This window comes from Callithrix jacchus, chromosome 17 (genome assembly GCF_049354715.1).
Source record: "Callithrix jacchus isolate 240 chromosome 17, calJac240_pri, whole genome shotgun sequence".
Lineage (NCBI taxonomy): Eukaryota > Metazoa > Chordata > Mammalia > Primates > Cebidae > Callithrix > Callithrix jacchus.
In genome coordinates this window covers 82,650,181-82,722,269 of record NC_133518.1, presented here as the reverse complement: position 1 = coordinate 82,722,269, position 72,089 = coordinate 82,650,181, and positions in this window count along the sequence as shown.

Sequence of the window (72,089 nt, the reverse complement as noted above, 5' to 3'; positions counted from 1 at the left end):
TATACAATGCCTTATTCTACTTTGTTTTGGAGTATATACACCAACTAACTATGCTCTCTCATGTAATATACCGAAATTCCAATTTTACCCGAATTGAAAAAAATCTAAATAATATCGATGTGCCCCAAAGTTAAAAGAAAATGTCTCTCAATATAGTTTGTTAGAATAAATATACAATGCCTTATTCTACTTTGTTTTGGAAAATATACACCAACTCAGTATGCTCTCTCATGTAAAATACCGAAATTCTAATTTTACATGAATCAATATAAATCTAAATATTATCTAGGCACCCCAATGTTAAAAACAAAATTGCTCTAAATATAATCTGTCATAAAAAATATACAATGCCCTATTCAGGTCTGTTTTGGAGTATATACACCAACTCCATATTCTCCCTCATGTAAAATACAGAAATTCTATCTTTAAGCGAATCGAAAAAATTTTATATATTATCTAGGCACCCCAATGTTAAAACCAAAATGGCTCTGAATATAATCTGTCAGAGAAAATACACAATGCCCTTTTATACTTTCTTTTGTAATGTATACAACAGCTCAATATGCTCTCTCATGTAAAATACAGAAATTCTAATTTTATCCTAATCAAAAAAATCTAAATATTATCTATGCACCCCAATGTTCAAAACAAAATTACTCTGAATATAATCTGTCAGAAAAAATATACAATGCCTTATTCTACTCTGTTCTAGAGTATATACACCACCTCAGTATGCTCTCCCATGTAAAATACCGAAATTCTAATTTTACGTGAATCGAAAAAATTCTAAATATTATCTAGGCACCCCTATGTTAAAAACATAATTTCTCTGAATATAATCTCTCAGAAAACATATAACAGGCCCTATTCTACTCTGTTTTGGAGTATATACACCAACTCAGTATGCTCTCTCATGTAAAATACAGAAATTCTAACTTTACGTGAATCGAAACAAATCTAAATATTATCTAGGCACCCCAATGTTAAAAACAAAATTGTTCTGAATATAATCTGTCAGAAAAAATATACAATGCCCTATTCTTCTCTGTTTTGGAGGATATACACCAACTCCATATGCTCTCTCATGTAAAATAGAGAAATTTTATGTTTATGTGAATCGAAAAAAGTTTAAATATTATCTAGGCACCCCAATGTTAAAAGCAAAATTGCTCTGAATATAATATGTAAGAAAAAAAAACAATAACCTTTTCTACTATGTTTTCGAGTATATACACCAACTCAATAAGCTCTCTTCTGTAAAATACCGAAATTCTAATTTTACGTGAATCGAAAAAAAGCTAAATATATTACAAAAAAAATTGCTCTGAACATAATCTGTCAGAGAATATATACAATGTCCTATTCTACTGTGTTTTGGAGTATATACACCAACTCGATATTCTCTCTCATGTAAAATAGAGAAATTCCATATTTAGGTGAATCGAAAAATATCTAAATAATATCTAGGCGCCCCAAAGTTAAAAGAAAATGGTTCTCAATATAGTCTGTTAGAAAAAACATAAAATGCATTATTCTACTTTGTTTTGGAGAATATAAACCAACTCAGTATGCTCACTTACTGAAAATACAGAAATTCTATATTTAAGCGAATCAAAAATAATCTAAATATTATCCAAGAACCCGAATTTTAAAAGCAAAATTGCTCTGAATATAGTCTGTCAGAAAAAATATACAATGCCGTATCCTACTCTGTTTTGGAGTATATACACCAACTCAGTATTCTCTCTCATGTAAAATACCGAAATTCTAAATTTACGTGAATCAAAAATTATCTAAATATTATCTAGGCACCTTAATGTTAAAAGCAAAATTGCTCTGAATATAATCTATCAAAAGAATTATACAATGTTCTTTTCTACACTCTTTTGGAATATATACAGCAACTCCATATGCTCTCTCATGTAAAATACAGAAATTCTAATTTCACGCGAATTGAAGAAAATCTATATAATATCTAGGCACCCCAAAGTTAAAAGAAAATGGCTCTGAATATAGTCTGTTATATAAAATATACAATGCCTTATTCTATTCTGTTTTGGAGTATATACAACAACTCAGTATGCTCTCTCATGTTAAATATAGAAATTATAAATTTACGTGAATCGAAATAAATCTAAATATTACCTCGGCACCCCAATGTTAAAAACAAAATAGTTCTTAATATAATCTGTCAGAATAAATATACAATGCCCTATTCTACTCTGTTTTGGATTATATACACCAACTCCATATGGTCTCTCATGTAAAATACAGAAATTCTATATTTAAGCAAATGAAGAAAACGTACATATTATTAAGGCACGCTAGTGTTAAAAGCAAAATTGCTCTGAATATAATCTATCATAAAAATTATACAATGTTTTTTTCTACGCTCTTTTGGAATATATACAGCAACTCCATATGCTCTCTCATGCAAAATACAGAAATTCTAATTTCACGTGAATTGAAGAAAATCTATAAAATATCTAGGCACCCCAAAGTTAAAAGAAAATGGCTCTGAATATAGTCTGTTATATAAAATATACAATGCCTTATTCTATTCTGTTTTGGAGTATATACAACAACTCAGTATGCTCTCTCATGTAAAATATAGAAATTATAAATTTACGTGAATCGAAATAAATCTAAATATTATCTAGGCACCCCAATGTAAAAGCAAAATTGCTCTGAATATAATCTGTCAGAAAAAATATATAATGCTTTATTCTACCCTGTTTTGGAGTATATACACCAACTCAGTATGCTCTATCATGTAAAATTTTGAAATTCTAATTTTACGTGAATCAAAAAAAGTCTCAATATTACCCAGGCACCCCAATTTTAAAAACAAAATTGCTCTTAATATAATCTGTCAAAAAACATATAACGTGCCCTATTCTACTCTGTTTCGGAGTATATAAACCAACTCAGTATGCTCTCTCATGTAAAATAGAGAAATTCTAAATTTACGTGATTCAAAATAAATCTAAATATTATCTAGGCACCCCAATGATAAAAACAAAATTGCTCTGAATGTAATCTGTAAGAAAAAATATACCATACCCTTTTCTACTATATTTTGGAGTATATACATCAACTTAATACGGTCTCTCATGTAAAATACCGAAATTTTAAATTTATGCGAATCGAAAAAAATCAAAATAATATCTAGGCGCCCCAAAGTCAAAAGAAAATGGCTCTGAATATAGTCTGTTAGAAGAAATATACAATGCCTTATTATACTTTGTTATGGAGTATATACACCAACTCAGTATGCTCTCTCATGTAAAATACCAAAATTCTAATTTTCCGAAAATCGCAAAAAATCTAAATATTATCTAGGCACCACAATATTAAAAACAAAATTGCTCCGAATATCATCAGTCAGAAAAAATATACAATGATTTATTCTACTCTGTTGTGGAATATGTACACCAACTTTATATTTTCTCTGATGTAAAATACAGAAATTCTATATTTAAGAGAATCGAAAAATATCTATATATTATCTAGGCACCCCAATGTTAAAAGCAAAATTTCTCTGAATAAAGTCTGTCAGAAAAAGTATACAATGTCGTTTTCTACCCTGTTTTGTAGTATATACACCAACTCAATATGCTCTCTCATGTAAAATACAGAAATTCAAATATTACCCGAATGGAAAATATCTAAATATTATCTAGGCACCCCAATGTTAAAATCAAAATTGCTCTGAATATATTCTATCAGAAAAAATATACAATGCTCTATTCTACTCTGTTTTGGAGTATATACACCAACTCCATATGCTCTCTCATGGAAAATACAGAAATTCTAATATTACATGAATCGACAAAAATCTAAATATTATCTAGGCACCCCAATGTTAAAACAAAATTGCTCTAAATACAATCTGTCAGAAAAAATATACAATGCCCTTTTCTACTCTGTTTTTGAATATATACACCAACTCAATATGCTCTCTCATGTAACACACAGAAATTCTAATTTTACCCGATTCGAAAAAAATCTAAATAATATCTAGGCGCCACAAAGATATAAAAAAATGGCTCTTAATATAGTCTGATAGAAAAAATATTCAATGCCTTATTCTCTGATTTGGAGTATATATACGAACTCAGTATGCTCTCTCATGTAAAATACAGAAATTCTAATTTTACCTGAATCGAAAAAACCTAAATATTATATACGCACCCCAATTTTAAAAACAAAATAGCTCTGAATATAATTTGTCAGAATAAATATAAATTGCCCTTTTCTACTCTGTTTTGTAGTATATACACCAACTCTATATGCTCTCTCAGGTAAAATAGCGAAATTCTAATTTTACGAGAATCGAAAAAAATCTAAATAATATCTAGGCATCCCAATGATAACAGCAAAATTCCTCTGAATATAATCTGTCAGAAAAAATATAATATGCCCTATTCTACTCTGTTTTGGAGTATATACACCAACTCCATATTCTCTCTCATGTAAAATATAGAAATTCTATATTTAAGTGAATCGAAAAAAATCTATATATTATCTAGGCACCCCAATGTTAAAAGCAAAATTGCTCTGAATATAATCTGTCAGAAAAAATATGCAATACCCGTTTCTACTCTTTTTTAGTATATATACCAACTCAATGCGCTCTCTCATGTAAAATACAGAAATTGTAAATTTATCCAAATCGAAAAAATCTAAATATTATCTAGGAAACACAATGTTAAACACAAAATTGCTCAGAATATAATCTATCATAAAAAATATACAATACTCTATTCTACTCTGTTTTAGAGTATATACACCAACTCAGTGTGCTCTCTCATGTAAAATACCGAAATTCTAATTTTATGTGAATCGAAAAAAATCTAAATATTATCCAGGCACCCCAATGTTAAAAACAAAATTGCTCTTAATATAATATGTCAGAAAACATGTAATGTGCCGTATTCTACTCTGTTTCAAAGTATATACACCAACAAAGTATGATCTCTCATGTGAAATACAGAAATTATAATTTTACATGATTCAAAAAAAAATCTAAATATTATCTAGGCACCCCAATGTTTTAACCAAAATTGCTCTGAATATAATCTGTCAGAAAAAATATACAATGCCCTATTCTACTGTGTTTTGGAGGATATACATTAAAACTCCATATGCTCTCTCATGTAAAATACAGAAATTCTATATTTATGTGAATCTAAAAAATATATAAATATTATCTAGGCACCCCAATGTTTAAAGCAAAATTGCTCTGAATATAATCTGTAAGAAAAAATATACAATGCCCTTTACTACTATGATTTTGAGTATATACACCAACTCAATATGCTCTCTCATGTAAAATACCGAAATTTGAATTTTATGCGAATCGAAAAATATCTAAATAATATCTGGGCGCCCCAAAGTTAAAAGAAAATGGTTTTGAATGTAGTCTGTTAGAAAAAACATACAATGCATTATTCTACTTTGTTTTGGAGAATATAAACCAACTCAGTATGCTCACTCATGTAAAACACAGAAATTCAAATTTTACGTGAATCGAAAAAATTCTAAATATTATCTAGGCACCCGAATGTTAAAAGCAAAATTTCACTGAATATAATCTGTCAGAAAAAATATGCAATGCCTTTTCTACTCTGTTTTGGAGTATATACACCATCTGCAAATGCTCTCTTATTAAAAATAGAGAAATTCTATATTTAAGCGAATTAAAAATAATCTAAATATTATCCAAGCACCCGAATTTTAAAAGCAAAATTGCTCTGAATATAGTATGTCAGAAAAAATATACAATGACCTATCCTACTCTGTTTTGGAGTATATACACCAACTCAGTATTCTCTCTCATGTAAAATACAGAAATTCTAAATTTACGTGAATCAAAAAATATCTAAATATTATCTAGGCACCTTAATGTTAAAAGAAAAATTGCTCTGAATATAATCTATCAAAAAAATTATACAATGTTCTTTTCTACGCTCTTTTGGAATATATACACCAACTCCATATGCTCTCTCATGTAAAATAAGAAAATTCTAATTTCACGCGAATTGAAAAAATCTATGTAATATCTAGGCACCCCAAAGTTAAAAGAAAATGGCTCTGAATATAGTCTGTTATATAAAATATACAATGCCTTATTCTACTCTGTTTTGGAGTATATACAACAACTCAGTATGCTCTCTCATGTAAAATATAGAAATTCTAAATTTACGTGAATCAAAATAAATCTAAATATTATCTAGGCACCCCAATGTTAAAAACAAAATTGTTCTTAATATAATCTGTCAGAAAAAGTATACAATGCCCTATTCTACTCTGTTTTGGATTATATACACCAACTCCATATGGTCTCTCATGTAAAATACAGAAATTCTATATTTAAGCGAATAAAAAAATGTAAATATTATTAAGGCACCCCAGTGTTAAAAGCAAATTGCTCTGAATATAATCTGTCATAAAAAATATACAATGCCTATTTCTACTCTGTTTTGTAAGATATACACCAACTCCATATGCCCTCTCATGTAAAATACCGAAATTCTAAATTTACGTTAATTGACAAAAATCTAAATATTATCTAGGCACGCCAGTGTTAAAAACAAAATTGCTCTGAATATAATTTGTCATAAAAAAATATACAATGCCCTATTCTACTCTTTTTTGGAGTATATACACCAACACAGTATGGTCTCTCATTTAAAATATCGAAATTCTTAATTTACGTGAATCGACAAATATCTAAATATTATCTAGGCACCCGGATGTAAAAGCAAAGTTTCTCTGAATATAATCTGTCAGAAAAAATATACAATGCCCTATTCTACTCTTTCTTGGAGTATATACACCAACTCAATATGATCTCTCATGTAAAATACAGAAATTCTAATTTTACCTGAATTAAAAACAATCTACATATTATCTAGGCACCCCATGTTAAAAACCAAATGGTTGTGAATATAATCTGTCAGAAAAAATATACAATGCCCTATTCTACTCTGTTTTGGAGTATATACACCAACTCAGTATGCTCTCTCATGTAAAATAAAGAAATTCTAATTTTACGTGAATCGAAAAAAATCTAAATATTATCTAGGCACACCAATGTCAAAAACAAAATTGTTCTAAATATAATATTTTAGAAAAAATATACAATTCCCTATTCTACTCTGTTTTTTTGTATATATACCAACTCCATATGCTCTCTCATGTAAAATACAGAAATTCTATATTTACGTGAATCGACAAAAATCTAAATAATATCTATGTACCCCAATGTTAAAAGCAATATTGCTCTGAATTTAATCTGTAAGACAAAATATACAATGCCCTGTTCTACTATGTTTTGGAGTATATACACCAACTCAATATGCTCTCTCATGTAAAATACGGAAATTCTAATTTTACGTGAACCGAAAAAAATCTAAATATTATCTAGGCAACCCAGTGCTAAAAACAAAATTACTGTTTATGTCTTCTGTCAGAACAAATAAACAATGCCCTATTCTACTCTGTTTTGCAGTATATACACCAATTCCATATTCTCCTCACATAAAATAAAGAAATTCTATATTTAAGCGAATAGAAAAAAATCTATGTACTACATAGGTGCCTTAATGGTAAAGGAAAAATTGCTCTGAATAAAATCTGTCAGAAAAAATATACAATGCCCTATTCTTCTCTGTTTTGGAGTATATACACCAACTCAATACGCTTTCTCATGTAAAATACCGAAATTCTAATTTTGCTTAAATCGAAAATATCTAAATATTATCTAGGCACCCCAATGATAAAAGCAAAATTGCTCTGAATATAATCTGTTAGAAAAAATATACAATGCCCTATTCTACTCTGTTTTGGAGTATAAACACCAACTCAATATGCTCTCTCATGTAAAATACCGAAATTCTAATATTACACGAAACGAAAAACATCTAAATAATATCGATGCGCCCCAAAGTTAAAAGAAAATGGCTCTTAATATAGTCTGTTAGAATAAATATACAATGCCTTATTCTACTTTGTTTTGGAGTATATACACCAACTCAGTATGCTCTATCATGTAAAATACCGAAATTCTAATTTTACGTGAATCGAAAAAAATCTAAATATTATCTAGGCACCCCAATGTTAAAAACAAAATTGCTATAAATATAACCTGTCAGAAAAAATATTCAATGCCCTATTCTAGTCTGTTTTGGAGTATATACACCAACTCCAAATTTTCTCTCATGTAAAATACAAAAATTCTATATTTAAGAGAATCGAAAAAAATCTATATATTATATAGGCACCCCAATGTTAAAAGCAAAATTGCTCTGAATATAATCTGTCACAGAAAATATACAATGCCCTTTTCTACTCTCTTTTGTAGTATATATAACAACTCAATAAGCTCTCTCATGTAAAATACAGAAATTCTAATTTTATCCGAATCGAAAGAATCTAAATATTATCTATGCACCCCAATGTTAAAAACAAAATTGCTCTGAATATAATCTCTCAGAAACAATATACCATGCCCTATTCTACTCTGTTTTAGAGTATATACATCAACTCAGTATGCTCTCTCATGTAAAATACAGAAATTCTAATTTTACATGAATCGAAAAAAATCTAAATATTACCGAGGCACCCCAATATTAAAAACAAAATTTCTCTGAATATAATCTGTCAGAAATCATATAACATGCCCTATTCTACTCTGTTTTGGAGTATATACACCCACTCAGTGTGCTCTCTCATGTAAAATACAGAAATTCTAATTTTACGTGAATCGAAAAAAATATAAATATTATCTAATAACCCCAATGTTAAAACCAAAATTGATCTGAATATAATGTGTCAGAAAAAATATACAATGCCCTACTCTTCTCTGTTTTGGAGGATGTACGCCTACTCCATATGCTCTCTCAAGTAAAATACAATAATTATATATTTAAGCGAATCGAAAAAAATGTATGTATTATCTAGGCACCTCAGTGTTAAAAACAAAATTACTCTGAATATAATCTGTACGAAAAAATATACAATGTCCTATTTTACTCTATTTTGGAGTATATACACCAACTCAGTTTGCTCTCTCAAGTAAAATACCGAAATTCTAATTTTACGTTAATCGACAAAAATCTAAATATTATCTAGACATGCCTATGTTAAAAACAAAATTCCTCTGAATATAATTTGTCAGAAAACATACACAATGCCCTATTCTACTCTTTTTTGGAGTATATACACCAACTCAGTACGGTCTTTCAAGTAAAATACCGAAATGGTTAATTTACATGAATCGACAAATATCTAAATATTATCTAGGCACCCAAATGTTAAAAGCAAAATTGCTCTGAATATAATCTGTCAGAAAATATATACAATGCTTTTTTCTACTCTGTTTTGTATTATATACACCAACTCAATATGCTCTCTCATGTAAAGTACAGAAATTCTAATTTTACCCGAATCGAAAAAATCTAAATAATATCTAGGCACCCCAATGTTAAAAACAAAATTTTTCTTAATATAATCTGTCATAAAAAATATACAATGCCCTATTCTACTCTGTTTTAGAGTATATATACCAACTTAGTATGCTCTCTCATGTATAATACCGAAATTCTAATTTTACGTGAATGGAAGAAAATCTAAATATTATCTAGGGAACCCAATGTTAAAAACAAAATTGCTCTGAATATAACCTGTCAGAAAAAATATAAAATGCCCTATTCTACTCTGTTTTGGAGTATACACACCAACTCCATACGCTCTCTCATATAAAATACAGAAATTCTATATTTATCCGAATCCAAAAAATATCTAAATATTATCTCGGCACCTCAATGTTTAAACCAAAATTTCTCTGAATATAATCTATCAGAAAAAATATACAATGCCCTTTTCTACTCTGTTTTGGACTATATACACCAACTCAATATGCTCTATCATGTAAGATAACGAAATTCTAATTTTTTGGCGAATCAAAAAAAATCTAAATAATATTAGGCGCTGCAAAATTAAATGAAAATGGCTCTGAATATAGTCTGTTAAACAAAATGTACAATGCCTTATTCTACTCTGTTTTGGAGTATATAAACCACCTCTGTATGCTCTCTCATGTAAATTACAGAAATTCAAATTATACCTGAATTGAAAAAATCTAAATAATATCTAGGCAAACCAATGTTAAAAACCCAACTGATCTGAATTTAATTTGTCAGAAAAAATATACAATGCCCTATTCTACTTTTCTCTGTAGTATATACACCAATTCAATGTGCTCTCTCATGTAAAATATTGAAATTCTAATTTTACGTGAATCGAAAAATATCTAAATAATATCTAGGCGCTGCAAAGTAAAAAGAAAATTGCTCTGAATATAGTCTGTTAGAAAAAATATACAATGTTTTATTCTACTCTGCTTGGGAGGATATACACCAACTCAGTTTGCTCTATCATGTAAAATACTGAAATTCTAAATTTATGTGAATCGAATAAAATCTAAATATTATGTAGGCACCACAAGGTTAAAAGCAAAATTGCTCTAAATATAATCTGTCATAAAAAATATACAATGCCCATTTCTACTCTGTTTTGGATTATATACACCACCTCAATATGCTCTCTCATGTAAAATACCGAAATAATAATTTTACGTGAATTGAATAAAATCTAAATAATATTAGGCACCCCAATGTTAAAAACAAAATTGCTCTGAATATAATCTGTCAGAAAAAATATACAGTTCCCTATTCTACTCTGTTTTGGAGTATATACACCAACTCCATATGCTCTCTCACGTAAAATACAAAAATTCTATATATAAGCGAATCGAAAAAAATCTGAATATTATCTACACACCCCAATGTTAAAAGCAAAATTGCTCTGAATATAATCTGTCAGATAAAATATACAATGCCGTTTTCTACTCTGTTTTGGAGTATATATATTAACTCAATATGCTCTAACATGTAAAATACATAAATTCAAATTTTACGGGAATCAAAAAAAATCTAAATAATATCTAGGCGCCCCAAAGTTAAAAGAAAATTGCTCTGAATACAGTCTGTTAGAAAAAATATACAATTCCTTATTCCACTCTTTTTTGGAGTATATACATTAACTCATTATGATCTCTCATGTAAAATACCGATATTCTAATTTACGTGAATTGAAAAAACTCTAAATATTATCTAGGCACCCCAATGTTAAAAAAAAATTGCGCTGAATATAATCGGTCAGAAAAAATGTACAATGTCCTATTCTACTGCGTTTTGAAGTATATACACCAACTCCATATGCTCTCTCATGTATAATACAGAAAATTTATATTTAAGTGAATCGAAAAAAACCTGAATATTATCTAGGCACCCCAATGTTAAGAGCAAAATTGCTCTGAATATAATCTGTCCGAAAAGATATACAATGCCCTATTCTACTCTGATTTGGAGAATATACACCAACTCACTCTGCTCTCTCATGTAAAATACCGAAATTGTAATTTTACGTGAATCGAAAAGGATCTAAATCATATCTAGGTGCCTCAAAGTTAAGAGAAAATGACTCTGAATATAGTCTCTTAGAAAAAATATATAATGCCCATTTCTAATGTTTTTGAGTATATACACAAACTCAATATGCTCTCTCAAGAAAAATACCGAAATTCTAATTTCACGTGAATTGAAAAAAATCTAAATATTATCTAGGCACCGCAATATTAAAAATAAAATTGCTCTGAATATAATCTATCAGAAAAAATATACAATGCCCTATTTTACGTCGTTTTGGAGTATCTAAACCAACTCAATATGCTCTCTCATGTAAAATACCGAAATTCAAATTTCACACGAATCGAAAAGGATCTAAATAATATCTAGGCGCCTCAAAGTTAAAACAAAATGGCTCTGAATATATTCTGTTAGAAAAAATATACAATGCCTTATTCTACTCTGTTTTGGCGTATATACACCAACTCAGTATGCTGTCTCATGTAAAATACAGAAATTCTAATTTTACCCGAATCGAAAAAATCTACATATTATCTAGTCACCCCAATGTTAAAAACAAAATAGCTCTGAATATAATCTGTCAGAAAAAATACACAATGTCCTATTCTACTCTGTTTTAGAGTATATACACCCACTCAATATGCTCTCTCATACAAAATACCAAAATTCTAATTTGACGCGAATCGGAAAAAATCTAAATAATATCTAGGCACCCCAATGTTAAAAACAAAATTGCTCTGAATATAATCTGTCAGAAAAGATATACAATGTCCTATTCTACTGTTTTGTAGAATATACACCAACTCAATATGCTCCATCATGTAAAATACAGAAATTCTAATTTTACGCGAATAGAAAAAATCTAAATATTAGCTAGGCACCCCAATGTTAAAAACAAAATTGCTCTAAATATAATCTGTCAGAAAAAATATACAATGCCTTATTCTACTCTGTTTTGGAGTATATACACCAACTCAGTGTGCTCTCTCATGTAAAATACCGAAATTCAAATTTTACGTGTATCGAAGAAAATCTAAATATTATCTAGGCACCCCAATGTTAAAAACAAAATAGCTCTTAATATAATCTGTCAGAAAAAATATACAATGCCCTATTCTACTCTGTTTTGGAGTATATACACCAACTCAGTTTTCTCTCTCATGTAAAATACCAAAATTCTAATTTTCTGTGAATAGAAAAAATCTCAATATTATCTAGGCGCTTCAATGTTCCAAACAAAATTGCGCTCAATATAATCTGTCAGAAAAAAATATACAATGCCCTATTCTACTCTGTTTTTAAAGTATATACACCAACTCCATATGCTCACTCATTTAAAATACATAAATTCTATATTTAAGCGAATCAAATAAAAACTAAATATTATCTAGGCACCCCAATGTTAAAAGCAAAATTGCTCTGAATATAATCTTTTAGAAAAAATATACAATGCACTTTTCTGCTCCGTTTTGTAGTATATACACCAACTCAATATGGTCTCATGTAAAGTAAAAAAAATTCTAATTTTACCCAAATCGAAGAAATGTAAATATTATCTAGACACCCCAATGTTAAAAACAAAATTGCTCTGAATATAATCTGTCAGAAGAAATATACAATGTTCTATTTTACTCTGTTTTGGAGTATATACACCAACTCAGTATGCTCTCTCATGTAAAATACAGTAATTCTAATTTTATGTGAATCGAAAAAAATCTAAATATTATCTAGGCACCCTAATGTTAAAAACCAAATTGTTCTGAATATAATCTGTCAGGAAAAATATACAATGCCCTATTCTATTTAGTTTTGGATGATATACACCAACTCCATGTGCTCTCTCATGTAAAATACAGAAGTTCTATATTTACGTGAATCGAAAAAAATATAAATATTATCTAGGAACCACAATGTTAAAAAAAAAATGGCTCTGAATATAACCTGTCAGAAAAAATATACTATGCCCTATTCTACTCTGTTTTGGGGTATATACACCAACTAAGTATGCTCTCTCATGTAAAATAAAAAAATTCTAATTTTACGTGAATCGAAAAAAACCTAAATATTATCTAAGCACCCGAATGTTAAAAGCAAAATTGCTCTGATTATAATCTGTCAGACAAAATATACAATGCCCTATTCTACTCTGTTTTGGAGTATATACACCAACTCAGTATGCTCTCTCATATAAAATACCGAAATTCTAATTTTACGTGAATGTAAAAAAAATCTAAATATTATCTAGGCTCCCCAAAGTTAAAAGAAAATGGCTCTGCAAATAGTCTGTTAGAGAAAATATACAATGCCTTATTGTACTTTGTTTTGGAGTATATACACCAACTAATTATGCTCTCTCATGTAATATACCGAAATTCCAATTTTACCCGAATCGAAAAAATCTAAATATTATATAGGTACCCCAATGTTATAAACAAAATTGCTCGGAATATAATCTGTCTGAAAAAATATAACATACCCTATTCTACTCTGTTTTGGAATATATATACCATCTCCATATGCTCTCTCATGTAAAATAAAAAAATTCAATATTTAAGCGAATCGAAAAAAATCTAAATATTATCTAGGCACAACAATGTTAAAAGCAAAGTTGCCCTGAATATAATCTGTCAGAAAAAATATACACTGCCCTATTCTACTCTGTTTTAAAGTATATACATCAACTCCATATTCTCTCTCACGTAAAATACAGAAATTCTAATTTTACCCAAATCGAACAAATCTAAATATTATCTAGGCCCCTTAATGCTAAAAAAAAATTGCTCTGAATATAATCTCTCAGAAAAAAATACACAATGCCCTTTTCTACTCTGTTTTAGAGTATATACTTGAAATCAATATGGTCTCATGTAAAATCCCGATATTCTAATTTTACGTGAATCGATGAAAATGTAAATAACATCTAGGCGCACCAATGTTAAAAGAAAATGGCTCTGAATATAGTCTGTTAGAAAAAATATAAAATGCCTTTTTCTACTCTGTTTTAAAGTATATAAACCGACTCAGTATTCTCTCCTATAAAATACTGAAATTCTAATTTTACACGAATCGAAAACAATCTAAATAATATCGATGCTCCCCAAAGTTAAAAGAAAATGACTCTGAATACAGTCTGTTCGAATAAATATACAATGCCTTATTCTATTTTGTTTTGGAGTATATACACAAACTCAGTATGCTCTCTCATGTAAAATATAGAAATTCTAATTTTACGTGAATGGAAAAAAATCTAAACATTATCTAGGCACCCCGATGTTAAAGCAAAGTTGCTCTGAATATAATCTGTCATAAAAAATATACAATACCCTATTCTACTTCGTTTTGGAGTATATACACCAACTCTATATTCTCTCTCACGTAAAATACAGAAATTCTGTATTTAAGCGAATTGAAAAATGTCTCTATATTATATAGGCACCTTAATGTTAAAAGCAAAATTTCTCTGAATAAAATCTGTCGGAACAAATATACAATGCCCTATTCTACTCTATTTTGGAGTATATACACCAACTCAGTATGCTCTCTCATGTAAAATACAGAAATTCTAGTTTTACGTGAATCGAAAAGAATATAAATATTATCTAGGCACCCCAATGTTAAAAGTAAAATTGCTCTGAATATAATCTGTCAGAAATTATATTCAATGCCCTTTTCTACTCTGTTTTGGAGTATATACACCAGGTAAATATGCTCTCTGATGTGAAATAGCGAAATTCTAATTTCACGTGAATCGAAAACAATCTAAATATTATCTAGATGCCCCAAAGTTAAAAGAAAATGCCTCTGAATATCGTCTGTTATAAAAAATATACAATGCCTTATTCTACTCTGTTTTGGAGTATATACACCAACTCAGTATGCTCTCTCATGTAAAATAAAGAAATTCTAAATTTACGTGAATCGAAAAAAATCTAAATATTATCTAGGCACCACAATGTTAACAGCAAAATTGCTCTGAATATAATCTGTCAGAAAAAATATACAATGCCTTTTTCTACTATGTTTTGGAGTATATACGCCAACTCAATATGCTCTCCCATGTAAAATACCGAAATTCTAAATTTACGTGAATCGACAAAAATCTAAATATCATCTAGGCACCCCAATGTTAAAAGCCAAATTGCTCTGAATGTAATCAGTCATATAAAATATACAATGCCCTTTTCTACTCTGTTTTGGAGAATATACACCAACTCAATATGCTCTCTCATGTAAAAAAACTAAATTATAATTTTACGTGAATCAAAAAAATCTAAATAATATCTATGCGCCCCAAAGTTAAAAGACAATGGCTCTGAATATAGTTTGTTAGAGAAAATATACAATGCATTATTCTACTTTGTTTTGGGGTATATACAACAACTCAATATGCTCTCTCATGTAAAATACAGAAATTCTAATTTTACCCAAATCGAAAAAATCTAAATAATATCTAGGCACCCCAATGTTAAAAGCAAAATTGCTCTAAATATAATCTGTCAGAAAAAATATACAATGCCCTTTTCTACTCTGTTTTGGAGTATATTCACCAACTCACTATGCTCTCTCATGTAAAATACCGAAATCATAAGTTTACGATAATCGAATGAAATCTAAATATTATCTTGGCACCCCAAGGTTAAAAGAAAATGTCTCTGAATATAATATGTCATAAAAAATATACAATGCCTTATTCTACTCTGTTTTGGAGTGTATAAACCAACTTAATATGCTCTCTCATGTAAAATTAAAAAATTCAATATTTAAGCGAATCGAAAAAAATCTATATATAATGTAGGCACCCCAATGTTAAAAGCAAAATTGCTCCAAATATAATCTGTCACAGAAAATATACAATGCCCTTTTCTACTCTTTTTTGTAGTATATAAAACAACTCAATACGCTGTCTCATGTAAAATACAGAAATTCTAATTTTATCCGAATCGAGATAATCTAAATAATATCTATGCACCCCAATGTTAAAAACAAAATTGCTCTGAATATAATCTGTGAGAAACAATATACCATGCCCTATTCTACTCTGTTTTGGAGTACTTAAACCAACTCCATATGCACTCTCATGTAAAATACCGAAATTCTAATTTTACGTGAATCAAAAAAATCTAAATATTATCTAGGCACCCCAATGTTAAAAACAAAATTGTTCTGAATACAATCTGTCAGAAAAAATATACAATGCCCTATTCTTCTCTGTTTTGGAGGATGTATACCAACTCTATATGCTCTCTCATGTAAAATACAGAAATTCTATATTTACGTGAATCGAAAAAAATCTGAATAGTATCTAGGCACCCCAATGTTAAAAGCAAAATTGCTCTGAATATAATCTGTAAGAAAAAATATACAATGCCCTTTTCTACTATGTTTTGGAGTATATACACCAACTCAATATGCTCTCTCCTTTAAAATACAAAAATTTTAATTTTACGTGAATCGAAAAAAAGCTAAATATTATCTAGGAACCCCAATGTTAAAAAAAAATTGCTCTGAATATAATCTGTCAGAAAAAATATACAATGCCCTATTCTACTGTGTTTTGGAGTATATACACCAACTCAGTATGCTCTCTCATGTAAAATAGAGAAATTCTATATTTAGGCGAATCGAACAAAATCTATATATTATCTAGGCACCTCAATGTTAAAAACAAAATTGCTCTGAATATAATCTGTCAAAAAAATATACAATAACCTTTTCTACTCTGTTTTGTAATATATACACCAACTCAGTACGCTCTCTCATGTAAAATACAGAAATACTAAGTTTACGTGAATCGAAAAAAATCTAAAGATTATCTAAGCACCCGAATGTTGAAAGCCAAATTTCTCTGATTATAATCTGTCAGACAAAATATACAATGCCCTATTCTACTCTGTTTTGGAGTATATACACCAACTCAGTATGCTCTCTCATGTAAAATACCGAAATTCTAATTTACATGAATCTAAAAAAAAATCTAAATATTATCTAGGCTCCCCAAAGTTAAAATAAAATGGCTCTGAAAATAGTCTGTTAGAGAAAATATACAATGCCTTATTCTACTTTGTTTTGGAATATATACACCAACTAAGTATGCTCTCTCCTGTAAAATACCGAAATTCCAATTTTACCCGAATCGAAAAAATTTAAATATTATCTAGGTACCCCAATGTTAAAAACAAAATTGCTCGGAATATAATCTGTCAGAAAAAATATAACATGCACTATTCTACTCTGTTTTGGAATATATACACCATCTCCATATGCTCTCTCACGTAAAATAAAAAAATCCAATATTTAAGCAAATCGAAAAAAATCTAAACATTATCTAGGCACCCCAATGTTAAAAACAAAATTACTCTGAGTATAATCTCTCAGAAAAAATTTAAAATGCTTTATTCTTTTCTGTTTTGGAGTATATACACCAACTCAATATGCTCTCTAATGTAAAATACAGAAGGTCAATATTTAAGCGAACCGAAACAAATCTAAATATTCTCTAGGCACCCCAATGGTAAAAGCAGAATTGCTCTGAATAGAATCTGTCAGAAAAAATATACAATGCCCTTTTCTACTCTGTTTTGTAGCATATACATCAACTCAATATGCTCTCTCATGTAAAATACCGAAATTCTAATTGTATGCGTATTGATAAATATCTAAATAATATCTAGGCATACCCAAAGTTAATAGAAAATGGCTATGAATATAGTCTGATGGAAAAAATATACAATGCCTTATTCTACTCTGTTTTGGAGTATATACACCAACTCAGTATGCTCTCTCATGTAAAATACCGAAATTCTAAATTTACGTGAATCAAAAAAAATCTAAATATTATCTAGGCACCCCAATGTGAAAAGCAAAATTACTCATAAATAATGTGTCAGAAAAAATATACAACGCCCTTTGCTACTCTGTTTTGGAGTATATACACCAACTCAATATGCTCTCTCATGTAAAATACCAAAATACTAAATTTACGTGAATCAAAAAAAATCTAAATATTATCTAGGCACCCCAATGTGAAAAGCAAAATTACTCATAAATAATGTGTCAGAAAAAAGATGCAATGCCCTTTGCTACTCTGTTTTGGAGTATATACACCAACTCAATATGCTCTCTCATGTAAAATACCGAAATTCTAAATTTACGTGAATCGAAAAAAATCTTAATAATATCTAGGATCCCCAAAGTTAAAATAAAATGGCTCTCAATATAGTCTGTTAGAAAAAATATACAATACCTTTTTCTATTCTGTTTTGGAGTATATAAACCAACAATGTATGCTCTCTCATGTAAAATACAGAAATTCTAATTTCACCCGAATCGATAAAATCTAAATATTATCCAGGCACCCCAATGTTAAAACCAAAATTGCTCTGAATATAATCTGTCAGAAAAAAATATAAAACGCCGTATTCTACTCTGTTTTCTAGTGTATACAGCAACTCCATATGCTCTCTCATGTAAAATACAGAAATTCTATATTTAAGCAAATCGAAAAAAATCTAAATATTATCTAGGAACCCCAATGTTAAAAACAAAACTGCTCTGAATATAATCTGTCATAAAAAATATACAATGCCCTTTTCTACCCTCTTTTCACGTATATACACCAACTCAATATGCTCTCACCTGTAAAATACTGAAATTCTATATTTAAGCGAAACGAAAAAAAACTAAATATTATCTAGGACACCCAATGTTAAAACAAAAATTCCTCTGATTATAATCTGTCAGAAAAAATATACAATGCCCTTTTCTACTCTGTTTTGGCATATATACACCAACTCAATATGATCTCTTGTAAAATACCGAAATTCTAAATTTACCCGAAACTAAAAAAATCTATATATTATCTAGGCACCCCAATGTTAAAAGCAAAACTACTCTGAATATAAGCTGTCAGGAAAAATATACAACGTCCTATTATCCTTTGTTTTGGAGAATATACACCAACACAATATGCTCTCTCATGTAAAATACCGAAATTCTAATTTTACGCGAATCGAAAAAAATCTAAATATCATCTAGGCATCCCAATGTTAAAAGCAAAATTGCTCTAAATATAATCTGTCAGAAAAAATATACAATGCCCTTTTTTACTGTTTTGGAGTATATACACCAACTCAATATGCTTTCTCATGTAAAATACAAAAATTCTAATTTTACCTGAATTGAAAAAATCTAAACATTATCAAGACACCCCAATGGTAAAAGCAAAATTGTTCTGAATATAATCTCTCAGAAGAAATATACAATGCCCTATTCTTCTTTGTGTTGGTGTATATACACCAACTCAGTATGCTCTCTCTTGTAAAATATCAAAATTCTAATTTTACGTGAAACGAAAAGAATCTAAATATTATCAAGGCACCCGAATGTTATAAGCAAAATTGGTCTGAATATAATCTGTCCGACAAAATATACAATGCCGTATTCTACTCTGTTTTGGAGTATATACACCAACTCCATATGCTCTCTCATGTAAAACAGAAAAATTCTATATTTAAGCGAATCGAAAAAAATCTAAAAATTATCTAGGTACCCCAATGTTAAAAGCAAAATTTCTCTGAATATAATCTCTCAGAAAAAATATTCAATGCCCTATTCTACTTTGTTTTGGAGTATATACACCAACTCTATATGCTATCTCATGTAAAATATCGAAATTCTAATTTTACGTGAATCGAAAAACATCTAAATAATATCAAGGCGCCCCAATGTTAAAAGAAAATAGCTGTGAATATAGTCTGTTTGAAAAACAATAGAATGCCTTATACTACTCTATTTTGGAGTATATACACCAACTCAGTATGTTCTCTCATGTAACATTCCGAAATTCTAATTTTACGTGAATCGAAATAAATCTATATATTATCTAGGCACCCCAATGTTAAAAGAAAAATTGCTCTGAATATAATCTGTCCGAAAAAATATAAAATGCCCTTTTCTACTCTGTTTTGTAGTATATACACCAACTCAATATACTCTCTCATGTAAACTACTGAAATTCTAATTTTACCTGAATCGAAAAAATCTAAATATTATCTAGGCACCAAAATGTTAAAAAAAAATTGCTCTGAATATAGTCTGTCAGAAAAAATATACAATGCCCTATTCTACTCTGTTTTGGAGTATATACACCAACTCAATATTCTCTCTCATGTAAAATACAGAAATTCTATTTTTAAGCAAATCGAAAAAAATCTGTATATTATCTAGGCACCCCAATGATAAAAGCAAAATTACTCTGAATATAATCTGTCCGAAAAAATATACAATACCTTTTCTTCTGTGTTTTGTACTATATACACCAACTCAATATGCTCTCTCATGTAAAATAAAGAAATTCTATATTTAAGCGAATCGAAAAAAATCTTAATATTATCTAGGCACCACAATGTTAAAAACAAAATTTATCTGAATATAATCTTTCAGACAAAATATACAATGCCGTTTTCTACTCTGTTTTGGATTATATACACCAACTCAATAAGCTCTCTCAAGTATAATACCGAAATTCTAATTTTACGCGATTGAAAAAAATTTATATAATATCAAGGTGCCCCAAAGTAAAACGAAAATGTCTCTGAATATAGTCTGTTAAAAAAATATACAATGCCTTATTCTACTCTGTTTTGGAGTATATACACATATTCAGTATGCTCTCTCATGTAAAATACCATGATTCCAATTTTACGTGATTTGAAAAAAATCTAAATATTATATAGGCACCCGAATGTTAAAAGCAAAATTGCTCTGAATATAATTTGTCAGAAAAAATATAGAATGCCATTTTCTACTCTGTTTTAGAGTATATACACCAACTGAATATGCTCTCTCATATAAAATACCGAAATTCTAATTTTACGCAAATCGAAAATAATCTAAATAATATCTAGGCGCCCCAAAGTTAAAAGACAATGGCTCTGAATATACTCTGTTAGAAAAAATATACAATGCCCTATTCTATTCTGTTTTGAAGTATATACACCAGCACAGTATGCTCCTTCATGTAAAATACCGAAATTCTAATTTTACGTGAATCGAAAAAAATCTAAATATTATCTAGGCACCCCAATGTTAAAAACAAAACTGCTCTGAATATAATCTGTCAGAAAAAATATACAATGCCCTATTCTACTCTGTTTTGGAGTATATACATTAACTCAATATGCTCTCTCATGTAAAATACAGAAGTTCTAATTTTACGTGAATTGAAAAAATCTAAATATTATCTAGAGACCCAATGTTAAAAACAAAATTGCTCTGAATATATTCTGTCAGAAAAAATATACAATGCCCTATTCTACTTTGTATTGGAGTATATACACCAACTCAGTATGCTCTCTCAAGTAAAATACCGAAATTTTAATTTCACGTGTATCGAAAAATTGAAATAATATCTAGGCGTCCGTAAGTTAAAAGAAAATGGCTCTTAATATACTCTGTTAGAAAAAATATACAACGCCTTATTCTACTCTGTTTGAAGTATATACACCAACTCAGTATGCTCTCTCAAGTAAAATAAAGAAGTTATAATTTTACGTGAATCGAAAAAAATCTAAATATCATCTAGGCACTCCAATGTTAAAAACACAATTGTTCTGAATATAATCTGTCAGAAAGAATATACAATGCCCTATTCTACTTTGTTTTGGAGTATATACACCAACTCCATATGCTCTCTCATGTAAAATATAGAAATTCTATATTTAAGCGAATGAATAAAACGTAAATATAATTCAGGCACCCCAATGTTAACAGCAAAATTGCTCTGAATATAATCGATCAGAAAAAATATACAAAGCCCTATTCCACTCTGTTTTGGATTATATACAGCAACTCAGAATGCTCTCTCACATAAAATACCGAAATTCTAATTTTACGTGAATCGAAGAAAACCTAAATATTATCTAGGCACCCGAAAGTTAAAAGCAAAATTGCTCGGATTATAATCTGTCAGACAAAATACACAATGCTTATTTGTACTCTGTTTTGTAGTATATACACCAACTCAGTGTGCTCACTCGTGTAAAATACAGAAATTCTAATTTTACCCGAATCGAAAAATCTAAATATGATCTAGGCACCCCAATGTTAAAAACAAAATTCCTCTGAATATAATCTGTCAGAAAAAATATACAATGCCCTATTCTACTCTGTATTGGAATATATACACCAACTCCATATGCTCTCTCATGTAAAATACAGAAATTGTATATTTAAGCGAATCAAAAAAAATCTAAATATTATCTAGGCACCCGAAGGTTAACAGCAAAATTTCTCTGAATATAATCTGTCAGAAAAAATATACAATGCCCTTTTCTACTCTGATTTGGAGAATATACGCCAACTCAACATGCTCTCTTATATAAAATACCGAAATTCTATATTTAAGCGAATCGAAAAAATTTACATATTATCTAGGCACCCCAATGTTAAAAGCAAAATTGCTCAAAATATAATCTGTCAGAAAAAATGTAACATATCCTATTCTACTCTGTTTTGGAATATATAAACCATCTACATATGCTCTCTCATGTAAAATATAAAAATTCTATATTTAAGAAAATCGAAAAAAATCTAAATATTATCTAGGCACCTAAATGTTAAAATCAAAATTGCTCTGAGTAAAATCTTTCAGAAAAAATTTAAAATGCCCTATTCTAATCTGTTTTGGAGTACATACACCAACTCCATATGCTCTCTAATATAAAATACAGAAATTCTATATTTAAGCGAATAGAAAAAAATCTAAATATTCTCTAGGCACCCCAATTTTAAAAGAAAAATTGAACTGAATATAATCTGTCAGAAAAAATATACAATGCCATATTCAGCCCTGTTTTAAACTATATACACCAACTCAGTGTGCTCTCTCATATAAAATACCAAAATTCTAATTTTACCTGAATCGAAAGAAATGTAAATATTATATAGGCACCCCAATGTCAAAAGCAAAATTGCTTTGAATATAATCTCTCAGAAAAAATATACAATGCCCTTTTCTACTTTGTTTTGGAATATATACCCCAAATCCATATGCTCTCTCATGTATAATACCAAAATTCTAATTTTACACGAATTGAAAAAAATCTATATAATATCTAGGCGCCACAAAGTTAAACGAAAATGGCTATGAATATAGTCTGTTAGAAAAAACATACAATGCCTTATTCAACTCTGTTTTGGAGTATATACACCATCTCAGTATGCTCTGTCATGTAAAATACGGAAATTCTAATTTTATGTGAATCGAAAAAACCTAAAAAATATCTAGGCACCCCAAAGTTAAAAGAAAACGGTTCTAAATACAGTCTGTTAAAAAAAATATACAATGCCTTATTGTACTCTTTTTTGGAGTATATACACCAACTCAGTATGCTCTCTTATGAAAAATACAGAAATTCTAATTTTACTTGAATTTAAAAAAATCCAAATATTATCTAGCCACCACAATGATAAACAAAATTGTTTTGAATATAATCTGTCAGAAAAAATATACAATGCCCTATTGTACTCTGTTTTGGAGGATATACGCCAATTCAATATGCTCTTTCCTTTAATATACAGAAATTCTATATATACGTGAATCGAAATAAATCTAAATATTATCTAGGCACCCCAATGTTAAAAACAAAATTGCTCTGAATATAATCTGTAAGAAAAAATATACAATGGCCTATTCTACTCTGTTTTGGAGTACATACACCAACGCAATATTATCTGTCATGTAAAATACAGAAATTCTATAATTAAGCGAATCGACAAAAATCTAAATATTATCTAGGCACCCCAATGTTAAAAGCAAAATTGTTCTGAATATAATCTGTCAGAAAAAATATACAATGCCCTATTCTACTCTTTTTTGGAGTATATACACCAACTCAATTCGCTCTCTCATGTAAAATACAGAAATTCAAATTTTACCCAAATCGAAAAAATCTAAATATTATCTAGGCACCCCAATATTAAAAACAAAATTGCTCTTAATATAATCTGTCAGAACAAATATACAATGCCCTATTCTACTCTGTTTTAGAGTATATAAACCAACTCCATATGCTCTCTCGTGTAAAATACCAAAATTCTAATTTTTCGTGTATCGAAAAAAATCTAAATATTATCTAGGCACCCCCATGTTAAAAACAAAATTGCTCTGAATATAATCTGTCAGAAAAAATATACAATGCCCTATTGTACTCTGTTTTGGAGTATATTCACCAACTCAGTATGCTCTCTCATTTAAAATACAGAAATTCTAATTTTTCGAGATTCGAAAAAATCTAAATATTATCTAGGCACACCAATGTTAATAGCAAAATTGCTATCATTATAATCTGTCAGACGAAATATACAATGCCCTTTTCTCCTCTGTTCTGGGGTATATACACCACCGCAATATGCTCTCTCATATAAAATTCTGAAATTCTAATTTTACGCGCATCGAAAAAAATCTAAATAATATCTAGGCCCCCCAAAGTTAAAAGAAAATGGCTCTGAATATAGTCTGTTAGAAAAAAATATACAATGCCTAATTCTACTTTGTTGTGGAGTATATAGACCAACTCAGTATGCTCTCTCATGTAAAATACAGAAATTCTATATTTACATGTATTGAGAAAAATCTAAATTTTATCTAGGCACCCCAATGTTAAAAACAATTGCTCTGAATATAATTTGCCAGAAAAAATATACAATGCCCTATTCTACTGTGTTTTGGAGGATATACACCAACTCCATATGCTCTCACATGTAAAATACAGAAATTCTATATTCACGTGAATCTAGAAAAATCTAAATATTATCTAGGCAATCCAATGTTACAAACCAAATTGCTCTGAAAATAATCTGTCAGAAAAAATATACAATGCCATAATCTACCCTGTATTGGAGTATATAAACCATCTCTATATGCTCTCTCATGTAAAATACAGAAATTCTAAATTTACGTGAATTGAAAAAAATCTAAATATTATCTAGGCACCTCAATGTTAAAAACAAAATTGTTCTGAATATAATCTGTCAGAAAAAATATACAATGCCCTATTCTACTTTGTTTTGAAAGATATACACCAACTCCATATGCTCTCTCATGTAAAATACAGATTTTCTATATTAACGTGAATCGAAAAAAATTTAAGTATTATCTAGGCACACCAATTTTAGAAACAAAAGTGCTATGATTATAATCTGTCATAAAAAATATACAATGCTTTATTCTACTCTGTTTTCGAGTATATACACAAACTCCATATGCTCTGTCATGTAAAATACTGAAATTCTAATTTTATGCAAATCGAAAAAAATGTTAATACTATCTAGGCGCCTTAAAGTTAAAACAAAATGGCTCTGAATGTAGTCTGTTATAAAAAAGACACAATGGCTTATTCTACTCTGTTTTTGAGTATATACACAAACTCAGTTAGCTCTCTCATGTAAAATACAGAAATTCAAATATTACCCGAATTGAAAAAATCTAAATATTATCTCGGCACCCCAATGTTAAAAGCAAAATTGCTCTGAATATAATCTGTCAGAGAAAATATACAATGCCCTTTTCTCCTCTGTTTTGTAGTATATAAACCAACTCAATATGGTCTCATGTAAAATCAGAATATTCTAATTTTACGCAAATAGATAAAAATCTAAATAATATCTAGGCGCCCCAAAGTTAAAAGAAAATAACTCTGAATATAGTCTGTTAGAAAAAATATACAATGCCTTTTTTTACTTTGTTTTGGAGTAAATACACCAACTCAGTATGCTCTCTCATGTAAAATACCGAAATTCTAATTTTACGTGAATCTTAAAAAAACTAAATATTATCTAGGCACCCCAATGTTAAAACAAAATTGCTCTGAATATAATCTGTCGGAAAAAATATACAATGCCCTATTCTTCTCTGTTTTGGAGGATATACACCAACTCAATATGCTCTCTCATATAAAATACAGAAATTCCATATTTACGTGAATCGAAAAAAATCTAAATATTATCTAGGCACCCCAATGTTAAAAGCAAAATTGCTCTGAGTATAATTTGTAAGAAAAAATATACAATGCCCTTTTCTACTATGTTTTGCAGTTTATACACCAACTCAATATGGTCTCTCCTGTAAAATACTGAATTTCTAATTTTACGTGAATCGAAAAAAAGCTAAATATTATCTAGGAACCCCAATGTTAAAAACAAAATTACTCTGAATATAATCTGTCAGAAAAAATATACAATGCCCTATTCTACTGTGTTTTGGAGTATATACACCAACTCGATATTCTCTCTCATGTAAAATACAGAAATTCCATATTTAGGCGAATCGAAAGAAATCTATATATTATCTAGGCTCCCCAATGTAAAAAACAAAATCGCTCTGAATATAATCTGTACGAAAAAATATACATTGCCCTATTTTACTCTGTTTTGGAGTATATACACCAACTCAGTATGCTCTCTCATTTAAAATACTGAAATTCTAATTTTACATTAATCGACAAAAATCTAAATATTATCTAGACACACCAGTGTTAAAAAAAATTGCTCTGAATATAATCTGTCATAAAAAATATACAATGTTCTATTCTACTTTGTTTTGGAGTATATACACCAACTCAGTACGCTCTCTCATGTAAAATACAGAAATTCTAATTTTACCTGAATTTAAAAAAATCTAAATATTATATAGGCACCCCAATGTTAAAAACAAAATTGTTCTGAATATAATCGGTCAGAAAAAATATACAATGCCCTATTCTACTTTTTTTTGGATGATATACACGAACTCAATATGCTTTCTAATGTAAAATACAGATGTTCTATATTTATGTGTATCGAAAAAAATCTAAATATTATCTAGGCACCCCAATGTTAAAAACAAAAGTGCTCTGAATATAATCTCTCAGAAAAAATACACAACGCTTTTTTCTACTCTGTTTTAGAGTATATACACCAACTCAGTATGCTCTCCCATGTAAAATACCGAAATTCTAATTTTACGTGAATTGAAAAAAATCTAAATATTATCTAGGCACCCCCATGTTAAAAACAACATTGCTCTGAATATAATCTGTCAGTAAACATATAACATGCCCTATTCTACTGTTTTGGTGTATATAAACCAACTCAGTATGCTCTCTCATGTAAAATACAGAAATTCTTATTTTAGGTGAATCAAAAAAAATCTAAATATTATCTAGGCAACCCAATGTTAAAAACAAAATTGTTCTAAATATAATATTTCAGAAAATATATACCATGTTCTATTCTACTCTGTTTTGTAGTATATATACCAACTCCATATGCTCTCTCATGTAAAATACAGAAATTCTATATTTACGTGAATCGACAAAAATCTAAATATTATCTAGGCATTCCAATGTTGAAAGCAAAATTGCTCTGAATTTAATCTGTAAGAAAAAATATACCATACCCTTTTCTACTATGTTTTGTAGTATATACACCAACTCAATATGCTCTCTCACATAAAATACCGAAATTCTAATTTTACGTGAATCGAAAAAAATCTAAATATTATCTAGGCACCCCAATGTTAAAAAAAAAATTTGTCTAAATATAATCTGTCAGAAAAAATATACAATGCCCTATTCTAAAATGTTTTGGAGTATATACACCAACTCCATATTCTCTCTCATGTAAGATACAGAAATTCTATATTTAAGCAAATCGAAAAAAATCTTTATATTATCTAGGCACCCCAATGTTAAAAGCAAAATTTCTCTGAATATAAACTGTCAGAGACAATACACAATGCCCTTTTCTACTCTCTTTTGTAGTATATACAACAAATCAATACGTTCTCTCATGTAAAATACAGAAATTCTAATTTTATCCGAATCGATAAAATCTAAATATTATCTACGCTCCCCAATGTTAAAAACAAAATTGCTTTGAATATAATCTGTCAGAAAACATATAACATGTTCTATTATACTCTGTTTTGGAGTATATACACCAACTCAGTATGCTCTCTCACGTAAAATACAGAAATTCTAATTTTACGTGAATCGAAAAAAATCAAAATATTATCTAGGCACCCCAATGTTAAAAACAAAATTGTTCTGAATATAATGTCAAAAAAATACACAATGCCCTATTCTTGCTGTTTTGGAGGATATACACCAACTCCATATGCTCTCTCATGTAAAATACAGAAATTATATATTTACGTGAATCAAAAAAAATCTAAATATTATCTAGGCACCTCAAGGTTAAAAGCGAAATTGCTCTGAATATAATCTGTAAGAAAAAATATACAATGCCCTTTTCTACTATGTTTTGGAGTATATACAACCACTCAGTATTCTATCTCCTTTAAAATAACGAAATTCTAATTTTACGTGAATCGAACAAAATATAAATATTAACTAGGCACCCCAATGGTAAAAACAAAATTGCTCTGAATATAGTCTGTCATAAAAAATATACAATGCCCTATTCTACTCTGTTTTGGAGTATATACACCAACTCGATATTCTCTCTCATATAAAATACAGAAATTCCAAAATTTAAACAAATCGAAAAAATTCTAAATGTTATCTAGGCACCCCAATGTTAAAAGCAAAATGGCTCTAAATATAATCTGTCAGAAGACATATACAATGCCATTTTTTACCCTGTTTTGAAGTATATACACAAATTCAATATACTCTCTCATGTAAAATACAGAAATTCTAATTTTACCCGAATCGAAAAATTCTATATATTATCTAGGCACCCCAATGTTAAAAACCAAATTTCTCTGAATATAATCTGTAAGAAAAAATATACAATATCATATTCTATTTTCTTTTGGAGTATGTATACCAACTCAGTATGCTCTCTCATGTAAACAACCGAAATTCTAATTTTACATTAATCGACAAAGATCTAAATATTATCTAGGCACGCCAGAGTTAAAAAAAAATTGCTCTGAATATAATCTGTCAGAAAAAATATACAATGCCCTATTCTACTCTATTTTGAAGGATATACACCAACTCAGTATGGACTCTCATGTAAAATACCTAAATTATTAATTTACGTGAATCGGCAAATATCTAAATATTATCTAGGCACCCCAATGTTAAAAGCAAAATTGCTCTGAATATAATATGTCAGAGGAAATATACAATGCCCTTTTCTACTCTGTTTTGGAGTATATACACCAACTCAATATGCTGTCTCATGTAAAATATCGAAATTCTAATTTTACATGAATCGAAAAACATCTAAATAATACCTAGGAGCCCCAATGTTAAAAGAAAATGGCTGTGAATATAGTCTGTTGGAAAAAAATACAATGCCTTATTCTACCCTATTTTGGAGTATATACCCCAACTCAGTATGCACTCTCATGTAAAATTCCGAAATTCTAATTTTACATGAATCGAAATAAATCTAAATACTATCTAGGCACCCCAATGTTAAAAGAAAAATTGCTCTGAATATAATCTGTCAGAAAAAATATAGAATGGTTTTTTCTACTCTGTTTAGTAGTATATACACCAACTCAATATGCTCTCTCATGTAAATTACTGAAATTATAGTTTTACCCAAATCGAAAGAATCTAAATATTATCTAGGCACCCCAATGTTAAATGCAAAATTGCTCTGAATATAATCTGTCAGAAAAAATATACAATGCCCTTATCTTTTCTGTTTTGTACTATATACACAAACTCAATATGCTCTCTCATGTAAAATATAGAAATTCAAATTTTACCCGAATGGAAAAAATCTAAATATTATCTAGGCACCCCAATGTTAAAAACCAAATTGTTATGAATATATTCTGTCAGAAAAAATATACAATGCCCTATTCTACTCTGTTTTGGAGTATATACACCAACTCAGTATGCTCTCTCATTTAAAATACCGAAATTATAAATTTACGTGAATCGAAAAAAATCTACATGTTATCTAGGCACCCAAATGTAAAAAACAAAATTGCTCTAAATATAATCTGTCAGAAAAAATATACAATGTCCTTTTCTACTCTGTTTTGTAGTATATACACTAACTCCATATGCTCTCTCATGTAAAATACCGAAATTCTATATTTAAGCGAATCGAAAAAATCTAAATATTATCTAGGCACCTCATTGTTAAAAGCAAAATTTCTCTGAATATAATCTGTCAGACACAATATACAATGCCCTTTCCTACTTTTATTTGGAGTATATACACCAACTCAATATGCTTTCTCATGTAAAAGACAGATATTCTATATTTAACCGAATCGAAAAAAATCTAAACATTATCTAGGCATCCAAATGTTAAAATCAAAATATCTCTGAATATAAACTGTTAGAAAAGATATAGAATGACCTTTTCTACTTGGTTTTAGAGTATATAAACCAACTCAATATGCTCTCTCATGTAAAATACCGAAATTGAAATCTTACGCGAATTGATAGAAATCTAAATAATATCTAAGCACCTCAAAGTTAAAAGAAAATGGCTCTGAATAGAATCTCTTAGAAAAAATATACAATACCCTTTTCCACTCTGTTTTGTAGTATATACACCAACTCAATTTGCTCTATTATGTAGAATACAGAAATTCAAATTTTGCCCGAATCGAAAAAATCTAAATAATATCTAGGCACCGCAGTGTTAAAAACAAAATTGCTCTGACTATAATCTGTCAGAAAAAATAAACAAGGCTCTATTCTACTCTGTTTTGAAGTATATACACCAACTCAGTATGCTTTCTCATGTAAAATACTGAAATTCTATATTTTACACGAATCGATACAAATCTAAATAATATCTAGGCGCCCCAATGTTAAAAACATAATTGCTCTGAATATCATCTGTCAGAAAACATATAACATGCCCTTTTCTACTCTGTTTTGTAGTAAATACACCAACTCAATATGCTCTCTCATGTAAAATACATAAATTGAATTTTACCTGAATCGAAAAAATCTAAATATTATCTAGGCACACCAGTTTTAGAAACAAAATTGCTCTGAATATATTCTTTCAAAAAAAATATACAATGCCGTATTCTACTCTATTTTAGAATATATACACCAACTCAGTATGCTCTCTCATGTAAAATACAGAAATTCTAATTTTACGTGAATCGATAAAATCTAAATATTATCTAGGCACCCTAATGTTAAAAACAATATTTCTCTGAAGATAATCTGTCAGAAAAAATATACAATGCCCTATTCTATTCTGTTTTAGAGTATATATAGCAACAGTATTCTCTCTCATGTAAAAAAACAAAATTCTAATTTTACGTGAATCGAAAAATATCTAAATATTATCTAGGCAACCCAATGTTAAAATCAATATTGCTCTGAATATAATCTGTCAGAAAAAATATACAATGCCCTATTCTACTCTGTTTTGCAGTAAATACACCAACTCAATATTCTCTCTCATGTAAAATGCCGAAATTTTAATTTTACGTGAATCGAAAAAAATCTAAATATTATCTAGGCACCCGAATTTTAAAATCAAAATTTCTCTGATTATAATCTCTCAGACAAAATACACAATGCCCTATTCTACTCTGTTTTGCAGTATATACACCGACTCTGTATGCTTTCTCATGTAAAATACCGAAATTCTAATTTTACGTGAAGTTAAAAAAAAATCTAATTATCTAGGCGCCCCGAAGTTAAAAGAAAATGGCTCTGAATATAGTCTGTTAGAAAAAATTACATTGCCTTATTCTACTTCGTTATGGAGTATATACACAAACTCAGTATGCTCTCTCATGTAAAATACCAAAATTATAATTTTACGTGAATTGAAAAAAATCTTAATAGTATCAAGACACCCCAATGTTAAAAAAAATTGATCTGAATATAATCTGTCAGAAAAAATATACAATGCCCTATTCTACACTTTTTTGGAGCATATGAACCAAGTCCATATGCTCTCTCATGTAAAATACAGAAATTCTAATTTTACGTGAATCGAAAAAACTCTAAATATTATCTAGGCACCCCAATGTTAAAAGCAAAATTTCTCGAAATATAATCTGTCAGAAAAAATGTAACATGCCATATTCTACTCTGTTTTGGAATATATACACCATCTCCATATGCTTTCTTATGTAAAATACAAAAATTCTATATTTAAGCGAATCAAAAAAAATCTAAATATTATCTAGGCACCCCAATGTTTAAAGCAAAATTGCACTAATATGATCTGTAAGAAAAAATATACAATTCCCTATTCAACCCTGTGTTGCATTATATACACTAACTCAGTATGCTCTCTCATGTAAAATACCGAAATTCTAATTTTATGTGAATCGAAAGAAATCTAAATATTATATAGGCACCCCAATGTTAAAAGCAAAATTGCTCTGAATATAATCTGTCAGAAAAAAATATACAATGCCCTTTTCTACTTTGTTTTGAAATATATACTTCAACTCCATATGCTCTCTCATGTAAAATACCGAAATTCTAATTTTACAGGAATCGAAAAAAATCTATATAATATCTAGGTGCCCCAAAGTTAAAAAAAAATGGCTCTGAATATAGTCTGTTAGAAAAAACATGCAATGCCTTATTCTACTCTGTTTTGGAGTATATACAGCATCTCAGTATGCTCTCTCAAGTAAAATACAGAAATTCTAATTATACGTGAATCAAAATAAATCTAAATATTATCTAGGCACCCCAATGTTAAAAGAAATATTGCGCTGAATATAATCTGTCATAAAAAATATACAACGCCCTATTCAACTCTGTTTTCGAGTATATACACCAACTCCATATTCTGTCTTATGTAAAATACAGAAATTCTATATTTAAGTGAATCGAAAAAAATCTATATATTACATAGGCACTCCAATGTTAAAAGCAAAAATGCTCAGAATATAATCTGTCAGAAAAAATAGACAATGCCCTTTTCTATTCTGTTTTGTAATATATACACACAATCAATACGCTTTCTCTTGTAAAATAGAGAAATTCTAATTTTACCAGAATCAAAAATATCTAAATATTATCTAGGCCCCCCAATGTTAAAAACAAAATTGCTCTGTATATAATCTGTCAGAAATAATATACAATGCCCTATTCTTTTCTATTTTAGAGTATATACAACTTACTATGCTCTCTCACTTAAAATACCGAAAATCTAATTTTATGTAAATCAAAAAATATCTAAATAGTATCTAGGCAACCCAATGTTAAAAAAAATTGTTCTGAATATCATCTGTCATAAAAAATACACAATAGCCTATTCTCCTCTGTTTTGGAGTATATACACAAAATCAGTATGCTCTCTCATGTAAAACACCAAAATTCTAATTTTACGTGAATTGAAAAATATCTTAATATTATCGAGGCTCCCGAATGTAAAAAGCAAAATATTTCTGATTATAATCTCTCAGACAAAATATACAAAGCCCTATTCTACTCTGTTTTGGACTATATACACCAACTCACTATGGTCTCTCATGTAAAATAAAGAAATTCTAAATTTACGTGAATTGACAAAAATCTAAATATTATCTGGGCACCCCAACTTTAAAAGCAAAATTTCTGTGAATATAATCTGTCCGAAAAAATATACAATGCCCTTTTCTACTCTTTTTTGTCGTATATACACCAACTCAATATGCTCTGTATTATAAAATAGCAAAATTCAAATTTTACATTAATCGAAAAAATCTAAATAATTTCTAGGCGCCCCAAAGTGAAAAGAAAATGACTCTGAATATAGTCTTTTAGAAAAAATATACAATGCCTTATTCTACTTTGTTTGGAAGTATATAAACCAAATCAGTATGCTCTCTCGTGTAAAATACAGCAATTCTAATTTTACGTGAATCGAAAATAATCTAAATATTATCTAGGCACCCCAATGTTAAAAGTAAAATTGCTCTGAATATACTCTGTCAGAAAAAATGTACGATGCCGTTTTTTACTCTGTTTTGAAATATATACACCAACTGAATACGCTCTCTCAAGTAAAATACAGAAATTCTAACTTTACCCGAATTGAAAAAATCTAAATATCATCTAGGCACCCCAAAGTTAAAAACAAAATTTCTCGGAATATATTCTGTCAGAAAAAATATAAAATGCCCTATTCTACTCTGTTTTAGAGTATATACACCAACTTAGTATGCTCTCTCATGTAAAATACAAAAATTCTATATTTACGTGAATTGAAAAAAATCTAAATATAATCTAGGCACCCCAATGTTAAAAGCAAAATTGCTCTGAATATAATTTGTAAGAAAAAATATGCAATGCCCTTTTCTACTATGTTTTGCAGTATATACTCCAACCCAATATGCTCTCTCATGTAAAATACAGAAATTCAATTTTACGTGAATCAAAAATGATCTAAATATTATCTAGGCACCCCAATGTTAAAAACAAAATTGCTCTTAATATAATCTGTCAGATAAAATATACAATGCTCTGTTCTACTCTGTTTTGGAGTATATACACCAACTCAGTATGCTCTTTCATGTAAAATACCAAAATGCTAATTTTACGTGAGTCGAAAAAAATCTAAATATTATCTAGGCACCCCAATGTTAAAAGCAAAATTGCTCTGAATATAATCTGTCAAAAAAATTATACAATTCTTCTTGCTACTCTGTTTTGGAGTATATACACCAACTCAATATTCTCCCTCATGTAAAATACCAAAATTTTAACTTTATGCGAATGGAAAAAAATCTAAATAATATCTTGGCGCCCCAAAGTTAAAACAAAATGGCTCTAAATATAGTGTGTTAGAAAAAATATACAATGCATTATTCTACTCTGTTTTGGAGTATATACACCAACTCAGTATGCTCTCACATGTAAAATACCGAAGTTCTAATTTTACGTGAATCGAAAAAAATCTAAATATTATCGAAGCACCCCAATGTAAAAAGCAAAATTGCTCTGAATATAATCTGACAGAAAGAGTATACAATTCCCTTTTCTACTCTGTTTTGGACTATATCCACCAATTCAATATGCTCTCTAAGGTAAAATACCAAAATTCAAATTTACGCGAATCAAAAAAATCTAAATGATAACTAGGCGCCCCAATGGTAAAAGAAACTGGCTCTGAGAATAGTCTGTTAGAAATATATACCATACCTAATTCTACTCTGTTTTGGAGTATATACACCAAGACAGTATGCTCTCACATGTAAAATACCGAAATTCTAATTTTACGTGAATTGAAAAAAATCTAAATATTATCTAGGCACATTGATGTTAAAAGCAAAGTTGCTCTGAATATAATCTGTGAGAAAAAGTATACAATGCCCTATTCTACTCTGTTTTGGAATATATAAACCAACTCAGTATGCTCTCTCATGTAAAATACCGAAATTTTATTTTTACGTGAATGGAAAAAAACCAAAATATTATCTAGGCACCCCAATGTTAAAAGCAAAGTTTCTCTGAATATAATCTGTCAGAAAAAATATACAATGCCCTATTCTACTCTGTTTTGGAGTATATACACCAACTCCATATTCTCTCTCACGTAAAATACAGAAATTCTATATTTAAGCGATTCGAAAAAAATCTATATATTATCTAGTCACCACAATGTTAAAAGCAAAGTTGCTCTGAATAGAATCTGTCAGAAAAAATATACAATGCCCTATTCTTCTTTGTTTTTTAGTATATACACCAACTCCATATGCTCTCTCATGTAAAATACAGAAATGCAAATTTACCCGAATCAAAAAAACCTAAATATTATCTAGGCACTGCAATGTTAAAAAAAAATTGCTCTGAATATAATCTGTCAGAAAAAATATACAATGCACTATTATACACTGTTTTGGAGTATATACACCAACTCAGTATGCTTTCTTATGTAAAATACAGAAATTATAATTTTACGTTACTCGACAAAATTCTAAATATTATCAAGGCACCCAAGTGTTAAAATAAAAATTGTTCTGAATATAACCTGTCAGAAAAAATATACAATGCCCTATTCTACTTTGTTTTTTAGTATATACACCAACTCCATATGCTCTCTCATGTAAAATACAGAAATGCAAATTTACCCGAATCAAAAAAACCTAAATATTATCTAGGCACTGCAATGTTAAAAACAAAATTGCTCTGAATATAATCTGTCAGAAAAAATATACAATGCACTATTATACACTGTTTTGGAGTATATACACCAACTCAGTATGCTCTCTTATGTAAAATACAGAAATTATAATTTTACGTTACTCGACAAAATTCTAAATATTATCAAGGCACCCAAGTGTTAAAATAAAAATTGGTCTGAATATAACCTGTCAGAAAAAATATACAATGCCCTATTCTACTCTGTTTTGGAGTATATACACCAAATCACTATGGTCTCTCATGTAAAATACAGAAATTCTAAATTTACGTGAATCAACAAAAATCTAAATAATATCTAGGCACCCCAATGTTAAAAGCATAATTGCTCTTAATATAATCTTTCAGAAAAAATATACAGGAGAGGGGACTCAAGATGGCGCTGTGAGAACAACCCAGGATTGGAGCCCGCGTTGAATTCGCAAACGGTGAGTCAGTGCTACATTTCCAGACTGATCTTTGTTGCCCACAGAACGGGGAAACTCCCAAGTATAAAAAGACACGGGACGCCAGGCAGTAGGTCTGCCTGGCGAAGCCGGCAGCCGGGGCGGCGGCGGCCGGCCCCACCCAGCAATCCCCACAGGGCGCGCTTGTACGGGTGCCTTGTTGAACCGGCAACCTGAGACTTGAGAGGGCTGGACTTGAGACTGAACGAGACTTGCACAGTAGCCCAGCCCAGGGGATTGCAGGGACAGATCGCTTGGGATACCCAGTGGGACGAACAAAACCGCGATTTCAAACTATCCCGGGCAGTCGGTCCGAGACGCTCTGTAAGGGAGGGGCGTCCACCACTACGGAGGCAACCTGCCCCAACTGATATACACGCCCACTGCTGAGGCAGCCAGCCGTTGCTGAGGCAACCCGCCCCAACTGAGATACACGCCCACTGCTGACGCAGCCAGCCGTTGCCGAGGCAACCCGTCCCTACTGAGATACACGCCCACTGCTGACGCAGCCTGCCATTGCTGAGGCAACACGCTACAACGAAGAGACTCCGCCGCAGGGCGAGGCAGAGACAACAGCAGAGCCGGCAGGAACAGCGCGAATCACACAACAGCAGGGCGGAGCCTCGGCAGCCAAACAGTGGCTAGTCCGCCTTCGAGCTGGGCAGGACACCTGATCGGACATCCAAAAATAAAGCCCAAACCCCTCAACACAGAGCATTTGAGAAAAAAAAAAAAAGGGTTGTTTAATGAGCTGTGTTGCAGCAGAATCAAACATAGCAGCCTAACAGCCCTGAATGAACAACAGAGTACACAGCTCAGCAATTAAACCCCTATAAAGTACAAACTGTCTCCTCAAGCAGCTCCCTGACCCCTCTATATCCAAAAGACTGTCATTAGGCAGGCATCATCCTGGGACAAAGAGAGCAGAAAAAGAAACTGGTAGCATCCCTCGCTGTGCCACGGCTACTAGAGGTGCACCCCAGACAAGCAGGGTCTGGAGCGGACCTCAACAGTCGTACAGTGAAGGGGCTAGACTGGTAGAAGGAAAACCAAGCAACAGAAATACTTCATCATCAACATTCTGGGTGTCCACTCAGAGACCCAAACGAAAAGTCAGCAACTACGCAGACGACCAGCAGACAAATCCACAAAGATGGGAAGAAACCAGCGCAAAAAGGAGGAAAACACCCGAAACCAGAACACATCGCCTCCTAGAAAGGACCAAGACTCCTCACCAGCAAGGGAACAAAGCTGGACGGAGAATGACTGTGACAAAATGACGGAATTAGACTTCAGAAGATGGATAATGAGAAACTTTTGTGAGCTAATAGATCATGTATTAAATCAATGCAAAGAAACTAAGAACCTTGAAAAAAAATTTGAAAAAAGATTCGAGGAAATGATAACAAGAATGGATAACTTAGACAGGAATATGAATGAATTAAAGGAGCTGAAAAACACAATACGAGAACTTCGCGAAGCAAACGCAAGTTTCAATCGCCGAATTGACCAAGCAGAAGAAAGAATATGTGAAGTCGAAGACCAACTCAATGAAATAAAACGAGAAACCAAGATCAGAGAAAAAAGCGCAAAAAGGAATGAACAAAGTCTCCAAGAAATGTGGGACTATGTGAAAAGACCTAACCTACGTTTGATAGGTGTACCAGAAGGGGACGAAGAGAATGAATCCCAGCTGGAAAATACTCTTCAGGACATCATCCAGGAAAATTTCCCCCACCTAGCAAGACAAGCCAACACTCAATTGCAGGAAATACAGAGAACACCACAAAGATATTCTGCAAGAAGAGCAACCCCAAGGCACATAATCGTCAGATTCAACAGGGTTGAAATAAAGGAGAGAATACTAAGGGCAGCCAGAGAGAAAGGTCGGGTCACCCACAAAGGGAAGCCCATCAGACTCACAGCAGATCTCTCGGCAGAAACACTACAAGCCAGAAGAGAGTGGGGGCCAATATTCAACATTCTTAAAGAAAAGAACTTTCAACCCAGAATTTCATATCCAGCCAAACTGAGCTTCAGAAGTGAAGGAAGAATAAAATCCTTTGCGAACAAGCAACTACTCAGAGATTTTGTCACCACCAGGCCTGCTTTACAAGAGCTCCTAAAAGAGGCACTACACATAGAAAGGATCAATCAGTACCAGCCATTCCAAAATCACACTGAATGCTAAAGAGCTTCAACATAATGAAGAATCTACAACAACTAACAGGCAAAACAGCCATTTAGAATCAAAATGGCAGTATCAAATTCACACATAACAATATTAACCCTAAATGTAAATGGACTAAATGCACCAATCAAAAGACACAGACTGGCAAATTGGATAAAAATCCAAAACCCATCAGTGTGCTGTATCCAGGAAACCCATCTCACATGCAAGGATACACAAAGGCTCAAAATAAAGGGATGGAGGAAGATTTACCAAGCTAATGGAAAGCAAAAAAAAGCAGGAGTTGCAATTCTCATCTCTGATAAAATAGACTTTAAAGCAACAAAGATCAAAAGAGACAAAGAAGGCCATTACATAATGGTAAAAGGATCGATACAACAAGAAGAGCTAACGATCCTAAACATATATGGACCCAACACAGGAGCACCCAGATACATAAGGCAAGTTCTTAATGACTTACAGAAGGACTTAGACTCCCACACAATAATAGTGGGGGACTTTAACACTCCACTGTCAATACTAGACAGATCAACCAGACAGAAAATCAACAAGGATACCCAGGGCTTGAACTCAGACCTGGAGCAAGCAAACCTGGTGGACATTTACAGAACTCTCCACCCCAAATCCACAGAATACACATTCTTCTCAGCACCACATCACACCTACTCTAAAATTGACCACATAATTGGAAGTAAAGCACTGCTCAACAAATGCAAAACAACTGAAATCATAACAAACAGCCTCTCAGACCATAGTGCAATCAAGTTAGAACTCAGAATTCAGAAACCGACCCAGAACCGCACAGCTTCATGGAAACTGAACAACTGGCTCTTGAATGTTGACTGGGTAAACAACGAAATGAAGGCAGAAATAAAGAAGTTCTTCGAAACCAATGAGAATGAAGACACAACGTGCCAGAACCTCTGGGACACATTTAAAGCAGTCTCTAGAGGAAAGTATATAGCAATAAGTGCCCATATGAGAAGAATGGAGAGATCCAAAATTGACACCCTATCGTCAAAATTGAAAGAGCTAGAGGAGCAAGATCAAAAAAACTCAAAACCCAGCAGAAGACAAGAAATTACTAAGATCAGAGCTGAGCTGAAGGAGATTGAGACACGAAAAACCCTTCAAAAAATCAATAAATCCAAGAGCTGGTTTTTTGAAAAGATCAACAAAATAGACAGACCACTAGCCAGATTGATTAAAAATAAAAGAGAGAACAACCAAATAGATGCAATAAAAAATGATAAAGGGGAAATCACCACAGATTCCACAGAAATTCAAACCATCATCAGAGAATATTACAAACAACTCTATGCACATAAACTAGTAAACCTGGAAGAAATGGATAAATTCCTGGACTCCTGTGTCCTCCCAAGCCTAAACCAGGAGGAAGCTGAAACTATGAATAAACCAATAACAAGGTCTGAAGTTGAGGCAGCAATTAAGAGCCTACCTCACAAAAAAAGCCCAGGTCCAGATGGGTTCACAGCCGAATTCTACCAGACACACAAGGAGGAGCTGGTACCATTCCTTCTAAAACTATTTCAAACAATCCAAAAAGAGGGAATCCTTCCCAAATCATTTTATGAGACCAACATCATCCTGATACCAAAACCCGGCAAAGACCCAATGAGAAAAGAAAACTTCAGGCCAATATCCATGATGAACATACATGCAAAAATCTTCAATAAAATATTGGCAAGCCGATTGCAACAGCAAATCAAAAAACTTATTCATCATGATCAAGTAGGATTCATCCCAGGGATGCAAGGCTGGTTCAACATACGCAAGTCTATCAACGTAATTCACCACATAAACAGAACCAAAAACAAAAACCACATGATTATCTCAATTGACGCAGAGAAGGCATTTGACAAAATTCAACAGCCCTTTATGCTAAAAACCCTCAATAAACTCGGTATCGATGGAACGTATCTCAAAGTAATAAAAGCTATTTATGACAAACCAACAGCCAATATCATACTGAATGGGCAAAAACTGGAAGCATTTTTTTTGAAATCTGGTACTAGACAAGGATGCCCTCTCTCACCACTCCTATTCAATATAGTACTGGAAGTTCTAGCCAGAGCAATCAGGCAAGAAAAAGAAATAAAGGGGATTCAAATAGGAAAGGTGGAAGCCAAATTGTCTCTACTTGCAGACGACATGATAGTATACCTAGAAGACCCCATCGCTTCAGCCCAAAAACTCCTGAAACTGATAAACAACTTCAGCAAAGTCTCAGGATATAAAATCAATGTGCAAAAATCACAAGCATTCGTCTACACCAATAACAGACTTAAAGAAAGCCAAATCAAGAGCGAACTGCCATTCGCAATTGCTACAAAAAGAATAAAATACCTTGGAATACAACTCACAAGGAACGTAAGGGACCTCTTCAAGGAGAACTACAAACCACTGCTCAACGAAATCAGAGAGGACACAAACAGATGGAGAAACATTCCATGTTCATGGTTAGGAAGAATTAATATCGTGAAAATGGCTATACTGCCCAAAGTAATTTACAGAATCAATGCTATCCCCATCAAGCTACCATTGACTTTCTTCACAGAACTGGAAAAAACCACCATGAACTTCATATGGAACCAAAAGAGAGCCCGCATAGCCAAGTCAATTCTAAGCAAAAAGAACACAGCGGGGGGCATCACACTACCGGATTTCAAACTATACTACAAGGCTACAGTAATCAAAACAGCATGGTACTGGTACCAAAACAGAGATATAGACCAATGGAACAAAACAGAGGCACCGGAGGCAACACAACATACATACAACTATACAATCTTTGATAAATCTGACAAAAACAAGCAATGGGGCAAGGATTCCATGTTTAACAAATGGTGTTGGGAAAACTGGCTAGCCATGTGCAGAAAGCAGAAACTGGACCCCTTCCTGACACCTTACACTAAAATTAACTCCAGATGGATTAAAGACTTAAACATAAGACCTGGCACCATAAAAACCCTAGAAGGAAATCTAGGCAAAACTATCCAGGACATAGGAGTAGGCAAGGACTTCATGAACAAAACACCAAGAGCATTGGCAACAAAAGCCAAAATAGACAAATGGGACCTAATGAAACTCCACAGCTTCTGCACGGCAAAAGAAACAGTCACTAGAGTGGATCGGCAACCAACAGAATGGGAAAAAATTTTCGCAGTCTACCCATCTGACAAAGGGCTGATATCCAGAATTTACAAACAACTCAAGCAGATTTACAGGAAAAAAACAAACAAGCCCATTCAAAAGTGGGCAAAGGATATGAACAGATACTTTACGAAAGAAGACATATATGAGGCCAACAATCATATGAAAAAGTGCTCATCGTCACTGGTCATCAGAGAGATGCAAATCAAAACCACATTGAGATACCATCTCACGCCAGTTAGAATGGCGATCATTAAAACATCTGGAGACAACAGATGCTGGAGAGGATGTGGAGAAAAAGGAACACTTTTACACTGTTGGTGGGAGTGTAAATTAGTTCAACCATTGTGGAAGACAGTGTGGCGATTCCTCAAGGCCTTAGAAATAGAAATTCCATTTGACCCAGCAATCCCATTACTGGGTATATATCCAAAAGACTATAAATCGTTCTACTATAAGGACACATGTACACGAATGTTCATTGCAGCACTGTTTACAATAGCAAAGACCTGGAATCAGCCCAAATGCCCATTGATGATAGACTGGATTGGAAAAATGTGGCACATATACACCATGGAATATTATGCAGCAATCAGAAATGATGAGTTTGTGTCGTTTGTAGGGACATGGATGAATCTGGAGAACATCATCCTCAGCAAACTGACACAAGAACAGAAAATGAAACACCGCATATTCTCACTCATAGGTGGGTGATGAAAAATGAGAACACATGGACACAGAAAGGGGAGTACTAAACACTGGGGTCTATTGGGGGGAAAAGGGGAGGGCCAGTGGGAGGGGGAGGTGGGGAGGGATAGCCTGGGGAGAAATGCCAAATGTGGGTGAAGGGGAGAAGAAAAGCAAAGCACACTGCCATGTGTGTACCTACGCAACTGTCTTGCATGCTCTGCTCATGTACCCCAAAACCTATAATCCAATAAAAAATTAAAAAAAAAAAAAAAAGAAAAAATATACAATACCCTTTTCTATTCTCTTTAGGCATATATACACCAACTCAATATGCTCTTTATTATAAAGTAGCTAAATTCAAATTACACGCAAATCGAAATAATCTAAATAATATCTAGGCGCCCTAAAGTTAAAAGGAAATGACTCTGAATATAGTCTGTTAGAAAAAATATACAATGCCTTATTCTACTCTGTTTTGGAGTATATACACCAACTCAGTATGCTCTCTCATATAAAATATTGAAATTCTCATTTTACGTGAATCGAAAATCATCTAAATATTACCTAGGAACCCCAATGTTAAAAGCAAAATTGCTCTGAATATAATCTGTCAGAAAAAATATACAATGCTTTATTCTACTCTGTTTTGGAGTATTTACAGCAACTCCATATTCTCTCTCATGTAAAATAAAAAAATTCTATATTTAAGTGAATCGAAACAAATCTATATATTAACAAGGCACCCCAATGTTAAAAGCAAAATTGCTCAGAATATAATCTGTCAGAAAAAATATAAACTGCCCTATTCTACTCTGTTTTAGAGTATATACATCTACTTAGTATGCACTCTCATGTAAAATACCAAAATTCTAATTTTACGTGAATCGAAAAAAATCTAAATATTATGTAGGCAACCCAATGTTAAAACCAAAATTGCTCTGAATATAATCTGTCAGAAAAAACATACAATTCCCTATTCTACTTTGTTTTGGAGTATATACACCCAAGTCAGTATGCTCTCTCATGTAAAATACCGAAATTCTAATTTTACGTGAATCGAAAAAAATCTAAATATTATCTAGGCACCCGAATGGTAAAAGCAAAATTTCTCTGATTATAATCTGTCAGACAAAATATACAATGCCCTTTTCTCCTCTTTTTTGGAGTATATACACCACCGCAATATGCTCTCTCATATAAAATATAGAAATTCTAATTTTACGCGCATCAAAATAAAACTAAATAATATCTATGTGCCCCAAAGTAAAAAGAAAATGGCTCTGAATATAGTCTGTTAGAAAAAGTATACAATGCCTTATTCTACTCTGTTTTGTAGTATATACACCAACTCAGTATTCTCTCTCGTGTAAAATACAGAAATTATAATTTTACCCGAATTGAAAAATCCAAATATTATCTAGGCACCCCAATGTTAAAAGCAAAATTTCTCTGAATATAATCTGTCAGAGAAAATATACAATGCCCTATTCTGCTCTGTTTTAGAGTATATACACCAACTCCATATGCTCTGTGATGTAAAATAGAGATATTCTATATTTACGTGAATCGAAAAAAATCTAAATATTATCTAGGCACACCAATTTTAGAAACAAAAGTGCTATGATTATGTTCTGTCAGAAAAAATATACAATGCCCTATTCTACTCTGTTTTGGAGTATATACACCAACTCAGTATGCTCTCTCATGTAAAATGCCGGAATTCTAAATTTACGTGAATCGAAAAAATCTAAATATTATCGTGGCACCCCAATGTTCAAAGCAAAATTTCTCTGAATATAATCTCTCAGAAAAAATACACAATGCCCTTTTCTACTCTGTTTTAGAGTATATACACCAACTCAGTATGCTCTCTCATGTAAAATACTGAAAGTCTAAATTTACGTGAATCGAAAAAAAATCTAAATATTATCTTGGGACCCCAATGTATAAAGATAATTTGCTATGAATATAATCTGTCAGAAAAAATATACAATGCCCTTTTCTACAATATTTTGGAATATATAAACCAACTCAATATGCTCACTCATGTAAAATAACAAAATTGTAATTATACGCTAATTGAAAAAAATCTAAATAATATCTAGGCGTCAGAAAGCTAAAAGAAAACGTCTCAAAATATAGTCTGTTAGAAAAAATATACAATGCCTCCTTCTACTCTGTTTTGGAGTATATACACCAACTCAGTATGCTCTCTCATGTAAAATACAGAACTTCTAATTTTACGTCAATTGAAAAAAGTCTAAATATTATCTAGGCACCACAATGTTAAAAACAAAATAGTTCTGAATATAATCTGCAAGAAAAAAATATACAATGCCCTATTCTACTGTGTTTGGAGGATATACACCAACTCCATATGCTCCCAAATTTAAAATACAGAAATTCTTTATTTACGTGAATCGAAAAAAATCTAAATATTATCTAGGCACCCCAATGTTAAAAACAAAACTACTCTGAATACAATCTGCCAGAAGAAATATACAAGGCCCTATTCTATTCTGTTTTGGAGTATATACACCAACTCCATATGCTCGCTCATGTAAAATACAGAAATGATATATTTAAGCGAATCGAAATAAATCTAAATATTTTGTAGGCACCCAAATGTTAAAAGCAAAATTGCTCTGAATATAACCTGTGAGAAAAAATTTACAATGTTCTTTTCTACTCTTTTTTGTAGTATATACATCACTCAATATGCTCTATCATGTAAAATACAGAAATTCTAATTTTACCCGAAGAGAAAAAATCTAAATATTATTTAGGTACCCCAATATTAAAAGCAAAATTGCTCTGAATATAATCTGTCACAAAAATATACAGTGCCCTATTCTACGTTGTTTTGGAGTATCTAAACCAACTCAATATGCTCTCTCATGTAAAATACCGAAATTCTAATTTTATGCGAATCGTAAAGGATCTAAATAATATCTAGGCGCCTCAAAGTTAAGAGAAAATGGCTCTGAATATTGTCTTTTAATAAAAATATAAAATGCCTTATTCTACTCTGTTTTGGAGTATATACACCAACTCAGTTTGCTCTCTCATGTAAAATACAGAAATTCTAATTTTACTTGAATCGAAAAAATCTACATATTGTCTAGTCACCCCAATGTTAAAAACAAAATTGCTCTGAATACAATCTCTCAGAAAAAATATACAATGTCCTATTCTACTCTGTTTTTGAGTATATACAACAACTCCATATGCTCTCTCATGCAAAATACCAAAATTCTAATTTTACGCGAATCGAAAAGAAATCTAAATAATATCTATGTGCCCCAAAGTGAAAAGAAAATGTCTCTTAATATAGTCTGTTAGAAAAAATATACAATGCCTTATTCTACTTTACTTTGGAGTATATATACCAACTCAGTATGCTCTCTCATGTAAAATAACAAAATTCTAATTTTACACGAATCGAATAAAATCTAAATTATATATAGGGCCCCAAAGTTAAAAGAAAATGGCTCTGAAAACCATATGTTAGAAAAAATATATAATGCCCACTTGAACTCTGTTTTGGATTGTATACACAACCCAATATTCTCTCTCATGTAAAATACCGAAATTCTAATTTCATGTGAATTGAAAAAAATCGAAATGTTATATAGGCACCCCAATATTTAAAACAAAACTGCTCTGAATACAATCTTCCAGAGAAAATATACAATGCCCTATTCTACTCTGTTTAGGAGTATATACACAAACTCCAAATGCTCGCTCAGGTAAAATACAGAAATTCTATATTTAAGCGAATTGAAATAAATCCAAATATTACCTAGTCACCCAAATGTAAAAAGCAAAATTGCTCTGAATATAACCTGTCAGAAAAAATATACAACGCCCTTTTCTACTCTGTTCGTAGTATATACACGAACTCAATATGCTCTCTCATATAAAATGCCGAAATTCTAATTTTACCCGAAGAGAAAAAATCTAAATATTATCTAGGCACCCCAATGTTAAAAACAAAATTGCTCTGAATATAATCTGTCAGAAAAAATACACAATGCCCTATTCTACTTTGTTTTGGAGTATATACACCAATTCAGTATGGTCTCTCATGGAAAATACTGAAATTCAAATTTTCCGTGAATTTAAGAAAATCTAAATATTATCTAGGCACCCCAATGTTAATAACGAAATAGCTGTGAATATAATCTGTCAGAAAAAATATACAATGCCCTATTCTACTCTGTTGTTGAGTATATACACCAACTCAGTATTCTCTCTCATGAAAATACCAAAATTCTAATTTTACGTGAATCAAAAGAATCTAAATAATATCTAGGCACCCCAATGGTAAAAACAAAATTGCTCTGAATATAATCTGTCAGACAAAATATAAAATGCTCTATTCTACTCTGTTTTGAAGTATATACACCAACTCAATATGCTGTCTCATGTAAAATACAGAAATTCTATATTTAAGCGAATCAAAAAATATCTAAATATTATCTAGGCACCCCAATGTTAAAAGCAAAATTGCTCTGAATATAATCTTTTATTAGGAATATACAATGCCCTTTTCTACTTTGTTTTGTAGTATATACACCAACTCAATACACTCTCATGTAAAATAAAAAAAATTCTAATTATACCAGAATTGAAAAAATGTAAATATTATCTAGGCACCGCAATGTTAAAAACAAAATAGCTGTGAATATAATCTGTCAAAAAAAATATACAATGCCCTACTCTACTCTTTCTGGAGTATATACACCAACTCAGCTTGCTCTCTCATGTAAAATAACGAAATTCTAATTTGGCCCGAATCGAAAAAAACTACATATTATCTAGTCACCCCAATGTTAAAAACAAAATTGCTCTGAAAATAAACTGTCAGAAAAAATATACAATGCCCTATACTACTTTGTTTTGTAGAATATACACCCACTCAATATGCTCTCTTATGCAAAATACAGAAATTCTAATTTTATATGAATCGAAAAATATCTAAATAATATCTAGGCTCCCCTATTTTAAATGAAAATGGCTCTGGATATAGTCTCTTAGAAAAAATATACAATGCCTTATTCTACTCTGTTTTGAAGTATATACACCAACTCTGTATGGTCTCTCATGTAAAATACCGAAATTCTAATTTTACGCGAATGGAAAAAAAATTATATATAGGTGTCCCAAATTTAAAAGAAAATGGCTCTGAATATAGTCTGTTAGAAAAAATATACAATGCCTTATTCTGCTTTGTTTTGGAGTATATACAACAACTCAGTATGATCTCTCATGTAAAATAACGAAATTCTAATTTTACTCGAATCAAATAAAATCTAAATAATATCTAGGCACCCCAAAGTTAAAAGAAAATGGCTCTGAATACAGTCTGTTAGAAAAAATATATAATGCCCATTTCTACTCTGTTTTTGAGTATATACACCAACTCAATATGCTCTGTCAAGTAAAATACCGAAATTCAAATTTTACGTGAATTGAATAAAATCTAAATATTAACTAGGCACCAGAATGTTACAAGCAAAATATCTCTGAATACAATCTGTCAGAAAAAATATACAATGTCCTATTCTACTTTATTTTGTAGTATACACACCAACTCAATATGCTCTATCATGTAAAATACAGAAATTTTAATTTTACGCATAGCAAAAAAAATCTAAATAAATCTAGGTGCCCCATAGTTAAAAGAAAATGGTTCTGAATATAGTCTGTTAGAAAATATATACAATGCCCTTTTCTACTCTGTTTTGTAGTATATACACAAACTCAGTATGCTCTCTCATGTAAAATACAGAAACTCAAATTTTACCCGATTCGAAAAATCTAAATATTATCTAGGCAACCCAATGTTAAAAAAAAAAATTGCTCAGAATATACTCTGTCATAAAAAATATACAATGCCCTATTCTACTCTGTGGTGGAGTATATACACCAACTCAATATGCTCGCACATGTAAAATACTGAAATTATAAATTGACGCTCATCGAATGAAATCTAAATATTATTTAGGCATTCCAATGTTAAAAGCAAATTGCTCTGAGTATAATCTGTCAGAAAAAATATACAATGCTTTTTTCTATTCTGTTTTGTGGTATATACAGCAACTCAATATGCTCTCTCATGTAAAATACCGAAATTCATATTTTACGTGTATCGAAAAAAATCTAAATATTATATAGGCACCCCAATGTTAAAAACAAAATTGCTCTGAATATAACTTGTCAGAAAAAATATACCATGCCCTATTCTACTCTGTTTTGGAGTATATACACCAACTCAGTATGCTCTCTCATGTAAAATACCGAAATTCTAAATTTACGCGAATTGAAAAGAATCTAAATATTATCTAGGCACCTTCATGTTAAAACCAAACTATCTCTTAATGTAATCTGTCAGAAAAAATATACAATTCCCTATTCTATTCTGTTTTGGAGTATATACACCAACTCAATATGCTCTCTCATGTAAAATACAATAATACTAATTTTAAATGAACCGAAAATATCTAAATATTATCTAGGCACCGCAATGTTAAAAGCAAAATTGCTCTTAATATAATCTGTCAGAAAAAATATACAATGCCCTTTTCTACTCTGATTTGAAGTATATACACCCACTCAATATGCTCAGTCATGTAAAATATCGGAATTCTAATTATACGCGAATCGAAAAAAATCTAAATATTATCTAGGCACCCCAATGTTAAATGAAAATGGCTCTGAATATAATCTGCCCAAAAAAATATTCAATGCTGTTTTCTATTCTGTTTAGCAGTATATACACCAACCCAATATGCTCTCTAATGTAAAATACCGAAATTCTAAATTTACGCAAATCGAAAATAATCTAAATATTATTTAGGCAACCCAATGTTAAAATAAAAATTGCTCTGAATATAATCTGTCAGAGAAAATATACAATGCCCTTTCCTACTCTGTTTTGTAGTATATACACCAACTCAGTATGCTCTCTTATGTAAAATACCAAAATTATAAATTTATGCAAATTAAAAAAATTCTACATATGATCTAGGCACCCTAATGTTAAAAGAAAAATTGCTCTTAATGTAATCTGCTAGAAAAAATATACAATGCCATTTTCTACTTTGTTTTGGAATATATACACCAACTCAATATGCTGTTCCATGTAAAATACAAAAACTGAAATTTTACACAAACCGAAAATTATCTAAATATTATCTAGGCATTCCAATGTTAAAATCTAAATTTCTCTGAATATCATCTCTCTGAAAAAATATACAATGCTTTTTTCTACTTTGTTTTGGTGTATATACACCAACTCAATATGCTCTCTCATGTAAAATACCGAAATTCTAAATTTACGTGAATCGAATAAAATCTAAATATTATCTAGGCACCCCAATGTTAAAAGCAAAATTGCTCTGAATATACTTTGTCAGAAGATATATACAATGCCCACCTCTACTTTTTTTTGGATTATATACATCAACTCAATATGCTCTCTCATGTAAAATACAGAAATCCTAAATTTACGTTAATCGAAAAAAATATAAATATTATCTAGGCACCCCAACGTTATAAGTAAAATTGCTCTGAATATGATCTATCAGAAATAACATACAATGCCTTATTCTACTCTGTTTTGGAGTACATACACCAACTCAATATGCTCTATCATGTAAAATTCGGAAATTCTAATTTTACCTGAATCGAAAAAAATCTAAATAATATCTAGGCACCCCAATGTTAAAAGCAAAATTTCTCTAAATATAATCTTTCAAAAAAATATATAATGCCCTATTCTACACTCTTTTGGTGTATATACACTAACTCAATATGCTCTCTTACGTAAATTTCTGAAATTCTAAATTTACGCAAATCGAAAAAATTCTAAATATTATCTAGGTACCCCAATAATAAAGGAAAATGCTGCTGAATATAATCTGTCAGAAAAAATATACAATACTCTTCTCTACTCTGTTTTGAAGTATATACACAAACTTAGTATGCTCTCTCATGTAAAATACAGAAATTCTAAATTTACGCTAATTAAATTAAATCTAAATATTATCTTGGCACCCCAATATTAAAAGCAAAATAGCTCTGAATATAATCTGTCAAAAAAATAAACAATGCCTTTTTCCAGTCTGTTTTAATGTATATACAACAACTCAATATGCTCTCTTATGTAAAATATCGAAATTCTAAATTTCCGTGAATCGAAAATAATCTAAATAATATCTAGGCACCCCAATGTTAAAAAAAATGGCTTTGAATATAATCTGTCAGAAAAAATATACAATGCATTTTTCTACTATTTCTGGAGTATATACAAACACTCAATATGCTCTCTCATGTAAAATACCGAAATTCTAATTTTAGGCACATCAAAAAAAATCTAAATATGATCTGGGCACCCCAATGTAAAAAGGAAAATTTCTCTGAACATAATCTGTCAGAAATAATATACAATGCCATTTTCTACTATTTTTGGAGTATATACACTAACTCAATATGCTCTCTCATGTAAAATAAGGTAATTCTAATTTTACGTGAATCGAAAAAAATATAAATAATATCTAGGCACCCAAAACTTAAAAGAAAATGGATCTGAATAGAGTCTGTTAGAAAAAATATACAATGTCTTATTCTACTCTCTTTTCGAGTATATACACTAACTCAGTATGCTCTCTCATGTATAATACAGAAATTCTATATTTAAGCGAATCGAAAACACATCTAAATATTATGTAGGCACACCAATGTTAACAGTAAAATTGCTCTGAATATAATCTGTCAGAAAAAATATACAATGCCCTATTTCACTCTGTTTTGTAGAATATACACGAAGGCAATATGCTCTCTCATGTAAAATACAGAAATTCTAATTTTACCCGAATTGAAAATATCTAAATATTGTCTAGGCAACCCAATGTAAAGAACGAAGTTGCTCTTAATATATTCTGACAGAAAAAATATACAATGCCCTATTCTACTTTGTTTTGGAGTATATACACCAATACAGTTTGCTCTGTCATGTAAAATACTGAAATTATAATTTTACATTAATCAAAAAAAATCTAAATATTATCTAGGCACCCCAATGTTAAAAGCACAATTGCTCCAAATATAATCTGTGAGAAAAAATATACAATGAACATTTCTACTATGTTTGAAAGTATATACACCAACTCAATGTGCTCTCTCATGTAAAATATCGAAATTCTAAATTTACGCGATTCGAAAAAAAGCTAAATTATATCTCGGCATCCCAAAGTTAAATGAAAATGGTTCTGAATATAGTTTGTTACATAAAATATACAATTCCTTATTCTACTCTGTTTTGGAGTATATACACCAACTCAGTATGCTCTCACATGTAAAATACAGAAATTCTAATTTTACCCGAATCGAATATATCTAAATATTATCTAGGCACCCCAATGTTAAAAGCAAAATTGCTCTGAATATAATCTGTCAGAAAAAATATACAATGCCCTTTTCTACTCTGTTTTGGAGAACATACACCAACTCCATATGCTCTCTCATGTAAAATACACAAATTCTATATTTAAGCGAATCGAAAAAATCTAAATATTATTTATGCACCCAAATGTTAAAAACAAAATTGCTCTGAATATAATCTGTCAGAAAAAATATACAATGCCCTATTCTACTCTGTTTTGGAGTATATACACTAACTCCATATGCTCTTTTATGTAAAATACCGAAATTCTATATTTTAGCAAATCGAAAAACATCTAAATATTATCTAGGGACCCGAATGTTAAAAGTAAAAATGCTCTGAATATAGTCTGTCAGAAAAAATATACAATGCTTTTTTCTACTCTGATTTGGTGTATATACACCAACGCAATAAGCTCTCTTATGTAAAATACCGAAATTCTAATTTTACGTGAATCGAAATAAATCTAAATAATATCTGGGCGCCCCGAAGTTATAAGAAAATATCTGTGAATATAGTCTGTTAGAAAAAATATAGAATGTCTTATTCTACTCTGTTTTGTAGTATATACTCCTACTCTGTATGCTCTCTCATGTAAAATACTGAAATTCCTATTTTACTTGAATCGAATAATATCTAAATATTATCTAGGCACCCGAATGTTAAAAACAAATTTGCTCTGAATATATTCTGTCATAAAAAATATACAATGCCCTATTCTACTCTGTTTTGGAGTATATACACCAACTCCATATGCTCTCTCATGTAAAATACAGAAATTCTATACTTAAGCGAATCGAAAAAAATCTAAACATAATCTAGGCACCCCAATGTTAAAAACAAAATTGCTCCTAATATAATCTCTCAGAAAAAATATACAATGCCCTTTTCTACTCTGTTTTGGAGTATATACACCAACTCAGTATACTCTCTCATGTAAAATACCGAAATTCTATATTTTACCTGAATCGAAAAAACCTAAATAATATCTAGGTGCACCAAAGTTAAAATATAATGGCTCTGTATATAGTCTGTTAGAACAAATATACAATGCCTTATTCTACTCTGGTTTGGGGTATATACACCATCTCAGTATGCTCTCTCATGTAAAACACAGAAATTCAAATTTTACACGAATCAAAAAAACTAAATGTTATCTAGGCACCCCAATGTTAAAAACAAATTGCTCAGAATATAATCTCTCAGAAAAAATATACAATGACCTATTCTACTTTGTTTTGGAGTATATACACCACTCAATATCCTCTCTCATGTAAAATACAGAAATTCTATATTTACGTAAATCGAAAAAAATCTAAATATTATCTAGGCACCCCAATGTTAAAAACAAAATTGCGCTAAATATAATCTGTCATAAAATATATACAATGCCCTATTCTACTTTGTTTTGGAGTATATACACCAACTCAATATGCTCTCAAATGTAAAATACAGAAATTCAAATTTTACGTGAATCGAAAATAATTTAAATAATATCTAGGTGACCGAAAGTTAAAAGACAATGGCTCTGAATATAGTCTGTTATAAAAAATATACAATGCCTTATTCTACTCTGTTTTGGAGTATATACACCAACTAAGAATGCTCTCTCAGGTTAAATATCGAAATTCTAATTTTACGTGAATCGAAAATAATCTACATATTATCTAGGCACCACAATGTTAAAAACAAAATTTCTCTGAATATAATCTGTCAGAAAAAATGTACAATTCCCTATTCTACCCTGTTTTGCAGTATATACACCAACTTCAAATGCTGTCTCATGTAAAATACAGAAATTACATATTTAAGCGAATTGAAATAAATCTAAATATTATCTTGGCACCCCAATGTTAAAAGCAAAATTACTCTGAATATAGTCTGTCAGAAAAAATATACAATGCTTTTTTCTTCGCTGTTTTGTAGTATATAAACCAACTCAATATGCTCTCTGATGTAAAATACTGAAATTCTAATATTACACGAATCGAAAAAAATCTAAATAATATCTAGGCGCCTTAAAGTTAAAAGAAAATGGCTCTGAATATAGTCTTTTAGAAAAAATATACAATGCCTTATCCTATACTCTTGTGGAATATATACACCAACTCAGTATGCTCTCTCATGTAAAATACCGAAATTCTAATTTTACGTGCATCGAAGAAAATCTAAATATTATCTAGGCATTCCAATGTTATAGACAAAATTTCTCTGAATATAATGTGTCATAAAAAATATACAATGCCATATTCTACTCTGTTTTGGAGTATATACACCAACTCCATTTGCTCTCTCATGTAAAATACCAAAATTCTACTTTTACGTGAATTGAAAAAATCTAAGTAATATCTAGGCGTCCCAAGTTTAAAAGAAACTGGTTCTGAATATAGTCTGTTAGAAAAAATATACAATGCCTTACTCTACTTTGTTTTGGAGTATATATCTCAACTCAGTATGCTCTCTCATGTAAAATACCGAAATTCTAATTTTACGTGCATCGAAGAAAATCTAAATATTATCTAGGCACTCCAATGTTATAAACAAAATTTCTCTGAATATAATGTCATAAAAAATATACAATGCCGTATTCTACTCTGTTTTGGAGTATATACACCAACTCCATTTGCTCTCTCATGTAAAATACCAAAATTCTACTTTTACGCGAATTGAAAAAATCTAAGTAATATCTAGGCGTCCCAAGTTTAAAAGAAACTGGTTCTGAATATAGTCTGTTAGAAAAAATATACATTGCCTTATTCTACTTTGTTTTGGAGTATATATCTCAACTCAGTATGCTCTCTCATGTAAAATACCGAAATTTTAATTTTACGTGAATCGAAATAAATCTAAATATTATCTACGCACCCCAATGTTAAAAGCAAAATTGCTCTGAATATAATCTGTCAGAAAAAAATATACAATGCTTCTTTCTACTCTGTCTTGTAGTATATACACCAACTCAATATGCTCCCTCCTGTTAAATATCGAAATTCAAATTTGACGCGAATTGCAAAAATCTAAATGATATCTAGGCGCCCCTAAGTTAAAACAAAATGGCTCTAAATATAGTCTGTTAGTAAAAATATACAATGCCTTATTCTACTTTGTTTTGGGGAATATACACCATCTCAGTTTGCTCTCTCATGTAAAATAACGATATTCTAATTTTATGTGAATCAAGAAGAATCTAAATATTATCTAAGCACCCCAATGTTAAAAACAAAATTGCTCTGAATATATTCTGTCAGAAAAAATATACAATGTCCTCTTCTACTGTGTTTTGTAGTATATACACCAACTCAATATGCTCTCTCATGTAAAATACCGAAATTCTAAATTTGTGCCAATCAAAAAAATCTTAATAATATCTAGGTGCCCCAAAGTTAATAGAAAATGGCTCTGAATACAGGCTGTTATAAAAAATGTACAATGCCTTATTCTACTCTTTTTTAAAGTATATACACCAAATAACTATGCTCTCTCATGTAAAATAACGAAATTTTAATTTTAGCCGAATTGAGAAAATCTAATCTAGGAACCCCAATGTTAAAAAAAAGTTGCTGTGAATATAATCTGTCAGAAAAAATATAAAATGCCCTATTCTAATATTTTTTGGAGTATATACACCAACTCCACATGCGCTCTCATGTAAAATACAGAAATTCTATATTTAAGCGAATCGAAAAATATCTAAATATTATCTAGGCAAACGAATGTTAAAAACAAAATTGCTCTGAGTATAATCTGTTAGAAGAAATATACAATGACCTATTCTAATTTCTTTTGGAGTATATACACCAACTCCATATGCTCTCTAATGTAAAACACAGAAACTCTATATTTATGCGAATTGAAAAAAATCTACATATTATCTAGGCACCCCAATGTTAAAAGCAAAATTGCTCTGAATATAATCTGTCAGAAAAAATATACAATGCCCTCTTCTACTGTGTTTTGTTGTATATAAACCAAATCAATATGCTCTCTCATGTAAAATAACGAAATTCTAAATTTACGTGAATCGAAAAAAATCTAAAAAATATGTAGGCGCCAAAAAGTTAGAAAAAAATTAATCTGAATATAGTCTGTTGGATAAAATATACAATGCCTTATTCTACTTTGTTTTGGAGTATATACACCAACTCAGTATGCTCTCTCATGTAAAATATTGAAATTCTAATTTTACCGGAATCCAAATAATTTAAATATTATCTAGGCACCCCAATGTTAAAAGCAAAATTGCTCTGAATATAATCTGTCAGAAAAAATATACAATGCCCTTTTCTACTCTGTTTTGTAGTATATACATCAAATGAATATGCTCTGTCATTTAAAATACAGAAATTCTAATTTTACCCGAATCGAAAAAATCTAAATATTTTCTAGGCACCCCACTGTTAAAAGCAAAATTTCTCTGAATATAATCTGTCAGAAAGAATATACAATGCCCTATTCTACTCTGTTGTGGAGTATATACACCAACTCAGTATGCTCTCTCATGTAAAATACCGAAATTCTAACTTTACATGAATCGAAAAAAATCAAAATAATATCTAGGCACCAAAATGATAAAAAAAAATTGCTCTGAATATAATCTGTCAGAGAAAATATACAATGCCTTATTCTGCTCTGTTTCGTAGTATATACACCAAGTCCATATGCTCTCTCATGTAAAATACAGAAATTCTATATTTAAATGAATCGAAAAAAATCTAAATAATATCTAGGTCCCCGAAAGTTAAAGAAAAATGGCTGTGAATATAGTCTGTTGGTAAAAATATACAATTCCTTATTCTACTCTGTTTTGGATTATATACACCAACTCAGTATGCTCTCTCATGTAAAATACCGAAATTCTAATTTTAGGTGAATCAAAAAAAATCTAAATATTATCTAGGCACCCCAATGTTAAAAACAAAATTGCTCTGAATATAATCTGTCAGAAAAAATATACAATGACCTATTCTACTGTGTTTTTGAGTATATACAACAGCTCCATATGCTCTCTCATATAAAATACAGAAATTCTATATTTAAGCGAATCAAAAAAAATGTAAATATAATCTAGGCACCCCAATGTTAAAATTAAAATTGCTCTGAACATAATCTGTCAGAAAAAATATACAATGTTCTTTTCTACTCTGTTTTGGACTATATACACCAAAACAGTATGCTCTCTCATATAAAATACAGAAATTCTAATTTTACATGAATCAAAAAAAATCTGAATATTATCTAGGCATCCAATGTTAATAGCAAAATTCCTCTGAATGTAAATTGTCAGAAGAAATATACAATGCCCTTTTCTACTCTGTTTTGGAGTATATACACCAACTCAATATGCTCTCTCATGTAAAATAGTGAAATTCTAATTTAACGCGAATCGAAAAAATCTAAATAATATCTACGCGACCGAAAGTTAAAAGAAAATGGCTCTGAATATATTCTGTTAGAAAAAATATACAATGCCTTATTCTACTCTGTTTTGGAGTATATACATCAACTCAGTATGCTCTCTAATATAAAATACCGAAATTGAAATTTTACCCGAATCGAAAATATCCAAATATTATCTAGCCATCCCAATGTTAAAAACAAAATTGCTCTGAATATAGTTTGTCTGAAAAAATATAAAATGCTCTATTCTACTTTGTTTTGGAGTATATACATCAATTCGATCTGCTCTCTCATGTGAAATTCAGAAATTCTATATTCAAGCGAACTGAAAAAAATCTAAATATTATCGAGGCACCCCAATGTTAAAAGCAAAATTGCTCTAAATATTAGTCTTTCAGAAAATATATACAATGCCATTTCTACTCTGTTTTGTATTATATACACCAACTCAATACGCTCTCTCATGTAAAATACCGAAATTCTAATTTTACGCGAATCGAAAAAATCTAAGAAATATCTAAGTGCCCCAAACTTAAAAGAAAACGGCGCTGAATATACTCTTCTAGAATAAATATACAATGCCTTTTTCTACTCTTTTTTGGAGTATATACACCAACTCAGTATGCTCTCTAATGTAAAATACTGAAATTCTAAATTTACGTGAATTGAAAATAATCTAAATATTATCTAGGCAGCCGAATGTTAAAAGCAAAATTGCTCTGAATATAATTTGTCACAAAAAATATACAATGCCCTTTTCTACTCTCTTTTGTGGTATAAACACCAACTCAATATGCTCTCTCATGTAAAATACCGAAATTCTAATTTTACGCAAATCGAAATATATCTAAATAATATCTACGCTCCCCAAAGTTAAAAGAAAATGGCTCTGAATATAGTCTGTTAGAAAAAATATACAATGCCTTATTCTACTCTGTTTTGGAGTATATACACAAACTCAGTATGCTCTCTCGTAAAATATACCAAAATTCTAAATTTACGTAAATTGAAAAAAATCTAAATATTATGTAGGCACCCAATGTTAAAAACAAACTTGCTCTGAATATAATCTGTCAGAAAAAATATACAATGCCCTCTTCTACTGTGTTCTGTTGTATATAAACCAACTCAATATGCTCTCTCATGTAAAATACCAAAATTCTAATTTTACACGAATCTTTAAAAATCTAAATGATATCTAGGCATTTCAAAGTTAAAAGTAAATGGCTCTGAATATAGTCTGTTAGAAAAAATACACAATGTGGGAGGACTCAAGATGGCGATGTGAGAACAACCCAGGATTGGAGCTCTTCTCGTTGAATCTGCAAACGAGACCCAAACGAAAAGTCAGCAACTACACAGACGAACAGCATACAAATCCACAAAGATGGGAAGAAAGCAGCACAAAAAGGAGGAAAACACCCAAAGCCAGAACACCTCGCCTCCTAGAAAGGACCAAAACTCCTCACCAGCAAGGGAGCAAAGCTGGACGGAGAATGACTGTGACAAAATGACGGAAGTAGACTTCAGAAGATGGAAAATGAGAAACGTTTGTGAGCTAAAAGATCATGTATTAAATCAATGCAAAGAAACTAAGAACCTTGAAAAAAGATTTGAAAAAAGATTCGAGGAAATGATAACAAGAATGGATACCTTAGAGAGGAATATGAATGAATTAAAGGAGCTGAAAAACACAATATGAGAACTTCGCGAAGCAAACACAAGTTTCAATAGCCGAATTAACCAAGCAGAAGAAAGAATATCTGAAGTCAAAGACCAACTCAATGAAATAAAACGAGAAACCAAGATCAGAGAAAAAAGCACAGAAAGGAATGAACAAAGTCTCCAAGAAATGTGGGACTATGTGAAAAGACCTAACCTGCGTTTGATAGGTGTACCTGAAGGGGACGAAGAGAATGAATCCAAGCTGGAAAATACTCTTCAGGACATCATCCAGGAAAATTTGCCCCACCTAGAAAGACAAGCCAACACTCAATTGCAGGAAATACAGAGAACACCACAAAGATATTCTGCAAGAAGAGCAACCCCAAGGCACATAATCGTCAGATTCAACAGGGTTGAAATAAAGGAGAGAATACTAAGGGCAGCCAGAGAGAAAGGTCGGGTCACCCACAAAGGGAAGCCCATCAGACTCACAGCAGATCTCTCGGCAGAAACACTACAAGCCAGAAGAGAGTGGGGGCCAATATTCAACATTCTTAAAGAAAAGAACTTTCAACCCAGAATTTCATATCCAGCCAAACTGAGCTTCAGAAGTGAAGGAAGAATAAAATCCTTTGTGAACAAGCAAGTACTCAGAGATTTTGTCACAACCAGGCCTGCTTTACAAGAGCTCCTAAAAGAGGCACTACACATAGAAAGGATCAATCAGTACCAGCCATTCCAAAATCACACTGAATGCTAAAGAGCTTCAACATAATGAAGAATCTACAACAACTAACAGGCAAAACAGCCACTTAGCATCAAAATGGCAGTATCAAATTCACACATAACAATATTAACCCTAAATGTAAATGGACTAAATGCACCAATCAAAAGACACAGACTGGCAAATTGGATAAAAATCCAAAACCCATCAGTGTGCTGTATCCAGGAAAGCCATCTCACTTTCAAGGATACACAAAGGCTCAAAATAAAGGGATGGAGGAAGATTTACCAAGCTAATGGAAAGCAAAAAAAAGCAGGAGTTGCAATTCTCATCTCTGATAAAATAGACTTTAAAGCAACAAAGATCAAAAGAGACAAAGAAGGCCATTACATAATGGTAAAAGGATCGATACAACAAGAAGAGCTAACGATCCTAAACATATATGGACCCAACACAGGAGCACCCAGATACATAAGGCAAGTTCTTAATGACTTACAGAAGGACTTAGACTCCCACACAATAATAGTGGGAGACTTTAACACTCCACTGTCAATACTAGACAGATCAACCAGACAGAAAATCAACAAGGATACCCAGGGCTTGAACTCAGACCTGGAGCAAGCAAACCTGGTGGACATTTACAGAACTCTCCACCCCAAATCTACAGAATACACATTCTTCTCAGCACCACATCACACCTACTCTAAAATTGACCACATAATTGGAAGTAAAGCACTGCTCAACAAATGCAAAACAACTGAAATCATAATAAACAGCCTCTCAGACCATAGTGCAATCAAGTTAGAACTCAGAATTCAGAAACCGACCCAGAACCGCACAGCTTCATGGAAACTGAACAACTGGCTCTTGAATGTTGACTGGGTAAACAACGAAATGAAGGCAGAAATAAAGAAGTTCTTCGAAACCAATGAGAATGAAGACACAACGTGCCAGAACCTCTGGGACACATTTAAAGCAGTCTCTAGAGGAAAGTATATAGCAATAAGTGCCCATATGAGAAGAATGGAGAGATCCAAAATTGACACCCTATCGTCAAAATTGAAAGAGCTAGAGGAGCAAGATAAAAAAAACTCAAAACCCAGCAGAAGACAAGAAATTACTAAGATCAGAGCTGAGCTGAAGGAGATTGAGACACGAAAAACCCTTCAAAAAATCAATAAATCCAAGAGCTGGTTTTTTGAAAAGATCAACAAAATAGACAGACCACTAGCCAGATTGATTAAAAATAAAAGAGAGAACAACCAAATAGATGCAATAAAAAATGATAAAGGGGAAATCACCACAGATTCCACAGAAATTCAAACCATCATCAGAGAATATTACAAACAACTCTATGCACATAAACTAGTAAACCTGGAAGAAATGGATAAATTCCTGGACTCCTGTGTCCTCCCAAGCCTAAACCAGGAGGAAGCTGAAACTATGAATAAACCAATAACAAGGTCTGAAGTTGAGGCAGCAATTAAGAGCCTACCTCACAGAAAAAGCCCAGGTCCAGACGGGTTCACAGCCGAATTCTACCAGACACACAAGGAGAAGCTGGTACCATTCCTTCTAAAACTATTTCAAACAATCCAAAAAGAGGGAATCCTTCCCAAATCATTTTATGAGACCAATATCATCCTGATACCAAAACCCGGCAGAGACCCAACGAGAAAAGAAAACTTCAGGCCAATATCCATGATGAACATACATGCAAAAATCTTCAATAAAATATTGGCAAGCCGATTGCAACAGCAAATCAAAAAACTTATTCATCATGATCAAGTAGGATTCATCCCGGGGATGCAAGGCTGGTTCAACATACGCAAGTCTATCAACGTAATTCACCACATAAACAGAACCAAAAACAAAAACCACATGATTATCTCAATGGACGCAGAGAAGGCATTTGACAAAATTCAACAGCCCTTTATGCTAAAAACCCTCAATAAACTCGGTATCGATGGAACGTATCTCAAAGTAATAAAAGCTATTTATGACAAACCAACAGCCAATATCATACTGAATGGGCAAAAACTGGAAGCATTTTTTTTGAAATCTGGCACTAGACAAGGATGCCCTCTCTCACCACTCCTATTCAATATAGTACTGGAAGTTCTAGCCAGAGCAATCAGGCAAGAAAAAGAAATAAAGTGTATTCAAATAGGAAAGGTGGAAGCCAAATTGTCTCTATTTGCAGACGACATGATAGTATACCTAGAAGACCCCATCGCCTCTGCCCAAAACTCCTGAAACTGATAAACAACTTCAGCAAAGTCTCAGGATATAAAATCAATGTGCAAAAATCACAAGCATTCGTCTACACCAATAACAGACTTAAAGAAAGCCAAATCAAGAGCGAACTGCCATTCGCAATTGCTACAAAAAGAATAAAATACCTTGGAATACAACTCACAAGGAACGTAAGGGACCTCTTCAAGGAGAAATACAAACCACTGCTCAACGAAATCAGAGAGGACACAAACAGATGGAGAAACATTCCATGTTCATGGTTAGGAAGAATTAATATCGTGAAAATGGCTATACTGCCCAAAGTAATTTACAGAATCAACGCTATCCCCATCAAGCTACCATTGACTTTCTTCACAGAACTGGAAAAAACCACCATGAACTTCATATGGAACCAAAAGAGAGCCCGCATAGCCAAGTCAATTCTAAGCAAAAAGAACACAGCGGGGGGCATCACACTACCGGATTTCAAACTATACTACAAGGCTACAGTAATCAAAACAGCATGGTACTGGTACCAAAACAGAGATAGAGACCAATGGAACAAAACAGAGGCACCGGAGGCAACACAACATACATACAACTATACAATCTTTGATAAACCTGACAAAAACAAGCAATGGGGCAAGGATTCCATGTTTAACAAATGGTGTTGGGAAAACTGGCTAGCCATGTGCAGAAGGCAGAAACTGGACCCCTTCCTGACACCTTACACTAAAATTAACTCAAGATGGATTAAAGACTTAAACATAAGACCTGGCACCGTAAAAACCCTAGAAGGAAATCTAGGCAAAACTATCCAGGACATAGGAGTAGGCAAGGACTTCATGAACAAAACACCAAAAGCATTGGCAACGAAAGCCAAAATAGACAAATGGGACCTAATGAAACTCCACAGCTTCTGCACGGCAAAAGAAACAGTCACTAGAGTGGATCGGCAACCAACAGAATGGGAAAAAATTTTCGCAGTCTACCCATCTGACAAAGGGCTGATATCCAGAATTTACAAAGAACTCAAGCAGATTTACAGGAAAAAAACAAACAAGCCCATTCAAAAGTGGGCAAAGGATATGAACAGATACTTTACGAAAGAAGACATATATGAGGCCAACAATCATATGAAAAAATGCTCATCGTCACTGGTCATCAGAGAGATGCAAATCAAAACCACATTGAGATACCATCTCACGCCAGTTAGAATGGCGATCATTAAAACATCTGGAGACAACAGATGCTGGAGAGGATGTGGAGAAAATGGAACACTTTTACACTGTTGGTGGGAGTGTAAATTAGTTCAACCATTGTGGAAGACGGTGTGGCGATTCCTCAAGGCCTTAGAAATAGAAATTCCATTTGACCCAGCAATCCCATTACTGGGTATATATCCAAAAGACTATAAATCGTTCTACAATAAGGACACATGTACACGAATGTTCATTGCAGCACTGTTTACAATAGCAAAGACCTGGAATCAACCCAAATGCCCATTGATAATAGACTGGATTGGAAAAATGTGGCACATATACACCATGGAATATTATGCAGCAATCAGAAATGATGAGTTCGTGTCGTTTGTAGGGACATGGATGAATCTGGAGAACATCATCCTCAGCAAACTGACACAAGAACAGAAAATGAAACACCGCATATTCTCACTCATAGGTGGGTGATGAAAAATGAGAACACATGGACACAGAAAGGGGAGTACTAAACACTGGGGTCTATTGGGGGGAAAAAAGGAGGGCAAGTGGGAGGGGGAGGTAGGGAGGGATAGCCTGGGGAGAAATGCCAAATGTGGGTGAAGGGGAGAAGAAAAGCAAAGCACACTGCCATGTGTGTACCTACGCAACTGTCTTGCATGCTCTGCTCATGTACCGCAAAACCTATAATCAAATTAAAAAAAAAAAAAGAAAAAATACACAATGCATTATTCTACTCTGTTTTGGAGTATATACACCAACTAAGTATGCTCTCTCAGGTAAAATAACGAAATTTTAATTTTACCCGAATCGAGACAATATAAATATAATCTAGGCACCCCAATGTTAAAAACAAAATTGCTCTGAATATAATCTGTCAGAAAAAATATAAAATGCCCTATTCTACTCTGTCTTGGAGGATATACACCAATTCAGTATGCTCTCTCATGTAAAATACAGAAATTCTATATTTCAGCGAATCGAAAAAAATCTAAATATTATCTAGGCACCCCAATGTTCAAAGCTAAATTTCTCTGAATATAATCTGTCAGAAAAAATATACAATGCCTTTTTCTACTCTCTTTGGTAGTATATACACCAACTCAATATGCTCTTTCATGTAAAATACAGAAATTCTTATTTTACCCCATTCGAAAAATTCTAAATATTATCTAGGCACCCCAATACTAAAAGCAAAATTGCTCTGAGTATAATCTGTCAGAAAAAATATACAATGCCCTATTCTACTCTGTTTTAGAGTATATACAGCAACTCCATATGCTCTCTCATTTAAAATACAAAAATTATAATTTTACCCAAATCGAAAAAATATAAATATTATCTAGGCACCCCAATGTTCAAAGCTAAATTCCTCTGAATACAATCTGTCTGAAAAAATATACAATGCCCTTTTCTACTCCGTTTTGCAGTATATACACCAACTCAATATGCTCTCCCATGTAAAATACAGAAATTTTAATTTTACCCGATTCGAAAAAATCTAAATATTGTCTAGGCACCACAATGTTATAAAGTAAATTGCTCTGAATATAATCTGTCAGAAAAAATATACAATGCCCTATTCTATTTTGTTTCATAGTATCTACATTAACTCAATATGTTCTCTCATGTAAAATACAGAAATTCTAATTTTATGGGAATTGAAAAAAATTTTAATAATATCTAGGTGCCACAGAGTTAAAAGAAAATGGCTCTGAATATAGTATGTTAGAAAAAATATACAATGTTTTATTCTACTCGGTTTTGGAGTATATACACCAACTCAGTATGCTCTCTCATGTAATATACAGAAATCCTATATTTAATAGAATCGAACAATATCTGAACATTATCTAGGCACACCAATGTTAAAAATAAAACTACTCTTAATATAATCTCCCAGAAAAAATATACAATGCCATATTCTACTTTTTTTTCGAGTAAATACATGTAAAATACAGAAATTCTATATTTAAGCGAATCGAAAAAAACTTAAATATTATTTAGGCACCCGAATGTTAAAAGCAAAATTGCTCTGAACAAAATCTGTTAGAAAATATATACAATGCCCTTTTCTACTCATTTTCGTAGTATATACACCAACTCAATATGCTGTCTCATGTAAAATACAGAAATTCTAAATTTACCCAAATCGAAAATATCTAAATATTATCTAGTCACCCCAATATTAAAAGCAAAATTGCTCTTAACATAATCTGTCAGAAAAAATATACAATGCCCTTTTCTTCTCTGTTTTGTAGTATATGAACCAACTCAATATGGTCTCATGCAAAATACAGAAATTCTAATTTTACGTGAATCAAAAAAAAATCTAAATATTATCTAGGCAACCCAATGTTAAAAAAAAATTGCTCTGAATATAATCTGTCAAAAAAATATAAAATGCCCTATTCTACTCTGTTTTGGAGTATATACACCAACTCCATATGCTCTCTCATGTAAAATACAGAAATTCTAAATTTAAGCGAATCGGTAAAAATCTAAATATTACCTAGGCACTCCAATGTTAAAAGCAAAATTGCTCTTAATATAATCTGTCAGAAAAAATATACAATGCCCTATTCTACTCTGTTTTAGAGTATATACACCAACTCATTATGCTCTTTCATGTAAAATAACGAAATTCTTATTTTACGTGAATCAAAAAAAATGTAAATATTATCTATGCACCCCAATGTTATAAACAAAATGTTTCTAAATTCAATCGGTCAGAGAAAATATACAATGCCCTATTCTACCCTGTTTTAGAATATATACACCAACTCTGCATGCTCTCTCATTTAAAATAACAAAATTCTCAACTTATGTGAATCGAATAAAATTTAAATATTATCTAGGCACCCCAATATTAAAAGCAAAATTGCTCTGAATATAATCTGTCAGAAAAGATATACAATGCCCTATTCTATGTTGTTTTGGAGTATCTAAACCTACTCAATATGCTCACTCATGTAAAATACCGAAATTCTAATTTTACTCAAATCGAAAAGTATCTAAATAATATCTAGGCGCCTTAAAGTTAAGAGAAAATGGCTCTGAATATACTCTGTTAGAAAAAATATACAATGCCTTATTCTACTGTGTTTTGGAGTATATACACCAAATCAGTATGCTCTCCTATTTAAAATGCCGAAATTATAATTTTACCCGAATCAAAAGAATCTACATATTATCTAGTCACTCCATTGTTAAAAACAAAATTGCTCTGAATATAATCTGTCAGAAAAAATATACAATGCCCTATTCTACTCTGTTTTGGAGAATATACACACACTCAATATCCTCTCTCATGCAAAATACTGAAATTCTTATTCTACGCGAATCGAAAATAATCTAAATAATATCTAGGCACCGCTATGTTAAATGAAAATGGCGCTGAATATATTCTCTTTGAAAAAATATACAATGCCTTATTCTACTTTGCTTTGAAGTATATACACCAACTCAGTATGATCTCACATGTAAAATACCGAAATTCTAATTTTATGAGATTTGAAAAAAATCTAAATATTATCTAGGCATCCCAATATTAAAAACAAAATTGCTCTGAATATAATCTGTCAGAAAAAATATACAATGCCCTATTCTACTCTGTTTTGGAGTATATACACCAACTCAATATGCTCTCTCATGTAAAATACCAAAATACTAATTTTACGCCAATCGACGAAAGTCTAAGTATTATCCAGTCGCCCCAGAGTTAAAAGAAATTGGCTATGAATATAGTCTGTTAGAATAAATATACAATGCCTTATTCTACTCTGTTTTGGAGTATATACACAAACTCAGTGTGCTCTCTCGTGTAAAATACCGAAATTATAATTTTACGTGAATCGAAAAAAATCTAAATATTAACTAGGCACCCGAATGTTAAAAGCAAAATTGCTCTGAACATAATCTGTCAAAAAAGTATACAATGGTCTTTTCTACTCTGATTTGGAGTATATACACACACTCAATATGGTCTCTCATGTAAAATACCGAAATACTAAATTACGCGAATCGAAAATTCAAAATAATATCTAGACTCCCCAAAGTTAAAAGAAAATGGCTCTGAATATAGTCTGTTAGAAAATATAAACAATGCCTTATTCTACTTTTTTTTGGAGTATATACACTAACTCACTATGCTCTCTAATGTAAAAAACAGAAATTCTAAATTACGTGAATCAAAATAAATCTAAATATTATCTAGGCACCCAAATGTTAAAAGCAAAATTGCTCTGAATATAATCTGTCAGAAAAAATATACAATGCCCATTTCTACTCTGTTATGGAGTATATACACCAACTAAATATGCTATCTCATGTAAAATACCGAAATAATAATTTTACATGAACCGAAAATAATCTAAATAATATCTAGGCGCCCCAAAGTTAAATGAAAATAGCTCTTAATATAGTCAGTTAGAATAAATATACAATACCTTAATCTACTCTGTTTTGGGGTGTATACACCAACTCAATATTCTCTCTTATGTAAAATACAGAAATTATATATTTAATCAAATCGAAAATAATCTGAATATTATCGAGGAACCCCAATGTTAAAAACAAAATTACCCTAAATATAATCTGTCAGAAAAAAATATACAATGCCCTATTCTACCCTGTTTTGGAGGATATACACCAACTCCATATGCTCTCTCATGTAAAATACAGAAATTCTATATTTAAGCGAATCGAAAAATTTATAAATATTATCTAGGCACCCCATTGTTAAAAGCAAAATTTCTCTGAATATAATTTGTAAGAAAAAATATACAATGCCCTTTTCTACTCTTTTTTGTAGTATATACACCAACTCAATATGCTCTCTCATGTAAAATACCGAAATTTTAATTTTACGCAAATCGAAAAAAATTTAAATAATATCTAAGCACGCCAAAGTTAAAAGAAAATGGCTCTGAATATACTCTGTGAGAAAAAATATACAATGCCTTATTCTACTCTGTTTTGGAGTATATATATCAACTCAGTATGCTCTCTCATATAAATTACCAAAATTCTAAATTTACGTGCATCGAAAAACACCTAAATATTATCTAGGTACCCCAATGTTAAAAGCAAAATTGCTCTGAATAAAATCTGTCAGAAAAAATATACAATGTCCTATTCTACTCCGTTTTGGAGTATATACACCAACTCCATATGCTCTCTCATGTAAAATACCGAAATTCTAATTTTACACGAATCGAAAAAAATCTAAATTATATTCTATGTGCCCCGAGGTTAAAAGAAAATGGCTCTGAATACAGTCTGTTAAAAAAAATATACAATGCCTTATTCTACACTTTTTGGAGTATATACACCAACTCAGTATGCTCTCTCATGTAAAATACCGAAATTGAAATATTACGTGAATTGAATGAAATCTAAATAATATCTAGGTGCCCCAAAATTAAAAGAAAATGGCTCTAAATACAGTCTGTTAGAAAAAATATATAATGCCCTTTTCTACTCTTTTTTGGAATATATACACCAACTCAATATGCTCTCTCAAGTAAAATACCAAAATTCTAATTTTACGTGAATCAAAAAAAAATCTAAATATTATCTAGGCACCCGAATGTTAAATGTAAAATGGCTCTGAATATAATCTGTCAGGATAAATATATAATGCCCTTTTCTACTCTGTTTTGGAATATATACACCAACTCAATATGCTGTCTCATGGAAAATACTGAAATACTAATATTACGTGAATCGAAAAAAATCTAAATAATATGTAGTCGGCCCAAAGTTAAAAGAAAATGGCTCTTAATATAGTCTGTTAGAACAAATATGCAATGCCTTATTCTACTCTGTTTTGTAGTATATACACCAACTCATTATGCTCTCTCTTGTAAAATACTGACATTCTATATTTAAGCGAATTGAAAAAAATCTAAATATTATCTAGGCACCCCAATGTTAAAAGCAAAATTGCTCTGAATAAAATCTGTCAGAAAAAATATACAATTCCCTTTTCTACTCTTTTTTGTAGTATATACATTAACTCAATATGCTCTCTCATGTAAAATACCGAAATTCAACTTTTACGTGAATCGAAAAAATGGAAATAATATCTAGGCATCCCAAAGTTAAAAGAAAATGGCCCTGAATGTAGTCTGTTTGAGAAAATATACAATGACTTATTCTAATTTCTTTTGGAGTATATACACCAACTCAGTATGCTCTCTCATGGAGAATACCGAAATTCTAATTTTACGTGAATTGACAAAAATCTAAATATTATCTAGGCACCCGAATGTTAAAAGTAAAATGGCTCTGAATATAATCTGTCAGAAAAAGTATACAATGCCCTATTCTACTCTGTTTTGGAGTATATACACCAACTCAATATGCTCTCTCCTGTAAAATACCGAAATTCTAATTTTACGTGAATCGAAATAATCTAAATATTATCTAGGCACCAATGAAAAAAACGAAATTGCTCTGAATATCATCTGTCAGAAAAAGTATACAATGCCCTATTCTACTCTTTTTTGGAGTATATACACCAACTCCATGTGCTCTCTCATGTAAAATACAGAAATTCTGTATTTAAGGGAATCCAAAAAAATCTAAATATTATATAGGAAACCCAATGTTAAAAACAAATTTGCTCTGAATATAATCTGTCAGAAATAATGTACAATGCGTTTTCTACTCTGTTTTGCATCATATACACCAACTCAATAAGCTCTCTCTTGTAAAATACCGTATTTATAATTTTACACATATCGAAAAAAATTTAAATAATATCTAAGTGCCCCAAAGTTAAAGGAAAATGGCTCTGAATATAGTCTGTTAGAAAAAATATACAATGCTTTATTCTACTCTGTTTTTTGAGTATATACAGCAACTCAGTGTGCTCTCTCATGTAAAATACCGAAATTCTAATTTTACGTGAATCAACAGAAATCTAAATATTATCTAGGCACCCGAATGTTAAAAGTAAAATGGCTCTGAATATAATCTGTCAGAAAAAATATACAATTCCCTTTTCTACTCTGTTTTGTAGTATATACATTAACTCAATATGCTCTATCATGTAAAATGTTGAAATTCAACTTTTACACGAATTGAAAAAATCCAAATATTATCTAGGCACCCCAAAGATAAAAGAAAATTGCTTTTAATATAGTCTGTTAGAAAAAATATTCAATGCCCATTTCTAGTCTCTTATGGAGACTATACAACAACTCAATATACTCTCTCATGTAAAATACCGAAATTCTAATTTTCCGTGAATTCAAAAAAATCTAAATGTTATCTAGGCACCCCAATGTTAAAAACAAAACTGCTCTGAATATAATCTGCCAGAAAATATATATAATGCCCTATTCTACCCTGTTTCGGAGTATATACAAAAACTCCAGATGCTCTCTCTTGTAAAATACCGAAATTCTAATTTTACGCGAATTGAAAAAATCTAAATAATATTTATTTGCCCCAAAGTTAAAAGAAAATGTCTCTGAATATAGTCTGTTAGAAAAAATATACAATGCCTTATTCTACTTTGTTTTGGAGTATATAGGCCAACTCAGTATGCTCTCTCATGTAAAATACCGAAATTCTAATTTTACGCGAATCGAATAAAATCTGTAGAATATCTAGGCGCCCCAAATTTAAAAGAAAATGGCTCTGAATGCAGTCTGTTAGAAAAAAATATATAATGCCCATTTCTACTCTGTTTTGAAGTATATACACCAACTCAATATGCTCTCTCATGTAAAATACCAAAATTCTAATTTTACGCGAATCGAAAAGGATCTAAATAACTTCTGGGTGCCTCAAAGTTAAAAGAAAATGGCTCTGAATATAGTCTGTTAGAAAAAATATACAATGTCTTATTCTACACTGTGTTGGAGTATATACACCAACTCAGTATGCTCTCTAATGTAAGATACAGAAATTTTAATTTTGCGTGAATCGAAAGAATCTAAATATTATCTAGGCACCCCAATGTTAAAAAAAATATAGCTCTGAATATAATCTTTCAGAAAAAATATACAATACCCTAATCGATTCTGTTTTCGAGTATATACACCAACACCGTATGCTCTCTCAGGTAAAATACCAAAATTCTAATTTTACGTGAATCGAAAAAATCTAAATATTATCTATGCACCCCAATGTTAAAAACAGAATTGCTCTGAATATAATCTGTCAGAGAAAATATACAATTTCCTATTCTACTCTGTTTTGGATTATATACACCAACTACATATGCTCTCTCATGTAAAATACAGAAATTCTATATTTAAGCGAATCAAAAAAATCTAAATATTATATAGACACCCCAATGTT